The sequence below is a fragment of the Hyla sarda genome, chromosome 10 (genome assembly GCF_029499605.1).
Source record: "Hyla sarda isolate aHylSar1 chromosome 10, aHylSar1.hap1, whole genome shotgun sequence".
In the NCBI taxonomy this organism is placed as follows: domain Eukaryota; kingdom Metazoa; phylum Chordata; class Amphibia; order Anura; family Hylidae; genus Hyla; species Hyla sarda.
Genome location: NC_079198.1, coordinates 12,291,670 through 12,363,758, shown reverse-complemented (window position 1 = coordinate 12,363,758; position 72,089 = coordinate 12,291,670). Strand labels below are relative to the sequence as shown.

General features: G+C 43.6%; 2 protein-coding genes across 12 annotated transcripts in view; both read right to left on the bottom strand.

Annotated features, from left to right (window-relative positions):
- The window catches only part of LOC130294135 (protein BTG3-like), a 35,135-nt gene extending 11,146 nt beyond the window's left edge, over nt 1-23,989 (bottom strand). The window contains exons 1-2 of one of the 3 annotated variants that reach the window (XM_056543622.1): nt 23,932-23,989; nt 1,502-1,706 (exon numbers count right to left, since the gene is read on the bottom strand). In XM_056543622.1, the coding sequence (XP_056399597.1) occupies nt 1,502-1,674 (173 nt within the window). In that variant the 5' untranslated portion in view covers nt 1,675-1,706; nt 23,932-23,989. Of the gene's footprint in view, nt 1-1,501; nt 1,707-1,885; nt 2,316-12,568; nt 12,678-23,931 lie in introns of those variants that run through there. The other 2 variants (XM_056543621.1, XM_056543623.1) reach the window with 2 other exon arrangements.
- A 14,242-nt stretch (nt 23,990-38,231) lies between these two features.
- On the bottom strand, nt 38,232-52,141 carry LOC130293935 (protein BTG3-like). Of its 9 annotated transcripts, none has more exons than XM_056543239.1 (4): nt 51,929-52,141; nt 42,009-42,199; nt 39,957-40,094; nt 38,232-38,788 (listed from the first exon to the last, which is right to left on the bottom strand). In XM_056543239.1, the coding sequence occupies exons 2-4, from the start codon at nt 42,179-42,181 to the stop codon at nt 38,440-38,442; spliced, it is 660 nt and encodes a 219-aa protein (XP_056399214.1). In that variant the 5' UTR covers nt 42,182-42,199; nt 51,929-52,141; the 3' UTR covers nt 38,232-38,439. The 9 variants fall into 9 exon arrangements, with proteins under 9 accessions (XP_056399214.1, XP_056399209.1, XP_056399211.1 ...); XM_056543234.1 differs by having other exon boundaries at nt 42,009-42,216; nt 51,929-51,951; XM_056543236.1 differs by lacking the exon at nt 51,929-52,141 and adding an exon at nt 51,649-51,709.
- Nucleotides 52,142-72,089: the final 19,948 nt, after the last annotated feature.

Sequence of the window (72,089 nt, the reverse complement as noted above, 5' to 3'; positions counted from 1 at the left end):
GCACCACTCACATATAATGCCCCTTGTGCTGTGCCCCTCACATATAATGCTCCTATCATGTGCTCTTCACATATAATGCCCCCTGTGCTTTATTCCCTTTTCTCTGCCCCCCCCGCCCCCCTCCCCCTCCATATATAAGAACTGGAAGGATTCAGATTTTTTAATAGAAGTAATTTACAGATCTATTTAACTTTCTGGCACCAGTTGTTTAAAATATTTTCCAATGGAGTACCCCTTTAAGTATCTTTTTTTTTTATATCAACTGGCTCCAGAAAGTTAAACAGATTTATAAAATTCCTTCTATAAAAAAAAAAAAAAAATCTTAATTGTTCCAGTACTTATCAGCTGCTGAAGTTGAGTTGTTCTTTTCTGTCTGACAACAGTGCTCTCTGCTGACACCTCTGTCTGTCTCAGGGACTGTCCAGAGTAGGAGCAACTCCCCATAGCAAAGCTCTCCTGCTCCGGACAGTTCCTGAGACAGAGGTGTCAGCAGAGAGCACTATGGTGAGACAGAAAAGAACAACTCAACTTCAGCAGCTGATAAGTATGGGACGGATAAAATTTTTTTTTTTTTTTTTTTTTTTTTTTAATAGAAGGAATTTTACAAATCTGTTTAACTTTCTGGAGCCAGTTGATAGTATAGTATATAAGTTGTATTCGATATGATTTAAGTTAGTGGTCTCCAACCTGTGGCTCTCCGGTGGTTGCAAACCTACAACGCTCAGCATGCCCTGACAGCCTTTGGCTGTCAGGGCATGCTGGGCGTTGTAGGTTTGCAACCACCAGAGAGCCAGAAGTTGGAGATCACAGGTAACCCCAAACTTTTGGAGCTACTCCCGATATTATAACCAGGGGTCAAGTCCTGGGGAAAAAAGTGTGAGAACTCACCCAAAATTTCCACTTAAAGGGGTACTAGACTTCTTATACAAAGGATAGGGGATAAGATGTATGGTCCCGGGGCTCCCCATGTTCTCCCTGCTGCACCCGGCATTCGTTTAGAGCGTTTGGTGCAGCACCGGATGCTCGTGATGTCACGGTCATGGCTCCTCAATGCAAGTCTATGGGAGGGGGCGTGATGGCCGTCACGCCCCCGTCCCATAGACTTGCATTGAGGGGGCATTACTGTGATGTCCCGAGCCTCTGCCCCGCATCACCAATCATCCAGCACGGAGCTCGCTCGGTCCGTGCACCAGATGTCTGGGGTGCCACAGCTGAGATCGCGGGGGTCCCCAGCAGCGGGACCCCCACGATCTGACATCTTATCCCCTATACTTTGGATGGAGGATAAGATGTCTAGGGGCGGTGTACCCCTTTAAGGGCTGGTCCTGCAGGACTCCTGCTAATGGGAACTGCGTTCCTGCTGTGGAAAAAGTGCAGGAACACCGTTCCCATGAGTTCCTGCAGGACTTGAGCCCTGATTATAACCCTTCTCCATATGGTTAACCCTTTAGGTTTTTAGATAGGTCGTGATCCCTTGAGATCTACTGAGCGCTCGGCTTACCTGTAGGCCTGGCCTTTCTGGGGGCTGTCAGGATACCAGTGTCCTTCAAACTTGTCGCATAAGATGGAGGTCAGCGTTGTGGTGAATCGCTCCACCTGGAGGCTGTCCAGTTTTTGGTGGCGGTTCAGCAGTCTTACGATGTAAGACGCTCCGAGTTTTACTTCTTCATGCATGGCTTTCCTGATACAAGGCCGATATTCTCCACCTAGAGAAATGTGAACACCGATAGGTTAAGAGCTAAAATGGTGTCATCCCAACCCACATCCATAGTCCTGAAATGACGCGTTTCGGAGGTGAGACACTCCTTCCTCAGATTGGCATCTGAGGAAGGAGGGTCTCACCTCCGAAACGCGTCATTGGTCTTTGAACTAATAAATACAGTACCTGCTGGTACTTTAACCGTTACATCTGCATTGGCTTCTTAATTTTAAAACCTGGAACAGCGCCTGATCTTTGGGTCATTTTGCACCTATTTCATTACTCGAAACAGGATTGGATCTTCCACCCCTGTGACCCACTGGGCATTGCAGGTTTGTTCCTTCCAAGGCTTCGTCTATACCCCTTAGGCTAGGTTCAGACTACGGAATTTCCGACAGAAATTCAGTCGTAAAATTTCCGTCAGAAATTCCGCTTGCTAAACTGTCTAGTGTAGTGAATGGGTTTCTGTTCACAAATTCACACTTCGGAATTTGTGAAGCGGAAAATCCGCTTTGAAAATCCGCTTAGAAATTTCCGCCTGAAGAAAGGCGGTGCTCTTTCTTCAGGCGGAAATCCGCGCGGAACACATTGCAGTCTATTGGAGACTGCAGTGTCTGCGCGGTCCTAGCGCCGACTGATTCAGCCGGCGCTGGCCGCACTTGGAGTCTCCGAGCGGAAATTTTCTGCCTGGAGATTCCGTAGTCTGAACCTAGCCTTAAAGGGGTGATAAGCGCTGATTATTTACTATAAGGTGAGCGGCCAACCGAAAGGCTGGTGCCCCTCCCCTATCCCTGAGTCCACCTGGTGTCTTGGGTAATACACGAGGCGGGGTCCCTCTTTTTTCTCAGATACCACATCCATAGTCCGGCCATTCCCAAAACTGCTCTCGGCTCGTCCGGCTTATGCTTATTCACTTCTATATATCCTGTCTAATAGTCCAGAAGGTCTTTAATCTAGTGGTTCATATAGAAATGTATCTCATGCAAACGAACTGAACGTTGTGTGACCATCAAGTAGAACATGCGGCAGATTTGCACCAGGCCCGCTCGTGTGACTGCTTGCAGAAATCCCGGCAAAACACAACCCCATTCGATTGACAAGTGCGGACATAGTGCAAATTTTTAATTCCCACACTAAAGTTAATAAATCTTCTGTTGTTTGTGGGGTAGGGTCACACAGAATGGATCCGCAGCGTATTTTACACTGCTAATGACCCGATTATATATTGTGCCTCCAGCTGTTCCCCCTGTGTGCTGCTTGCAGTGGCAACGCTGTGCTCCAAGCAGCCACACAGGGACTTGCGAGTCACCGCGCACATGTTCAGTGTACTCACACATCGCGGCCGCACTGTGATGATTGTGAGCACACTGCGAGTACGCACGGCAACCCGCAGGCCCGTGTGGCTGCTTGAAGCGGCGTATTGCCACTGCAAGCAGCAAACAGGAAGAACAGCTGGAGGCACAATATAGGGTCTGGTCATCAGCGAGACCCTACCCTTAATGGTATTCTGATGCACTGTGCATGTGCCAGAAATTCCGCAGCAGAAGATTCTGCCACAGAAATTAAAATTCCGGATTCCGCGGAAAGAATGCCTCCGTTAACGCACTGCCGTCAACAGAGGCAGCACATGTTTGAGTGGTCCTAACGCCGAATTATTGAGTTGGCACCTGCCATGCAAAGATATTTCACCGTCTGAATGGGCCCTTTAAGGGGTACTCCGGTGGAAAACTTTATTTATTTATTTATTTTTAAATCAACTGGTGCCAGAAAGTTAAACAGATTTGTAAATGACTTCTATTAAAAAAATCTTAATCCTTCCAGTACTTTTTAGCTGCCGAATACTACAGAGGAAATGCTTTTCTTTTTGGAACACAGAGCTCTCTGCTGACATCACGAGCACAGTGCTCTCTGCTGACATCTCTGTCCATTTTAGGAACTGTCCAGAGCAGCATATGTTTGCTATGGGGATTTTCTCCTACTCTGGACAGTTCTTAAAATGGACAGAGATGTCAGCAGAGAGCACTGTGCTCATGATGTCAGCAGAGAGCTGTGTTCCAAAAAGAAAAGAATTTCCTCTGTAATATTCAGCAGCTAATAAGTACTGGAAGGATTAACATTTTTAAATAGAAGTCATTTACAAATCTGTTTAACTTTCTGGCACCAGTTGAAAAAAAGTTTTCCACCGGAGTACCCCTTTAATGCTGAAGATTTTCTGCAAAGGAATTCTGTGCAGAAAATACCCAGCAAATTTGTCAAAGAGAAATCCAAGGTCGGATAACTCTGCTACATAGAAGTTATATTCAAGGGGAGGAGGTGACGTCCGTAAAGGGGTAACGGGAAGTAGCAGGGTCACCGGATTTGGATTCCATTTCTATATAGGAAACGGTTTTACACAGACGTAAATCAGTTTCAATCGGCGCCACTTTCTTGCAGCAAACACGTCTGTCAGAAGCCATGGTCCAGGGATGAGCGCCTCAGCAACTTGCGCCAAAGTTATAACAGCTTCTTCTACCTTACAGATATCACAGCGGTGGGGGGTGGCCGTAGAACGAGCTCCATCTATGTCTGATGCTGGATGTTTTTTTTTTTTTTCTTTAGACGTCTTCCTACTTTTACTTTCACTTTCAGTATGACACGTGACCAAAAGTCACAGGGAAAGGCCGATTAATATGTCACTGGATTAAGGGAAAAAAAAATCCCAACCTTTCCACACAGCAAAATAAATGCAGAATTTCCAAGCAAAATCCAGTAGAAAAATTCCACGGGAAATTTCCGATGAAGCAGAGTAACATTGTATTGTGGTATTAGGCTGCACCGCGGACACAGCAGAATTTTTCTGGCGGGAAACATCTGCCGAGGGATTTCCGATTCTGGCATCCAACATGTCAACTTTTTTTAACGGAATCCGCTCAGAAATGCGTTGCGGTCTATTAAGACGGCACCTTTCCGAGCGGTCCTAGCGCCCGGCACGTTCTGTGGCCCCCCGCTGTCTACGTAAAGATATTTCGCTATGTGAACATACCCTAAGGGCCCATGCACACTGAGAAAATTCGGCGAGGAATTACTTTACATTTAGAACAGTGGTCTCCAAAAATGCGGTCCTCCAGCTGTTGCGAAACTACAACTCCCAGCATGCCCGGACAGCCGTTGGCTGTCCGGGCATGCTGAGAATTGTAGTTTTGCAACAGCTGGAGGTACACATTTTGGAGACCACTGATTTTGAGGAACTGTCTTTCCTTTTAACTTATAGAGAATCTCATCAAAGCGACCTAATAAATGCGGTTGTTAGGCAGAGTGTTCATAGCAACCGGACTGTCTAACAACAGATAAAGGGAAGATCAGCTTGGCTGTCTGGGCATCATGGGAGTTGTAGTTCTGCAACAGCTGGAGGTAAACACTTTGGAGACCACTGATTTAGAGGGACTGTCTATGCTTTCAACTTATAAAGAATCACACCAAAGTGACCTAATAAATGTGGTTGTTAGGCAGAGTGTCCATAGCAACCGGACTGTCTAACAACAGATAAAGGGAAGATCAGCCTGGCTGTCTGGGCATGCTGGGAATTGTAGTTTTGCAACAGCTGGAGGGCCATAGTTTGAAAGGAGACCACTGATATCCTTTAAACTTATAAAGAATCCCACCAAAGCGACCTAATAAATGTGGTTGTTAGGCAGAGTGTCCATAGCAACCGGACTGGCTGACAACAGATAAAGGGAAGATGTCACCCCATGTTGCGAGCAGTCGTGTTGTGGCCCCTATTTAAAGGGCCCCCGCTTCATCTGACCCCGCAGGATGTCCCGACACCACATAAGGACATTCAAAGTGAATCCCATGGGTGACTATCTGCCATGTTATGACAGGAAGTGGTTGGCACATATAACCCCCTGCCCGTCACGATGATGTCAGTGTCCGACCGTCTCCAGCCGGTGACATTGAGCTCTCATTGTATTGACTGTCTGATAAGATGAGCGCTCTGCGGGGTGAAGTGCGGTCACGTACTGGATGTGCTGGAACAGGACGCACTGATGAGTCCTGCCATGTTTTCAGCCGACGTCATCTAAGAGACCTTAAAGATACAGACACGTCCCTGGCAGCATTATACACAATACAGAACACCCCTGATAATGTTCTGTAATGTGAAGTGCTGCAGCAGCTGAGGTTTGTATAATGAGGCTTTGCAGCAGCTGGAAAGTATACTATGTGGTTGTGCAGCAGCTGAGGTGTGTATTATGATGTTCTTCAGCAACTAAGATGTGTATTGTGAGGTTCTGCAGCCACTAAAATGTGTATCATGAGGTCCTGCAACAGCGGAGGAGGGTATCAATGTTCTGCAGCAGCTCAGGTGTGTATTATGGGATTCTGCAGAGGCTGGAAAGTATACTATGTGGTTGTGCAGCAGCTGAGGTGTGTGTTATGATGTTCTTTAACAACTGGGATGTGTATTATGAAGTTCTGCAGCAGCAAAAGGATGTATTAAGAGGTCTCCTGCAGCAGCTAAGGAGTGTATCATGAGGTTCTGCAGTAGCTGGGGTTTGTGTTATGATGTTCTTCAGCAACTGGTGTGTGTATTATGAAGTTCTGCAGCAGCTGAGGAATGTATCAATGTTCTGCAGCAGCTGAGGAGTGTTTCATGAGGTTCTGCAGCAGTTGGGGAATGTATCATAATGTTCTGCAGTAGCTGGGGTGTGCGTTATGATGTTCTTCAGCAACTGGTGTGTGTATTATGAAGTTCTGCAGCAGCTGAAGTGTGTAATATGTGGTTCTGAAGCTGCTGAGGTGTGTGGTATGACATTCTACAGCAACTGGGATGTGCATTATGAAGTTCTGCAGCAGCTTAAGTGTGTAATATGTGGTTCTGCAGCTGCTGAGGTGTGTGGTATGATGTTCTACAGCAACTGGGATGTGCATTATGAAGTTCTGCAGCAGCTTAAGGGTGTATCATGGTCTGCAGCAGCTGAAGAATGTATCATATGTTCTGCAGCAGCTGGGGTGTTTATTATGAGGTACTGCAGCAGCTGAGGAGTGTATCATGATGGTCTGCAGCAGCTGTGGTGTGTATTATGAGGTACTGCAGCAGCTGAGGAGTGTATCATGATGGTCTGCAGCAGCTGAGGAATATATCACACGCTCTGCAGCAGCTTGAGGTGTGTGTTACGATGTTCTTCAGCAACTAGGGTGTGTATTATGAAGTTCTGCAGCAGCGGAAGTGTGTGATAGGAGGTTCTGCAGCAGATGAGGCATGTATTATGATCACCTTGTGTGTATTATAATGTTCTTCAGCAACTGAAGCATGTATTATGATGCCCTGCAGCAGCTGAGGTGTCTGTTAGGAGGCTATGCATCGCCTGAGGTGTGTGTCATGAGGTTTTGCAGCAGCTGAGGTGTGTATCATAATGTTCTGCAGCAGCAGCTAAGGTATGTGTTACGATGCCCTGCAGCAGCTGAGAAAGTGTGAGACTCCTGGCGGTCAGACGCATCTATAAAATGGAGACGTGACATAGCAGTGATTCCGGCTGAAGGGATTTCTTGAGCATTTCCTTAGCAGAACGCTACAGTCAGCACTTCAAAAAATGGCTGATAACAGAGAACAACACAATCTATTCAGATGGAGGTAAGACTCTAGAGCATTGGCTGTCCGGCCAGGCTGGGAGTTGTGGTTCTGCAACCTCTGGAGGTCCAAGGTTTGGAGACCACTGCTCTAGAGTCCCCTGAGCCCTTCCTTGTATGTGGCAGATTTCTCTGGTAAGTGTTTATGTGAGAAGACGCTGCCCGAATCGCATACAAGGAAGTGACGGCACCTGAGAGGAGTTTACCTCACACGTCAGGGAAGAAAGAGTAAAAACCTACGAGGAAGGAAGCGTGAAGTTATGTTATAGCCGAATTTCCCAGCACGACGCTAAAAGGTTTTGCAATGCAAATGAGGCCTGACCGTATACTGGCTGCCCCCGGGGAGGATATAGCAGAGCTGAGAGCGTCAACAGCAAGTCTCTTCTATACCTGGGATAATCGGAAATCCCAAAATACAAGATGGCAGCGGTCGTCAAACCGTGGACCTCCAGATGTCGCAAAACTACAACTCCCAGCATGCCCGGACAGCCAACGGCTGTCCGGGCATGATGGGAGTTGTAGTTTTGCAATAGCTAGAGGGCCACTGTTTGGAGACCACCGATATAGAGGAACTGTCCATCCTATCAAAGCAACCTAATGAATGTGGTTGCTAGGCAGAATGTCCATAGCAACCAAATGGTCCGTCAACAGATAAAGGGAAGATCAGCTTGGCTGTCTGGGCATGCTGGGAGTTGCAGTTTGGAGTCCAATGATTTAGAGGAACTGTCCATCCTTTCAACTCATAAACAAATGCTATCAAAGCGACATAATGAATGTGGTTGCTAGGCAGAACGTCCATAGCAACCAGATTGTCCAACAACAAATAAAGGGAAGATCAGCCTGGCTGTCTGGGCATGCTGGGAGTTGTAGTTTTGCATAGCTGGACGGTCACCGTTTGGAGACCACCGATTTAGAGGAACTGTCCATCCTTTCAACTCATAAACAAATTCCTACCAAAGCGACATATTGAATGTGGTTGCTAGGCAGAATGTCCATAGCAACCAGATTGTCCGACAACAGACAAAGGGAAGATCAGCTTGGCTGTCCGGGAATGCTGGGAGTTGTAGTTTTGCAACAGCCGGAGGGCCACAGTTTGGAGTCCAATGATTTAGAGGAACTGTCCATCCTTTTAACTTATAAGAAAAACGATCAAAGCAACCTAATGAATGTGGTTACTAGGCAGAATATCCATAGCAACCAGATTATCCAACAACAGATAAAGAAAGGGAAGATCAGCTTGGCTGTCAGGGCATGCTGGGAGTTGTAGTTTTGCATAGCTGGATGGCCACCATTTGGAGTCCAATGATTTAGAGGAACTGTCCATCCTTTGAACTCATAAACAAATCCTTTAAAAGCGACCTAATGAATGTGGTTGCTAGGCAGCGTGTTCATAGCAACCAGACTTTCTGAAAACAGATAAAGGGAAGATAAGCCTGGCTGTCCGGGCATGCTGGGAGTTGTAGTTTTGCAAAAGCCGGAGGTCCACAGTTTATAGACCACTGGTATATGGGTTGACTTAATGATTATGGGGGACCCCGACCAACCCTCGGATAGAAGGGGCCTCAGTGCTTATGAGGAGGATCGCCTCCAGATCCCCGCACAGTTGGGTGGCATGCGGCTAAAGGGGCGGCAAACCCTAATTGACACTCTGGCCCTTCATTATCAGGAGAGGTAGGGGTCCTGAGATCGGACCCCCGCTGACCATACATTCATCTCCTTTGAAAACTCCGGAGGTTCGGGGTGACTGGGAAGACGCCGAAGCGCTCAGAGGCCACGCTGGTCATTTCACACGACAGTGCGCGCTTCTTCCCCGATGCTTCCCAGTGATTCCGGACACCTAGACACGGTTTATGTGGTGAGTGCATGCTATCGTTCTTTTGTATGGTTAATTTACAAATCTGTTTAACTTTCTGGTACCAGTTGATTAAAAAAAAAAAAAAAAAAGTTTTCCACCGGAGTACCCCTTTAAGCAGTTCCCTTACAGATCACGTTCATCACCTCCAGATCCAGGATAATAAATGGTTAAATCATTTACATTCACCCCCCCCCCCCCCCCCCCACCCTGATGACTTTACTGCTCTGAGGAAATAAACGTTGGGCACATTGTTATGGAAATGCCTGTGACAACAAGAACCTGGACCTACAGATCGCTCTGCCTCCCCCAACCACCACATCTACCTGGTACGTTACACAATACTAACAGGGAAGTGAGTAAAGTCCCTCACTCCTCCCCCAGCACTCACACTCTCACCAGTCAGCTGGGCAAGACGAAAACATAAACACGGGCTGATGTAAGACGCTACCTGTGCCGTGTAACACAGGAAATCACACCCAGCGCCGAGCCGTAACGGGTCTGTATGAGGGCTAATTTTTTGGGCCCCGATCTGTAGTTTTTAACAGGACCATGTTTGTTTTGATGGGACTTTTTGATCGCTTTTTTAAATTAAATTCGGGAGTTGCAGTTAGTTACTAACTACAACTCCCAGCATGCCCTGATACAGCCTGTGGCTCAGCAGCTGCCCCAAACAAAAACTACAACTCCCAGCATGTTGGACTATATAGTAGTATATAGTATAGGTCAGTGTTTCCCAACCAGGGGTGCCTCCAGCTGTTGCAAAACTACAACTCCCAGCATGTTGGACTATATAGCAGTATATTGTTTCCAAACCAGGAGTGCCTCCAGCTGTTGCTAAGTTATAACTCCCAGCATGTTGGACTATAGAGTAGTGTATAGATGAGTGTTTCCCAACCAGGGGTGCCTCCAGCTGTTGCTAAATTACAACTCCCAGCATGTTGGACTATATAGTAGTGTATTAGTCAGTGTTTCCAAACCAGGGTGCCTCCAGCTGTTGCTAAGTTATAACTCCCAGCATGTTGGACTATAGAGTAGTGTATAGATGAGTGTTTCCCAACCAGGGGTGCCTCCATCTGTTGCTAAATTACAACTCCCAGCATGTTGGACTAAATAGTAATATAGATCAGTGTTTCCCAACCAGGGTGCCTCCAGCTGTTGCTAAGTTATAACTCCCAGCATGTTGGACTATATAGTAGTGTATGGATCAGTGTTTCCCAACCAGGGGTGCCTCCAGCTGTTGCTAAATTACAACTCCCAGCATGTTGGACTATATAGTAAATAGTATAGGTCAGTCTTTACCAACCAGGGGCGCCTCCAGCTGTTGCAAAACTACAACTCCCAGCATGTTGGACTATATAGTAGTATATAGTATAGGTCAGTGTTTTCCAACCAGGGGTGCCTCCAGCTGTTGCTAAATTACAACTCCCAGCCTGTTGGACTAAATAGTAGTATAGGTCAGTGTTTCCCAGCCAGGGTGCCTCCAGCAGTTGCAAAACTTCAACTCCCAGCATGCCCAGAAACAGCTGTCTGGGCATGCTGGGAGTTGTAGTTATGCAACAGCTGGAGGCGCTTTGGTTGGGAAACACTGGTATAGTATGGTATACACTGGTGTAGTTGGTATACACTGGTATAGTTGGAGGATTGGTTGGATAAATACCGTCAGGGTGGCCAAAATACCGGCCAGGTGGCAACCCTAGTGGCCAAAGAAGTATGACAGCAGTTTTCTCTACTTACCCACCGCCATTTGGCCAACCCAAGTGTGTGTATGGGGGGAATCAGGAGAGACAGGTGTCGGCTGAACAAACATTCCGCTATCTCATGTGTGTCCAGGACTCTCCTCTCAAGGGAAACTAAACCCTTTGCAAACATTGAGGTGGGACATTGTAAGGGTCATGGAAGGGTTCAAGGGGGATACAAACAACAAGGTGAGCAAAATCGTGCGCCATAGTAGGTGCTACCCCTCTAGATGGTGAACCACAAGAGTAAAACAAAAGGCAGAGGAAATAACCTTCAGCTCCCGTATTTTCTCTTCTACAGCTGACCCTCTCCCCATATTTTCTCCTCTACAGCTGACCCTCTCCCCATATTTTCTCCTCTACAGCTGACCCTCTCCCCATATTTTCTCCTCTACAGCTGACCCTCTCCCCATATTTTCTCCTCTACAGCTGACCCTCTCCCCATATTTTCTCCTCTACAGCTGACCCTCTCCCCATATTTTCTCCTCTACAGCTGACCCTCTCCCCATATTTTCTCCTCTACAGCTGACCCTCTCCCCATATTTTCTCCTCTACAGCTGACCCTCTCCCCATATTTTCTCCTCTACAGCTGACCCTCTCCCCATATTTTCTCCTCTACAGCTGACCCTCTCCAAGATGAACTCTTCGAACTAAAGTGGTCCCTCAAGTTACAATATTAATTGGTTCCAGGACCTCCATTGTATGTTGAAACCATTGTATGTTGAGCCCAGAACTCAACATTACAATTACAAATCTGTTTAACTTTCTGGCACCAGTTGATTTATTTAAAAAAAAAAAAAATGTTTTCCAGTGGGGTACCCCTTTAAAGGCCTGTCATGGTAACATTGCCCCAAGGAGACAACAGTCGGAGGTCCTTGTGGATTCTGATTGGCCGTCGTGTCATTTTGTGTATTCCAGGATGAGGTCACAAGTATTGCACCACCAGGCACATGTCTCCATGTACTGGGGTGTCCTAGTCTTCACCATGTGGCCACCATACAGTCACAGCAACACAAAGAATATGAAAAAGACTACAAGTCCCAGCATTCCTTACTCCTCTCTCCCCAGAAATCATGCTGGGACTGACAGTTCACCAAAGACTAGAAAACTAACACATAGTTTAATAATATATATTTATTATTAATGTTTAATTGAGATATATATATAGATATATATATATATATATATATATATATATATAATATAATATAAAAAAAAAATATATATATATATATATATTTAACAATAATATAATAATATAAATTATAATCATATTAATACAAAGGCTCCTAAGATGTTCTCTGTGCCCACCTCTCAGTGACCCTCACCACCCTCTCTATGGCTGCCATTATTTGCCCCCTCCAACCACTTGATGCCCCTGCCCACCCTGAGACAATGAAGCACATGGCTGATATTTCAGTCTAAGTCAGTGTTTCCCAACCAGGGTGCCTCCAGCTGTTGCAAAACTACAAGTCCCAGCATGCCCGGACAGCCTTCGGCTGTCCGGGCATGCTGGGACTTGTAGTTTTAGCAACAGCTGGAGGCACCCTGGTTGGGAAACACTAAAGAAAAGTGAAGAAGTAAGTGAAGAAGTGTCGGTGAATAGAAGGATCTCGGGGTAGAAACAATAGAGGGCACAGTGAGGAGCACATGGCCGGAGCTGGCACTCACCTGGCACCGCCGCCGCCGCCGCCGCCGAAGCTCTTTGTGTGATCACTGAGCAGGAACACGCGCTGACTGGAACCCTTATGACTCACACTCAGGGGGAGGGAATCCCCGGCGGTGACGTCACACGCCATATATGGACATCCTGGGGGCCGGCGCGAGCGGAGGGAAGTCACTGCTGGTAAAGCCCTGGTCCAGGGTACATAGAGGGCAGAGGGGCATCCCAGCTGATGTGTGTGTATATAGATGGGGATCTGTAATGTTTACTGTATACTGTATATACTATATACCTCTGATTATAATATATATATATATCTATCCAGAGTGTAGGTGTATGCTTACTGTATATTTATAGACTTATACTACATTACTCAGACATCTCATTATATCTATAGATACTGTATACGTGTAGGTGTATAGAGACTGTATATTTATAGAGCCATAATCTATACAACACACAGATCACAGGTATTAAATATAGATCTCATCATATACCCCATTTATACATATCTATCTATCTATCTATTTCATATCTATCTATCTATCTATTTCATATCTATCTATCGCACATCTATCTATCTATCTCATATCTATCTATCCATCCATCCATTTATCTATCTATCTCATTTCTATCTCATATCTATCTATCTCATATCTATCTATCTATCTCATATCTATCTATCTATCTATCTATCTATCTATCTCATATCTATCTATCTCATATCTACCTATCTATCTGTCTCATATCTATCTATCTCATATCTATCTATCCATCCATCTATCTATCTATCTCATTTCTATCTATCTCATATCTATCTATCTATCTATCTCATATCTATCTATCTATCTGTCTCATATCTATCTATCTATCTATCTATCTGTCTCATATCTATCTCATATCTATCTATCTCATATCTATATATCTATCTCATATCTATCTATCCATCTCTCTATCTACACACAGGAGAAGAAGCAGCATTGCCAAATACACAAACCAAGTGTTCCCAAAGGGGGAGAACCCAGGTGACTGTCTCATAATATAGTCCAAAAGAGATGACATGCCGCACTCCATAAGGTGAAATTAGGTGAAGAGCTTTATCCATCAAGTGTCCAGGATGCAACATTTCGGTTGCCCTTGTTGTTGTCTCAACTTTTTCAAGAATAGTGAGACAACAATCTAGAGGGTGTATATATGTGGTCCATTTATCCTATATTTATCTGTACATTTCAAATCTATCTATCCATCCATCTCATATCTATCTACAGTCATGGCCGTAAATGTTGGCGCCCTGGAGCATTTCTCACAGAAAAGGATTGCAGTAAGTTTTGCTATACACATGTTTATTCCCTTTGTGTGTATTGGAACTAAACCAAAAAAGGAGGGAAAAAAGCAAATTGGACATAATGTCACCAAACTCCAAAAATGGGCTGGACAAAATTATTGGCCCCTTAACTTAATATTTGGTTGCACACCCTTTGGAAAAAATAAGTGAAATCAGTGTCTTCCTATAACCATCAATAAGCTTCTTACACCTCTCAGCCGGAATGTTGGACCACTCTTCCTTTACAAACTGCTCCAGGTCTCTTATTGGAAGGCGCCTTTTCCCAACCGTAATTTTAAGATCTCTTCACAGGTGACCAATGGGATTTAGATCTGGACTCATTGCTGACACTTCAGAACTCTCCAGCACTTTGTTGCCATTTCTGGGGCTTTTTGACGTATGTTTGGGGTGATTGTCCTGCTCGAAGACCCAAGATCTCGGACACAACCCAGCTTTCTGACACTGGGCTGTACAGTGTGACCCAAAATCCATTGGTAATCCTCAGATTTCATGATGTCTTGTACACATTCAAGGCCCCCAGTGCCAGAGGCAGCAAAACAACCCAAAACATCACTGGCCTCCACCATATGTCACTGTAGGTACTGTGCTCTTTTCTTTGTAGGCCTCATTACGTTTTCGGTAAACAGTAGAATGATGCGCTTTACCAAAAAGTTCTATCTTGGTCTCATCTGTCCACAAGACGTTTTCCAAGAAGGATTTTGGTTACTCAAGTTCATTTTGGCAAAATCTAGTCTTGTTTTTTATGTCTCTGTGTGAGCAGTGGGGTCCTCCTGGGTCTCCTCCATAGTGGGGTCCTCCTGGGTCTCCTCCATAGTGGGGTCCTCCTGGGTCTCCTCCATAGTGTTTCATTTCATTTAAATGTGGACGGATAGTTCACACTGACATTGATGCTCCCTGAGCCTGCAGGACAGCTTGAATATCTTTGGAACTTGTTTGGGGCTGCTTATCCACCATCCGGACTATCCTGCGTTGACACCTTTCATCATTTTCTCTCTTCCGTCCACGCCCAGGGAGATTATCTACAGTACCATGGGTTGTAAACTTCTTGATAATGTTGCGCACTGTGGACAAAGGCAAATCTAGATCTCTGGAGATGGACTTGTAACCTTGAGATTGTTGATATTTTTCCACAATTTTGGTTCTCAAGTCCTCAGACAGTTCTCTTATCCTCTTTCTGTTGTCCATGTTTAGTTTGGCACACACAGACACACAATGCAAATACTAAGTGAACTTCTCTCCTTTTTATCTGCTTTCAGGTGTGATTTTTATATTGTCCACACCTGTTACTTTCCCCAGGTGAGTATAAAGGAGCATCACATGCTTGAAACAATCTTATTTATCCACAATTTTGAAAGGGGCCAATAATTTTGTCCAGACCATTTTTGGAGTTTGGTGACATTATGTCCAATTTGCTTTTTTTCCTCCCTTTTTTGGTTTAGTTCCAATACACACAAAGGGAATAAACATGTGTATAGCAAAACCTGTGTTACTGCAATCCTTTTCTGTGAGAAATACTTCATTTTCTAGAAAAATTTCAGGGGTGCCAACATTTACAGCCATGACTGTATATAGCTATCACATAGATAGATAGACAGATATATAATATAGATATTAGTGATAGTAAGTGATGGTGGTTCCACAGTATTTAAAGGGGTACTCCGCCCCTAGACATCTTATCCCCTGCTGGGGACCCCCGGGATCCCCGCTGCGGCACCGCGCTATCATTACAGCACAGAGCGAGTTCGCTCTGTGCGTAATGACGGGCGATACGGGGGACGGAGCAGCGTGACGTCATGGCGCCGCCCCTCGTGACATCACGGCCCGTCCCCTTAATGCAAGTCTATGGGAGGGGGCATGACGACCGCCACGCCCCTCCCATAGACTTGTATTGAAAGGGGCGGGCTGTGACATCACGAGGGGCTGGTACTGTCTTTACTGTCCTGCGCTGCGGTCCTCTTGCTGTTTCCTTGGGACGGGAAAGTCACAGAGTTGCCAGCCTATCATTGGCCGGGGCGGGACATAGCTGCGGCCGGTGATAGGCTGAGCGCACTGTCATGTATGAAGCCGGCCTGCTCCTTACATGACAGTGGGCTCAGCCTATCAGCGGCAGAGGTGGGACATCGATGCGGCCGGTGATAGGCTGGCGGCTCTGTGACGTTCCCAACCCCAGGACCGCAGCAGAGGGACCGTGAGGCCGGTAACGGGGAACGTTAGAAGGTGAGTTAAAGTTTATTTTGTTTATTTTTGCAGCCCGGGCAACGTTATTTGTAGTACAGTACAGATTTCTAGCGCCGGCGGCCCACAACACATAGGAGGATGAACAAAGGAGCGCGTGTGGGTGACATGATGTGGGGACAGATGTGAGGACAGCGCAGCTGATAATTCATTGGGGGGCGGAAGAAAAGCAGAACAGCACTCGCGGATCACATATGATTAGTTCCCCGATGTGGGGACACCGCACTGCGGCGGATATTTCACTCATCCGAGGGGGGGAGGGGCACAACCGGTATTGAGATATGGGCAAAATTCATATCGTGCAGGAAAAAATTTTCGGTATTCGGTATGAACCAATATACCACCCAGCACTAATAGATATTAGATAAATAGGAGATCTATCTATCTCATATCTATCTATTTATCTATCTCATATCTATCTCATATCTATCTCATATCTATCTATTTATCTATCTATCTCATATCTATCTATCTATCTCATATCTATCTATCTATCTATCTCATATCTATCTCATATCTATCTATCTATCTATCTATCTATCTATCTATCTATCTATATATCTATCTATCTCATATCTATCTATCTTCTATTTATCTATCTATTTCATATATATCTCTCTCATATCTATCTATCTCATATCTATCTATCTATCTATCTCATATCTATTTATCTATCTTCTATTTATCTATCATGTCAGGTTGAGAATAGTGCAGTCCTGAATTGACCCCTTCCACTGTCTCTACCCACTTGGACAATCCGCCATATACGTTGGCCCCCAACTGGGTGACGGTCCCTACACTGGACTAAGTGTTAAGGGATACAGGGGAGGTCAGACAAGCCAGGTCAATACCAAAGAGACATGTAAGGCCGGGTTCACACTATAGAATATTTCCCCAAAGAAATTCCTGGCAGACATTCCATGCACAGCATGTACCGATTGAATCAGGCAGCGCTACGACCGCTCGCCACACGTCATCTCCGCCTTTTCGAGCGGATTCCGTCCAAAGCGTAAGTGATGTATAAGTGTATAGACCGATTCATCTATAGTAAACCTATAGTTACCCTATCTATAAGTTCTTGATTCATCTCTCCTTCTGTCCCCACCCTCCCTACATCCATCCATTCTTCCAGTGATCCTCTTTTTAGGCCCCTCTTGAATTCTCCGTTCCAAATTAATTCGCATCTCCTCTGCCCATTAACATTAATTTTTTTTCCGCTGTCCTGTTCACACTGCGGAAATTCCGCTAGCGGAATTCCGATGCTGAATTCCTTTCTGCCTGAAGAAAGAACATGTTCATTCTTTCAAACGGAATCCGCGAGCAGAAACCAATAGATATCAATGGTAAAATAAAAAAATAAAAAATTCCGCCCGACATCGTTTTCAAGCGGAATTCAAGCAGAATTTCAAAAAGTAGAACAAACTTTTTGTTTTTTTTTTAGATCAACTGGCTCCAGAAAGTTAAACAGATTTGTAAAATACTTCTATTAAAAAATCTTAATCCTTCCAATAATTATCAGCTGCTGAAGTTGAGTTGTTCTTATCTGTCTGACAACAGTGCTCTCTGCTGACATCTCTGCTTGTCTCGGGAACTGCACAGAGTAGAAGAGGTTTGCTATGGGGATTTGAAAGAAGAGATCGCAGACGGCACTCACGGAAACAGCAAGAAGTTTTATTCGGGATCGCTGGTCCACGCAACAACAACGACAGGTAAGTCGACCGGTTTCGCGCTACACAGAGCGCTTACACGTGACCTCTGACATCAATTAACCCTTCCCCCTTAAATACATACACCAGGTAATACAAAAATAGAAAACTAGACATTACAGGGTTAAAAGCACAAATATGGTGTGTGGTATAGAGAGACTAGCATTAGTATTTACTAATTAGCTATAACAGCGCCTAAAACTGTGTAACACTAACGGAGGTAATGCATAGTATTTAAAACGCTAGGTGTGAACATAGATCCTGTGCTAACAACATCCACCTGCACTATGGAAATACATTAAAATCCTCCCGTAGGTTTAATCCTAGTGGTCCTATGGCGTCTGTAAGTATAATCATTTCAGATTCTTTTTGTAACAATAATTTGTGTCTATCTCCACCAAATTTTAAGGGCGCAACTGTTTTTAATCCTAGGAATTTTAAATCTTCAATTTTGTTATTGTGTTTATATTTCATATGTTCTATTACTTTTGGGCAGCCTTTTCCAGTAGTGAGTGAGCGAAAGTGTTCCCTAATTCTTTTATGCAAAGGTCTTATGGTCTTCCCAATATAGTAAAAACCGCATGTACAAACTAATGCATAAACAATATAGGTAGATTTACATGTCACAAAATCATGGATATCAATATTCTGTGACCCTAAATGTATGTTTTTCGTTTGTATCATGTGAGAACATAAATTACACTGTCCACATTTAAAACATCCTTGTGGTTTAGATTTTTCTATCCAATTTTTGGACGTATCATCTTGTAATCTACCTCGTACAATATGATCTCTAATATTCTTAGTTCTGCGAAAAGAAATTAATGGTTTATTCAACTGTGTTTTACTTAAGATATCATCCTGCTGGAGAATATGCCAATTTTTATGTATCGCTGACCTAATTTTATTTTCCATAGGGCTGTACATGAAGGAAAACGTAAAATTTTTTGTTTGATTTTCTATATTTAATTTAGCACGGTCATTATCATGTGTTTTATGTTTTTTATGCAACAATTGACTGCGAGGTATTTTCCTGACCTTAAATAGTGCCTCACTCAGGATAGATGTAGGGTAGCCCCTCTCTTTTAGTCTGTCCCATAATTGTTTCGCCTGTATTTCAAATGTTTCCGTAGTGGTATTTATCCGTTTCAATCGGACAAATTGTCCGAAAGGAAGGGATTTTTTGACATGTTGAGAATGAAAGCTTTGTGCTTTTAACCCTGTAATGTCTAGTTTTCTATTTTTGTATTACCTGGTGTATGTATTTAAGGGGGAAGGGTTAATTGATGTCAGAGGTCACGTGTAAGCGCTCTGTGTAGCGCGAAACCGGTCGACTTACCTGTCGTTGTTGTTGCGTGGACCAGCGATCCCGAATAAAACTTCTTGCTGTTTCCGTGAGTGCCGTCTGCGATCTCTTCTTTCAAGTTTTCTACGCTTATGCTTATGGCGGACAGAGCACCGGATTTGTGGCATTTGGACCTGAAGGTGCAGTGATCCAGTATACTCCGGCAGAATCGTGAGTGCGGCAGTGCCGACATTTCTCCTTCTCCATGTGTTCGATATTGCTATGGGGATTTGCTTCCGTTCTGGACAGTTCCCGAGACACGTGTCACCAGAGAGCACTTAGACAGAAAAGAACAGCTCAACTTCAGTAGCTCATAAGTACTGAAAGGATTAAGATTTTTTAATAGAAATAATTAACAAATCTGTTTAACTTTCTGCAGCCAGTTGATATATAAAGTTTTTTCTTGGATAACCCCTTTAAATTGCCTCCTCCTTCATTCCTCTTCCTTTCCGCATGGAAATTCCACTTGATGGATAAAATGACAGAAAGCAACAATTTCCTGACCGAAATTTTTCCTCTTGAATTCCTCAGTGTGAACGCACCTTATACTATACTGTATATAGAATGTATGGACATGTATCGCTGTAATACTATAGTAACAATAATATTTATTATTTGGTGGTAACAAAATGAACACTGTTTTACAAACGGAAGAAACTGTAAACACACAAGAATACAATGAAGAAAAACAAGAGAGAAGCGAACAAAATAAAAAATAAAAACCTAAAGATCCGGGTCTGTATCCCGGACCCACAGGTCCTCTGGGAGTAAAAAAAACACCGCCAGGAGATGTAGTTTACACAGTGTAAAATGAAAGCGAAAATACTGCCGTAAGGCCATGTTCACACGTAATATTTTGGTCAGGAGCTGTAAACAAAACAAGGAGAAGAATGTGTGCAAGACTACAACTCCCAGCATGCCAGGACTGCCACACACAACGTGGTCGATACGACTGGACAGAGCACACACTAAAATCCGCACCATACTGCAACAAAAGTCAGCAAATCTACAAAGCGGTGTTTCCCAACCAGTTTGCCTCCAGCTGTTGCAAAACTACAACTCCCAGCATGCCCGGACAGCCGTCGGCTGTCCGGGCATGCTGGGGGTTGTAGTTTTTGCAACAGCTGGAGGCACTCTGGTTGGGGAAACATTGCTTTAAATGACACATGCTGCTTTTTATATCTATTTTACTGCTGTATTTTTGTTTTCGTTTTTAAAACAGGTGGCAAAACTACAATTCCCAGCATGCCCAGACAGCCTTCGGCTACATGATAGAAACTGCAAAGAGCATACACTAAAATCCGCACCATAATGCAACAAAAGTCAGCAGTCTACAAAGCAGTGTTTCCCAACCAGTTCGCTTCCAGTTGTTGCAATACTACAACTCCCAGCATGCCCGGACAGCCGAGGGCTGTCCGGGCATGCTGGGCGTTGTAGTTTTGCAACAGCTGGAGGCGCACTGGTTGGGAAACACTGCTTAAAGGGAACACATGCTGCTTATTTTACTGCCATATTTTTGTTTTCATTTTACAATATGTAAATTCTAAATTGTATATTTGAAAAAAATAAAAAATAATTAAATCTCTGTATTCCTTCATTTAAAGGGGTACCCCAGTGGAAAACATTTTTTTAAGGTCTTTATAAGTCAACTGGTGCCAGAAAGTTAAACAGATTTGTAAATTACTTCTATAAAAAAAAAAAAAATCTTTACCCTTCCAGTACTTTTTAGCAGCTGTATGCTACAGAGGAAATTCTGTTCTTTTTGAATTTCTTTTTTGTCATGTCCACAGTGCTCTCTGCTGACACCTCTGTCCGTGTCAGGAACTGTCCAGAGCAGCATATTGGGATTTTGTTCTTCTCTGGACAGATCCTGATACGGGCATCAGGTGTCAGCAGAGAGCACTGTGGACAAGACAAAATAGAAATTCAAAAAGAACAGAATTTCCTCTGTAGTATACAGCTGCTAAAAAGTACTGGAAGGGTTAAGATTTTTTAATAGACGTAATTTACAAATCTGTTCAACTTTCTGGCACCAGTTCATAAAAATAAATAAATAAATGTTTTCCATCGGAGCACCCCTTTAAGACCAGAGGGCAATGCAAACATCATTTATTGTACGGCGCCAGACAGTGTAAACACCGCCACACAGTGCTGAAAACACACCAATGTACCGACGCTGGGTAACAGCTCCAGAAATAGTGTAAGGCCCCATTTACACTACGTATTCTTTTTTTAATATAATAATAATAATTATTATTATTATTATTATTATTTATTATTACTATAGTTAATATTCATTTCTTTTTATAATAAAAATAAATAAAGTACAAATTTGATGAATTGAAGTAATAGAAATCCTACTGGGTTCATGGTTTTCCGCTGTGAAATTTTTCTTAGCCTTCCATAATAATATAACAGCAACGATAAAAATAATAAATAAAAATAATAATTACAAATAATGATGATAAATAATAATAATGCTAAATAAAAATAATAATTAATAATAATAATGATAATAAATAATAATAATGCTAAATAAAAATAAGAATTAAAAATAATGATGATAAATAATAATAATGCTAAATAAAAATAATAATGATGATAAATTATAATAATGCTAAATAAAAATAATAATTAATAATGATGATAAATGATAATAATGAGAAATAAAATAATAATTAATAATAATGATGATAAACAATAATAATGAGAAATAAAAATATTAATTAATAATAATGATGATGATAAAATATATAATAATAATTTAGCCATCTTCGGTTCCCTTTTATAGAAAGTAAAATTCGGTCACACACTCCGCAGCGTTACGTTATGCCAGAGCAGCACTAATGGCGGTGAGTCACAGACGTGTTTATGTGTTACACAACGGCTGCACATCCTGTTCACACGTCACACGCACATAGCATCAGAGCGGCCTGAGGCAGACTGTAACCTCACACACCTCTCCGCCGAGACCATGAGACTACGAGGAAAACAAACACATTATAGGGCAGAGGAATGTTCCGGATGACTGGATGCGGCTGGCGGGAAATCGTCAAACTGGTTTTAATGTCTCAACTGACAATAACAATTCAAAGCAGATAGATATGAGATACATACAAATAGCACTTTTTTGCACTGAAGACACTTTTTTGTGAGCTGCGGTTTTTCTTTTGTAGATAGATAGATAGATATGAGATAGATAGATAGATATGAGAGATAGATAGATATGAGATAGATAGATAGATAGAGATAGATAGATATGAGATAGATATGAGGTAGATAGATATGAGATAGATAGATAGATATGAGATAGATATGAGATAGATAGATATGAGATAGATATGAGATAGATAGATATGAGATAGATAGATATGAGATAGATAGATAGATATGAGATAGATATGAGATAGATACACTGATCCCTCAACTTACGATGGCCTCAACATACAACAGTTTCAACATACATTGGTCTTTTCTTGTCTTTTTTGGACAATTGTAACTTGAAACCAGACTCAACATCCAATGCTACAGACAGTCCAGATCTGCGAAACGTGTCTGGAAGAAATGGAACTGGAACGTGGCTGGAAGAACTGACAATCAGAATAGACATTTCACTGGTAAAACCCCTCCTTACATGTTCTGTACTCTTTACCTGTATTACTGTAGTGTATGCACTGACTGGTGTCTGGTAGCGCCCCCTACAGTACAGGGAGGTATTACATGTTCTGTACTCTTTACCTGTATTACTGAAGTGCATGCACTGACTGGTGTCTGGTAGCGCCTCCTACAGTACAGGAAGGTATTACATGTTCTGTACTACTCTCTACCTGTATTACTGAAGTGCATGCACTGACTGATGTCTGGTAGCGCCCCCTACAGTACAGGGAGGTATTACATGTTCTGTACTCTTTACCTGTATTACTGTAGTGTATGCACTGACTGGTGTCTGGTAATGCCCCCTACAGTACAGGGAGGTATTACATGTTCTGTCCTCTTTACCTGTATTATTGAAGTGTATGCACTGACTGGTGTCTGGTAGCGCCACCTACAGTACAGGGAGGTATTACATGTTCTGTACTCTTTACCTGTATTACTGAAGTGTATGCACTGACTGGTGTCTGGTAGCGCCATCTACAGTACAGGGAGGTATTACATGTTCTGTACTCTTTACCTGTATTACTGAAGTGTATGCACTGACTGGTGTCTGGTAGCACCACCTACAGTACAGGGAGGTATTACATGTTCTGTACTCTTTACCTGTATTACTGAAGTGTATGCACTGACTGGTGTCTGGTAGTGCCATCTACAGTACAGGGAGGTATTACATGTTGTGTACTCTTTACCTGTATTACTGAAGTGCATGCACTGACTGGTGTCTGGTTGCGCCCCCTACAGTACAGGGAGGTATTACATGTTCTGTACTCTTTACCTGTATTACTGAAGTGCATGCACTGACTGGTGTCTGGTAGTGCCCCCTACAATACAGGGAGGTATTACATGTTCTGTACTCTTTACCTGTATTACTGAAGTGCATGCACTGACTGGTGTTTGGTTGCGCCCCCTACAGTACAGGGAGGTATTACATATTCTGTACTGCTCTTTACCTGTATTACTGAAGTGTATGCACTGACTGGTGTCTTGTAGCATAATTATTATTTATTATGACTATAGTTAATATTAATTTATTTTTATAATAAAAATAAATACACATTTGATGAATTGAAGTTACAAAAATCCTACTGGGTTCATGGTTTTCCGCTCGGACATTTCGCTCAGCCTTCCATTGTTTTCAGTTCTGAATAATAATATAACAACAACAATAATAATGATAAATAAAAAAAATAATTAATAATAATGATAATTAATAATGATAAATAAAAATAATAATGATAAATAATGATGATAAATAATAAAAATGATAAATAAAAATAATAATTAATATTAATGATGATAATAATAATAATAATAATAATGATAAATAAAAATAATAATTAATAATAATAATGATGATGATAAATAATAATAATAACTAATAATAATAATAATAATAAAATAATAATAATGTGGGGGAACACTGCCATCCTAATGTGGGGGAACATTGCCAGCCTAATGTGGGGGAACACTGCCTGCCTAATGTGGGGGAACTGTACTGCACCTAATGTGGGGGGGGGGGGGGACACTGCCTGCCTAATGTGAGGGAACACTGCCTGCCTAATGTGGGGGAACTGTACTGCACCTAATGTGGGGGGGGGGGGGGGAACACTGCCTGCCTAATGTGGGGGAACTGTACTGCACCTAATGTGGGGGGGGGGGGGGGGGGGGGACACTGCCAGCCTAATGTGGGGGAACACTGCCTACCTAATGTGGGGGGAACACTGCCAGCCTAATGTGGGGGAATATACTGCCAACTTAATGTGGGGGGAACTCTGCTGCACCTAAAGTGGGGGGAACACTGCCAGCCTAATGTGGGGGGAACACTGCCAGCCTAATGTGGGGGGAACACTGCCTACCTAATGTGGGGGGAACTCTGCTGCACCTAAAGTGGGGGGGGGGGACACTGCTGCAGATAATGTGGGGGAACACTGCTACACCTAATGTGGAGGGAACACTGCCAACCTAATGTGGGGGGAACTCTGCTGCACCTAAAGTGGGGGGAACACTGCCAGCCTAATGTGGGGAGAACTATGCTGCACCTAATGTGGGGGGTTACTACGTCCTGACGCCGGCCCTAGAGCGTGACGTGCGTGAACATCAAGGGGGGGGGGGCTTTTTTCTTGGGGCCCCCAAATTCCTTCAAACGGCCCTGCCAACCAGGGTGCCTCCAGCTGTTTCAAAACTACAACTCCCAGCATATCCGGGCATGCTGGGAGTTGTAGTTTTGAAACAGCTGGAGGCACCCTGGTTGGGAAACACTGGTATGCACAGAGTCATCTTGTTACGTCCTAATCCACTCCCAGCTGTAGATAGGATGATGGAAGGTTCCCCGTATCCTTGGTCAGTCATATGAGTTCTGTTTGCTATATACAGTGTGTACATTTCCAATACATTGTTATCTTCCATTTCCAGGTCAAGAATACATAACCTTCGGGGCTGAGAACGATCAGCGTGGACCAAGTCCTGTGTTTATACAGTAGATCACATTTCTATGTTGTCAGCTATATGTCTGCAGACTTGTAGATAGTCATGGATGTTGTGTTATATCTAAACACATGACTACAATAAAAATTAAAGGGGTTCTCCACCTCTAGACATCTTATCTAAAGGATAGGGGATGAAATGTCTGATCGCAGGGGTCTTGCCGCACGGGCCCCCATGAACTCGGCTGCGGCACTCCAGACATCCGGTGCACGGAGCGAACTTCGATGCGGGACGGAGGCTCGTAACGTCAAGGCCACGCCCCTTCAATGCAAGTCTATGGGAGCGGGAGTGACATCAAGGCCACGCCCCCCTAAAAAGCAAGTCTATGGGAGGGGGGAGTGACGTCAAGGCCACGCCCCCTCAATGCAAGTCTATGGGAGGGGGAGTGACGTCAAGGCCACGCCCCCTCAATGCAAGTCTATGGGAGCGGGAGTGACATCAAGGCCACGCCCCCTCAATGCAAGTCTATGGGAGGGGGAGTGACGTCAAGGCCACGTCCCCTCAATGCAAGTCTATGGGAGGGGGAGTGACATCAAGGCTATGCCCCGGGCCACAGCGCCGCCCAGCTCATCAATATTCACATATATATATATATATATATATTCCTCCCCTCTCTCTTCATTACAGAGCAGGGAGAAGAGGGAGGGGAGGAATATTGATGAGCTGGGCGGCGCTGCGGCAGACGGCACTGACGTCAGAGTGCCAGTTAGCGACTCATGTGAATATACCGATAATAGAAGATAACGGGCGAACGGCGCGGTGGATCCGGGCACGGTAAGGATCAAACTGAGCAGCGTCCCCCGCACTACCCAGCCAGTACCACTGGTTAGTGTGGGAGAAGAAAGCTGACAGTTTTCCTTTAAAGGGGTATTCCAGCAGTAGGAATCGTATCCCCTATGCAAAGGATAGGGCATAAGATGTCTACTCGTGGGGGTCCCGCTGCTGAGGATCCCCACGATCTCCGTGCAGCACCCGGCATTCTCCAATCTCGGAAACCTCTGAGTTTCCGGGACTGGAGACGTGATGTCACGACACGCCCCCAATAGACAATAATGGAGGGGGCGTGTGATGTCATGTCTCCAGTCCCGGATACTCAGAGGTTTCCAAGATTGGAGGAGCAGCAGCCCGGCACAGAATGCGGGTGCTGCACGGAGATCGTGGGGGTCCCAGTGGCTGGCCCCCCATGATCAGATATCTTATCCCCTATACTTTGGGTAGGGGATAAGCAGGCTGGTGCAAGGATTGTTGCAAAAAGCTAATTTTTCCGCCCCTTTACTCCTCCCATTGACACCCCCCACCTTACTACTGGGATGACACACTGTAACAAACCTCCTCCTCATGTAATCTCCTTACTACTGAGGTGACACACTGTAACAAACCTCCTCCTCATGTAATCTCCTTATTACTGAGGTGACACACTGTAACAAACCTCCTCCTTATGTAATCTCCTTACTACTGAGGTGACACACTGTAGCAAACCTCCTCCTCATGTAATCTCCTTTCTACTGGGGATGACACACTGTAACAAACCTCCTCATGTAACCTCCTTACTACTGGGGTGACACACTGTAACAAACCTCCTCCTTATGTAATCTCATTACTACTGGGATGACACACTGTAACAAACCTCCTCCTCATGTAATCTCCTTACTACTGAGGTGACACACTGTAGCAAACCTCCTCCTCATGTAATCTCCTTTCTACTGGGGATGACACACTGTAACAAACCTCCTCATGTAACCTCCTTACTACTGGGGTGACACACTGTAACAAACCTCCTCCTTATGTAATCTCATTACTACTGGGGTGACACACTGTAAAAAACCTCCTCCTCATGTAATCTCCTTTCTACTGGGGTGACACACTGTAACAAACCTCCTCCTTATGTAATCTCCTTACTACTGGGGTGACACACTGTAACATACCCCCTTCTCATGTAATCTCCTTACTACTGGGGTGACACACTGTAACAAACCTCCTCCTCATTTAATCTCCTTTCTACTGGGGTGACACACTGTAACAAACCTCCTCCTCATGTAATCTCCTTACTACTGGGGTGACACACTGTAACAAACCTCCTCCTCATGTAATCTCCTTACTACTGGAGTGACACACTGTAACATACCCCCTTCTCATGTAATCTCCTTACTACTGGGGTGACACACTGTAATAAACCTCCTCCTCATGTAATCTCCTTATTACTGGGGTGACACACTGTAACAAACCCCCTCCTCATGTAATCTCCTTACTACTGAGGTGACACACTGTAGCAAACCTCCTCCTCATGTAATCTCCTTTCTACTGGGGTGACACACTGTAACAAACTCCACTCCTCATGTAATCTCCTTACTACTGGGGTGACACACTGTAACAAACCTCCTCCTTATATAATCTCATTACTACTGGGATAACACTGTAACAAACCTCCTCCTCATGTAATCTCCTTTCTACTGGGGTGACACACTGTAACAAACCTCCTCATGTAATCTCCTTACTACTGGGGTGACATACTGTAACAAACCTCCTCCTCATGTAATCTCTTTATTACTGGGGTGACACACTGTAACAAACCCCCTCCTCATGTAATCACCTTACTACTGGGGTGACACACTGTAACAAACCTCCTCCCCATGTAATCACCTTACTACTGGGGTGACACACTGTAACAAACCTCCTCCCCATGTAATCACCTTACTACTGGGGTGACACACTGTAACAAACCTCCTCCTCATGTAATCTCCTTACTTCTGGGGTGACACACTGTAACAAACCTCCTCCTTATATAATCTCATTACTACTGGGATGACACTGTAACAAACCTCCTCATGTAATCTCCTTACTACGGGGGTGACACACTGTAACAAACCCCCTCCTCATGTAATCTCCTTACTACTGGGGTGACAGTTTTGTGGCTATCAGGACCTGGAGAAATAACTTTCTTGCGGAGGGCAGAGCGGTGCCCCCCATCAAGAGGGCGCTCTAGGCGGCTGCCTATTTTGCCTATAGATGAAGCCAGCCCTGGGGATAAGAAGTCAATGGCCGGAATTCCCCTTTAAGTTCAACTGGAGTTCACAAGGGGTTAATTTTGTATCCCGAGTTTTCCTACATTCACAAGTATTATCCTATAGATTAGTTATCCACTGTCCGTAGGAGGGATATCTGCTCCACGTGTACATGGTGTGAATAGGAACAAGCTCACAGACCTTCCTGATACCTGATTTATCTATATGACCATGAAGATCTATCCCAGTGGTCTTCAACCTGCGGACCTCCAGATGTTGCAAAACTACAACTCCCAGCATGCCCGGACAGCCAACGGCTGTCCGGGCATGCTGGGAGTTGTAGTTTTGCAACATCTGGAGGTCCGCAGGTTGAAGACCACTGATCTATCCGGTCAGGATTATTAGAAGGTTCCATGTGCTCCCTGGAGGTCGCCTGCCCGGGGTTGGGGACATTCCATAGGGACAACTTAGCTACTAAACATGAAAGTATTAGGCCCCTGTTCACACTACAGGTATCATCCTGTAAAAAAACTCCATTATTACTCCCGGCGAAATGTCCTGAAAACGGCCGCCAAAAAATCCCATTCATGTCAATGAGATTTTTTGACCATCCCTTTGCATCAGGCATGTCCGTTTTTACTAATGTCCGCCGTTATTTTTGACGGCGCCTGCACTAATTTTTGGTCCGGCGAAAATAATGGGGAAAAAAAACAGCTTTTAAAATTGAAGTTCTATGGGTAACGGATGTTAGAAAAAAAAAACATCCGTTATTGTCCGTTTTTTAATATCCATTTTTTGTACTGAGCATGCTCAGTACAGCTTTACAATAAAAGATTTAAAGGGGTACTCCGCCCCTGGCATCTTATCCCCTATCCAAAGGATAGGGGATAAGATGTTAGATCACCTCGGTCCCGCTGCTGGGGATCCCCGGGGATCGCCGCTGCGGCACCCCGCCATCATTACTGCGCAGAGCGAGTTCGCTCTGTGCGTAATGACGGGCGATACAGGGGCCGGAGCAGCGTGACGTCATGGCCCGTCCCCCTACTGCAAGTCTATGGCAGGGGGCGTGCCGACCGCCACGCCCCGTCCCATAGACTTGTATTGACAGGGGCGGGCCTTGACGTCACAAGGGGTGGAGCCATGACATAACGATGCTCCGGCCCCTGTATCGCCCGTCATTACGTGCAGAGCGATCTCGCTCTGCGCAGTAATGATGGCGGGGTGCCGCAGCGGCAATCCCCGGGGTCCCCAGCAGCGGGACCCCGGCGATCTGACATCTTATCCCCTATCCTTTGGATAGGGGATAAGATGTCTAGGGGCGGAGTACCCCTTTAAAACCTGATTTAACAAAAAAAAACAGATGTAACTGGTAATAACGGATGTTAACGGATGAACAACATCAGGTTTTGTAAGAAAAAAAACATTAAAAATAACGGATAATGGTCGTCAGTTTTCATCAGTTATTATCGTTTTTTTTTTCATCCGTTATTGTAAAATAACGGCAGTAAAAAAAAACGAATGATGTCTGTAGTGTGAAAGGGGCCTCAGCTATACATTAGGCGATTACGGTTTTCTGTAGGGTCAGGGACATAGGGGGAGATTTATCAAAACCTGTGCAAAGGAAAAGTTGTCCAGTTGCCCATAGCAACCAATCAGATCGCTAATTTCATTTTGCAGAGGCCTTGTTAAAAATGAAAGAAGCGATCTGATTGGTTGCTATGGGCAACTGGGCAACTTTTCCTTTGGACAGGTTTTGATAAATCTCCCCCCATAGTCTAGCTGTGGGAAGGGGCAGCTTGTGGGGTTCAGGTGGCGTGGGATGAGCGTTCTGTCAGTCCTCGGAGGACTCCACTTTTTTTTGTACTATGAAAGACCTCAGCAAATCTGAGTTCATTTGTTTCTCCATTTTATAAACCCATACGAAAATCTGCATGATATGATGCAAATTTTTGGTGAGGATTTTCTGCAAAAGATTCCTGCAGCAAATCTATCTGGTATACATTTACCCTACATTTAAGAGGAAGGGTAAATGCAGGGATAAAGGGGTACTCTGCCCCTAGACATCTTATCTCCTATCCAAAGGATAGGAGATAAGATGTCTGATCCTGGGGGTCCCGCAGCTGGGACCCCCATGATCTCTGTGCAGCACCCGACGTTCGCTTTGAAAGCCGGGCGCCGGCGGCGTGGGTCGTGACATTACTGACTGTTGAACAGATTTGCAAATTACTTGTATTTAAAAATCTTAATTTTTCCAGTACTTATCATCTGCTGTATGCTCAACAGGAAGTTGTGTAGTTCTTTCCAGTCTGACCACAGTGCTCTCTGCTGACACCTCTGTCCATGTCAGGAACTGTCCAGAGTAGGAGCAAATCCCCATAGCAAACCTATCCTGCTCTGGACAGTTCCTGATACGGACCGAGGTGTCAGCAGAGAGCACTGTGGTCAGACTGGAAAGAACTACATAACTTCCTCTGGAGCATAGTAAGTACTGGAAGGATTAGGATTTTTAAATAGAAGTAATTTACAAATCTGTATAACTTTCTGGCACCAGTTGATTAAAAAAAAAGTACTCTTGGAAAACATTTTTATTTTTATTTTTTTTACAGAGGAAGTTCTTTTCTTTTTGAATTTCTTTCTTTTCTGTCTGACCACAGTGCTCTCTGCTGACACCTCTGTCCATCTTATGAACTGTCCGGAGCAGGAGAGGTTTGCTATGGGGATCCTACTTTGTTTGTTCCTAAAATGGACAGAGGTGTCAGCAGAGAGCACTGTGGTCAGACAGAAAGGAAATTCAAAAAGAAAAGAACTTCCTGTGGAACATACAGCAGCTGATAAGTGCTGGAAGGATTAATATTTTTTTCATAGAAGTCATTTACAAATCTGTTTAACTTTTTGGCACCAGTTGATTAAAAAAAAAAAAAAATAATGTTTTCTGCTGGAACATTTTAAATAAAACTAGATAAATAAAAAAAATATATATTTTTTAACCCTTTACAATAATATGTCATCTTCCGGCGTGACGGTCTCCTTTACACACAGGGGATGTGAGAAGCTGCTGATATCTACCTGAAAACATCTCTGGTCACAAGGGGTCAATAAATACCGACATGTGAATCTTCTCACGCACGCGGCAAACCACAACCCCTCCCGGGAGATGTACAGGAGGCCGTCAGGGTATGTGGGGTCTTACAGGAATAAATGGCGCTTTACCAGAACTTCTCCTCTCACTCTTCTTTTGCGCACAGGAGTGAATGGGGGAATATTTCCAGTATCTAACAAAACTCTCCGACCTATCTGGGATCACGAAGAGAAGGATGACGGATGCCAAGGGGAATTTCTTCAGCCATTGATGTGTATTTGCCTCATACATTGCCAAAGTTTTTATTTTACAGCACTTTATCATATGGTCATTTTTTTATAGCAGCAAAATGGAAGCACTGTTTCTTTTATTTGTTTGTATTATTTCCCTATACCATTGGATGTTGTAGCAGGCAAAGGCGAAGAAAATGGAACTTTCCAAAGTGCCAGACCCCGTCAGGTAGTCAGTCCGACAATTGTAGACCAAATAGATAAAAATAGTGTTTATCCGAAGCACATATCGATGCATTTCTGGCCCGGAACGGACCCTTCATCAGGACAAGGTCCTGACGAAGGGTCCGTTCTGGGACGGAAACTGGAGGCCTCAAGCCTAACATACAGCCACCTGTCAGTAAGTCAAGTCATCTATGTCTATGTCACCAAGTCTATTATAGTCAGCGGGGCTGTCCTAAAGTCTGTCAAAGTCACTACAAGTCCCAGCAAGGTCCTTCTGTGTTACTGGCCACCTCTCTGGGATCCTGGCCTAGCTGTAAAGACTATTTCCATCTGTCTACTTCAGTAAAGCTACCTTTAAAGGGGTACTCCCGTGGAAAGTTAAACAGATTTGTAAATTACTTCTATTAAAAAAGAAAAAAAAAATCTTAATTCTTCCAGTACTTATGAGCTGCAGAATACTACAGAGGAATGGTTTTCTTTTTGGAACACACAGCTCTCCACTGACACCTCTGTCCATTTTAGGAACTGTCCAGGGCTGAAGAAAATCCCAATAGCAAACATATGCTGCTCTGGACAGTTCTTAAAATGGACAGAGGTGTCAGCGGAGAGCACAGTGGTCATGATGTCAGCAGAGAGCTCTGTGTTCCAAAAAGAAAACCATTTCCTCTCTAGTATACAGACCCTAAAAAGTACTGGAAGGATTAAGATTTTTTTTTTTATAGAAGTAATTGACAAATCTGTTTAACCTTTCTGGCACCAGCTGATTATTTTTTTTTTTTTTTTTAAGTTTTCCACGGGAGTCCCCCTTTAACACTAACCTGGTCTTGGACTATTATTGCCCTGCCTAACCTTGGAATAGCGGTACTACCATTCGGGCGGTTACCGGGAAAACCACGCCCTGGCGTCACAAATATTTAGGGGTTAATAACACCTGCCCCGGGCTACAACATCTGTCCTATACCTCACCTGCACACCCCGTGGCTCACCACATAGTACTTTGTTTTATTTGGGAGATTATCCTGCACACTTCCCCTATGAGCTATATACAGTATATACAGTTGGCACGTGTTCTCTGTACCTTTCTCATATGTTCTAATGCTGTATTCATGCCGGCACTCGCATGCCTGTCCCTTTATCACGTATTATTGTGTTCGCACATCTCCTGCTGGCGCCCGTCGTATGATACAATGCCGTATTGATGTTGGCACACTTGTACCTTTGCATTTGTCATGTGATAAGACGTTGGATCCAGGATTCTCCGGGTGGCGCTTGTTTACCTTTTCCTTCCTCATATGATAGATTCTAATCCTTCGTTTACCTTGCAATAAATTTCTTAAAATGAAATTTCCCGTATAAGAGCGCAAATATGAACACTTGTCACCTGATGTGGCCGGTCTGTATTTATCACTAGGCAGTCATAGGCCTGGGCCAGGGGCAGCACTAGTTGAATACACATGGGTCATAACTGCTGCAAAACTTCCCTGCAGATGCCCTTGTGGTGTCCCGGTACCACATCCTATACAGTACCTGTATATAGGTCCCCATAGCCAGAGTCCCTAGGATGTTGGGGTCCTTCTTATCTAGTCTGCCCCTTGTCACCTCTCATCTAGATATATTAGTTGTCTAACAGTTTACTTAGGATTTATATAAATATAATTGTAAAAAAATGTATATAAATGGTTAATTACCTGTATGGAGTGTAGCAGGACCTGCAAGTCACGTGATCAGGTAAACTATGGTTTTTGCTTAAGGACCTTTGGAGATCCCTGTGACGTATTTGAACCATCATTCTTTGTACTGGTGAGTGACAGTTACGCGGACCAATAGAAACAGACCTGCCCATATAAGGGAGCGGCGGCCATTTCTCTTGTTCCTGGGCTGTTTACAGGGAAGGTCCTGCGCTGCTGTCAGTGAGTTTAGGCCCGAGCCTTGCGGTGATGGCTAATATCTTCTAAAACTGAGTGCATCAATCCCTGTGCACTCTTCAAGATCACCGGACCTTATCCCCTAAATCCGGACGGATCTTTGCATATTACCCTAAATTTAGAGACTTATACCAACGGACAAGGTCCACAACAACTGTCACTGAAGTGTATGGAGACTGTATTAACCCCTTAACGACGCAGGACGTATATTTACGTCTCGCGATAAGATGCAGGGGTCACGCTGACACCCCGCATCACATCGTGTCAGTCCAGGCGCTCATCAACGGCCGGGACCCGCGGCTAATACCACACATCACCGATCGCGGCGATGTGCGGTATTAACCCTTTAGAAGTGGCGGTCAAAGCTGACCGCCGCTTCTAAAGTGAAACTATCCCGGCTGCTCAGTCGGGCTGTTTGGGACCGCCGTGGTGAAATAGCTGCATCCCGAACAGTTTACAGGACACCGGGAGGGCCCTTACCTGCCTCCTCGGTGTCCGATCGACAAATGACTGCTCCGTGCCTGAGATCCAGGCAGGAGCAGTCAAGCGCCGATAACACTGATCACAGGCGTGTTAACACATGCCAGTGATCAGCATGAGAGATCAGTGTGTGCAGTGTTATAGGTCCCTATGGGACCTATAACACTGCAAAAAAAAATAAAAAAAATGTGTGTGTGTGTGTGTATATATATATATATATATATATATATAGGTGTTAAAGGTCCTTTAACCCCTTCCCTAATAAAAGTTTGATATACCGAAGTAATACCCTAACCCTACCCCAGAGGCATACCACACCCACATGGAGGATGTGTTAAAAGGGGTACTCCCCTCCTAGGCATCTTATCCCTTAGGGTGGGTTTTCCCAACCAGGGTGCCTCCAGATGTTGCAAAACTACAACTCCCAGCATGCCTGGACAGCCTTTGGCTGTCCAGGCATTCTGGGAGTTGTAGTTTTGCAACACCTGGAGGCACCCTGGTTGGGAAACATTGCCCTAGGTGATAAGATGTGCGACCATGGTGGTCTGTGTGGTATTTGGGGGATGAGGGGTGAACAGGGGTGTTGCTGGGTATAGGATTAACCCTTGATTGTCGTGACGCCAGGGTGGAGGTTTCCTCAATGTATACATGTCCTACCGCCACCCATCCCAGGAACAATAGGGAGGAATAAAGGATTGTCCACAGCCGGATTTGTATTGAACTTGAAATAACTTTACTGCAGATTTTATGCAGGATGCAACTAACAACTGTCTTTACAAGAGGACCGGAATTTAGGCTCCTCACAGGTTGGCTGGGACCTTCTATCTGAAGGGGGCAGGCTCAAAGCCTATTGGTTCCTCAAACCTGTCAGTCCTAGTACAAAGGATTGTAGTTGTGATACATGACCCGAAGGTCCTTAACCTCCAATACAACAAATATCATTGATCACATGACCTAGGGTCCTGAACATTATATTAAATTTATACAATTTTAAGAACACTAGGAGTCAACTAGAGGATCTCTCACCAGCAGAGCCCTATCAACATGAGGAACTCTGACTATGGGGACCTACAACCAAAAAGTTACAGGACTGAGTCCAGTATCAGGACACCACATCTGCATTATAAACATTCTAAACAGTACATTTAGAATGCTGGGTTCCTGCAGCAGGGTAGTGATGTCACACTATGCCCCCCCTCCATTCATGCCTATTGACACACACCCTCAAATCGGCATGAATGGAGGGGGTGTAGTGTGAAGTCACGACCCCCACCGCAGGAACCCAGTATTCTAGACATCTCCTGGGAGGGGAATGCTTTGTAGAATTGTATTGACACGGGTTTGATTCATATTATTTCTACCTTTATGATTAATTTATGTTCATTATGCTTATGTGCCAATAGTGTGTTGATATTTAGACTTAACTTTAAAAAAAAAAAAAAAAATAAAATAAAATAAACTTGTGCTTGTAAGAGGGATCTCCTGCCTTGGTTTAGTGGAAGGAAAAGCCAGTGATGGGAGGAGTGAGCAACAATACTACCTACAGGGGTTTCACCATCTAGGAAAAGTTCATGTCCTAAGTTGCAGAGAAGAAGCAAAAATTGCTGTCAGGGGCCCTGTAGCACAAGTCACAAATCAGAGTAAAAAGCCTCAGGCAACTCTGGTCTGAAAAGTCTAAACACCAAGCCTGGCAGCAAGCAAATTTCATGGATGCACTATAGTGAGTCCCCAGTCCCACCACCTTCCTTTAAGAAGGGAAAGAATCTTTGGTTTTACAAAGTTTTAAACATTAGATAAAAGAAAAATCCACACATTGGACCATTTAAATGATTTATTCTTTAGTACAAGAAGTTACACTGTTGATATATAGTACTTTGGTGACTTCATTATACATCTTATCCAAGTCATAACCTGATGTTAAGAAGTGATCACTTAAGAACTGCTGGTAAAGTCCTCTAGTGAATGACAGGACAACATAACAGGGAGCCAAAAAGCCAAGCATTAGTGTAACCCTCTGCTTCCCAAACTAACCAGAGTCAGCCACATCACTAAGTGTGGAACATTAGGCTCAATGCCACAAAGTGGGGAAAAAGCAAAAGATGGCCTTTGTACTAGAGCTTCATCTGATCTTTTGCCAATAACCCTCACAGAACACTATGGATGTGGCCAAACTCACTACGAATGGTCACCCATTAACACGACAGGCTATATATTGTACTGTATATATTTCTAATGTCAAGAACACTTATCAACGATACTGCCCTCTTCTCTTGTAGTGTAACTTGTTCATTGTACCTCCAAAGCAGTGACCTCTTTGGGATTTAAACTATTATGATAATCGAAAATCTCCTATTCCCGTTGGCTAGTCAAAGAATTGCCCAAATGACTGCATCATAATATAACTGGCAGTACCACATCAAGCAAGGCCGCAGTGCAGATTAATGCAGACCCTTCATGGTTTTACCAGATTGTCCACCATGATGAGTTTTGGTCAGTTCAGTACAACCATTAGGAGTGAGAAGGCACAAGTTGGTAAAATGTTGAAATATTAAGTGCAGCCATATATTAAGGCAGTGTAAACCTAGGAGGGAATTCTCACAGCCATGTTCTTTATATGTTCAGCAAACATGGCTGTGAATGTACCCTTAGAACAGTCGTCATGCATTCTGCTCCATTTTTCCCCATATAGTCTTGATTTAGGAACTAGTGGGGACCACCATGGGCAGCAACCTGCCATCCAAGCATTTCCCAACCGGCTATAGACAGAACCTGCTCTTAGTTTCTTGTGCCAAGAACTTCACTGTGACACTTGGCTAAATATTTCAGTATTGCTCTACCTACATAGTGGCAAATGAAAGTGAAAGTGAAAGTGAAAGTGGTTACATTACCAAACACATGTTGCGGTGACCTGACTTGATATAAATTTCCTGTCATGGCACGATGTGACCACACTCCCTATGAGGCAACGCAATAGATGTCACAGTCAGAGCCGCTATGTAGCCCACAACCTTTGGGTCCGTTTGGTTTACGAGAAAGCCTAGGGGCCAAGTTAAAAGTATATAAAAAAAAAAAATAAAAAATAAACTTATGTACATTAAAAAGTTGTCTAAAATATAAAAATAAAAAAAACTTCTAAAATACAAGTTACTAGTCTTAACAGGTGCTACAAATTCCATTTAACGTTTCAGAACCAAAGAGTTTTACCCTTAAAGGGGTTAATCCACTGGCCAGCGGTTAGAACATTTAGTTCTGAACACCGTGTGCCCTGTGAGGGTCGGCCACGCCCCCTCATGATTTCAGACCATGCCCCCCCTCAATGCACGTCTATGGGAGGGGGTGTGGCGGCCGCCACACCCCCTCCCATAGACATGCATTGAGAGGGCGTGGTGTAACATGAGGGGTGTTGCCGACCCTCACAGGGCACAAGGCGTTCAGAACTAAACGTTCCGAACGCTGGCCAGTGGAGTACCCCTTTAAACGAACCCATCTCAGACATGAGCCATCTGAGGATTAGGGTCAAGTTTGAGTGGCTTCTTTACCAAAGTTCTAGATCAAGCACCTGCCGATCTAGAACCCCCAACAGAATTTCCTTAGCAAAACTTGAAGATTTTGAGTTGTTTATAGATTTGTCACCTTCGACAAGGTGTTAACGTCAAGGTTTAAGCATCTCAAGTAGAGATGAGCGAACTTACAGTAAATTCGATTCGTCACGAACTTCTCGGCTCGGCAGTTGATGACTTTTCCTGCGTAAATTAGTTCAGCCTTCAGGTGCTCCGGTGGGCTGGAAAAGGTGGATACATTCCTAGGAAAGAGTCTCCTATGAATGTATCCACCTTTTTCCAGCCCACGGGAGCACCGGAAAGCTGAACTAATTTACGCAGGAAAAGTCATCAACTGCCGAGCCGAGAAGTTCGTGACGAATCGAATTTACTGTAAGTTCGCTCATCTCTAATCTCAAAGGAAAATTCCAGCCTAGACGTAGGGTAGATCAGGAGCAAGTCCAATTCATCTATACTAACGACAACCATTAACATAACTCTCCTGTATCAAGTGCTCCGTTATAGAATTGTATCCCATTCTTTGGCATCTTGGATCAAGCTCAAGTCTAGTCTCAGTCCTAAAAAAGGGTTAAAAAAAAAGTGGTACAGGGCTGCGCCAAGACCAACGTACTACAAGAGCACAGAACTTTGGTCACTCCCATTTTCTTCCAATACTTTTGTCTCTTGGGCAACGTTTTCATCAGTGTCTGAACCGGTGTCCCTTGTGGTTTCAGAGGCCAACAACTCACTCACTGGAGTCCCGTCTGTAGAGGACAGTCCGATGGCTTCATCTGGTGAGAGTCTAGTGGTGGCTTTTTCTCCAGACGCTTCGTCATCAGATGAGTTTTCAGACATTGCCCCTGATGAAGGGCCCTCGGAGGAATAGTCCGACGTTGCCTTTTCTTCATAGTCAATGGGCTCCATTACTGTCATATGTTCAAATGTGGCAATTGTGAAGTAATCTGTGTGTTCTCCAAACCTAAAGGGAAAAGATTAAAAAAACCAAGCTCGAGTTGTCAGAGTCAAATAAAAAAAAATAAAAAAATAAAAAAAAACCCTAGACTAGATTAGATTTTCTCCCACCAAACAGTGCCTCCAACTGTTGCAAAACTACAACTCCCAGCATGCCTGGACAGCCTTCGGCTGTCCAGGCATGCTGAGTTGTAGTTTTGCAACAGCTGGAGGCACCATGGCTGAAAAAAAAAAAAAACAAGTCTAGACTAGAGATGAATGAACTTACAGTAAATTCGATTCGTCACGAACTTCTCGGCTCGGCAGTTGATTGCTTTTCCTGCATAAATTAGTTCAGCTTTCCGGTGCTCCCGTGGGCTGGAAGAGGTGCATACAGTCCTAGGAGACTCTTTCCTAGGACTGTATCCACCTTTTCCAGCCCATCGGAGCATCTGAAGGCTGAACTAATTTATGCAGGATAAGTCATCAACTGCCGAGCCGAGAAGTTTGTGACGAATCGAATTTACTGTAAGTTCGCTCCTCTCTAGACAGCACAAATATAAAAATTTATCAGGAGGATCAGCCCATTTCATAAGACTGTCTAGTCCAAGTTTGCACTGTTTAAAGGGGTACTCTGGTGGTATTTTTTTAAATTTATTTATTTATTTTTTTTTAAATCAACTGGTGCCAGAAAGGTAAAAGACTGATTTGTAAATTACTTCTATTAAAAAAAAATCTTAATCCTTCCAGTACTTATTAGCTGCTGAATACTACAGAGGAAATGTTTTTTTTTTGGAACACAGTTCTTTGCTAACATCTGTCCAGATTAGAGAAAATCCCCATAGCAAACATACGCTGCTCTGGATAGTTCCTAAAAAATGGATAGATGTCAGCAGAGAGCACTGTGCTTGTGATGTCAGCAGAGAGCTCTGTGTTCCAAAAAGAAAAAAAATTTCCTCTGTAGTATTCTTCTAATAAGTACTGGAAGGATTATGATTTTTAGTAAATTTAGTAAAAGTAAATTTACAAGTCTGTTTAACTTTCTGGTACCAGTTGATTAAAAAAATAAATAATAAAAAAGTTTTCCACCGGAGTACCCCTTTAAGTATTAGCGAGTCCCTCAGTATATGTTACTGGGCAGTAAAGTTTTGTCTACATAAAAAAAATAAAATAGTACAACACTAGGCAGCTCTCACCTTCCACAGACTTCAAATGGATCAATCCAGAGGGTCATCTCGTCTGGGAGAGGAAGCTTTGAGTATTCTATACCAGATCTTCCACAGGCCTGAAGCAAAGACTCATCAACATATTGCCAGGAATTAATGCGAATACACCTGCAAAGAGTCAATAGGTTACTAACCTGTGGGGGAAGGTCTGGTTAAAGGGGTTCCTGATGCCTGTATCATGAACTGTCCAGAGCAGGAGGAAATCCCCATAGGAAACCTATGCTGCTCTGGACAGTCCCTGACACAGACAGAGGTGTCAGCAGAGAGCACTGGACAACACAAAAGAAATTCCTACGGTAAAGAATTTCCTCTACAGTATACAGCTGCTAAAAAGTACTAAAATTTAGTTTTTAATAGAAGTAATTTACAAATCTGTTTAACTTTCTGGCACCAGTTTATAAAAATTTTTTTTAAGGTTTTAAGGCACATAAATTGGTGGTAACCCATTAAAGAAGCTCAGAGGGGTACCCACCTTCCTATTTCCTATAAGAGACACTGGAGAACCAGGTCACATTTTAAACATTTGTGGTGGCCCAGTATGGGATGTTATTTCCCTGTACTTCTCCTGCCCTGTCAGGCAGAGTCTCTCCATGTCCCCCCCCCCCCTTATGTATTATCCCCTGTGTATACAAGTTGTGATATTAATAATGTAATGTTTTTGTTATACCATGCGATTGTAACCCAGGAGGCACTAGTGACCAGGTGACCCCCAAGTGACCTATGGGCTCTTTGCACAGCCCCCTATATAACCAGGGGAGGGGCTGCGATCTTTGTTCCTGAGGTCCAGTGCAGTCGTCTGTGTCCTGAGCATTGGAGGCCTCAAGCCTAAAGTCTGCAGCCACCTGTCAATTGCATCAAGTCAGTCAAGTCTACTGTTTAGTCACCGTGGCCTGCACCAAAGTCTGGCTAACTACTACAAGTCCCAGCAAGGTCCCCGTGTCACCTCCTTGGGATATTGTCTGTACTGCAAAGACTATCACCGGTCTACCCTCAGTAAAGCTGAAGTTTGTCCATAACTTGGCATCACAGTCTTTATTGCCCCCGTGCCTAGCCCAGGACCAGCAGTATTACCTTTGGGTGGTTAAAGGGTAGCTCCCAGCATCTTTTTTTTCCTCTGTCCCCGCCTATTGCCCATATATCCCCAACCCCCTCACTGCCTTAAAAAAAAAATAAAAAAAAATGTATTATTTTTTTTTACCACGCACTAAAAATGCCTTTTGTCTGCCTGGTAGTGTGCTCACTAACAGGCAGACGCAACGTCTCTGATGCCTGCTGGGGCCAACACTTCTGCCCTTAGTTGAGCTATACAGTGTACCTCCAGCTGTTTCACCACTACAACTCCCAGCTTGCCCTGACATCTATTGACTGTCAGGGCATGCTGGATGTTTTAGTGGGGAAACTGGGAGCACACTGTATATAGCTGAAAACAGTATCTGTTCCCCTTGCACATCCTGCTTAACCCCCCCCCCCCTCACAGAGCCCCGCTGCGCACATCCCACTCCCAAGCCCCGCCATGCAACACCCCCTCCTCCCCTCCGCAAAAGAATAAAGTGCAACAGTCCTAGCGCAGCAGCTGCACATGAAATTTTGCCTCTCACCGCGAGGCCAGGGAGCCTGCGCACTTCCTCTTCATTCAAAGCGCTCGCTCCTGCCTGTCTGAGAGGCAGAGAGCGAGCGCAGCCTGACTGAAATCCGATCCATGCCCGGCCGTCATCAGTCCGAATTCAGGCATGATTTCACGCCAGGCTGCAGCCGGCCACTAGGAGGGAGACCCCTAGTGGCCGGTTTTTACATTTAAATTAAACGATTTTAATGGGAAAAAAATAAATAAAAATAATGTATATTCGAGATACGTTTTAGTACATAAGTACTACAAAAAAAAAAGTTTTGTGACAGTACCTATTTAAGGCCAAACCATGCCCTGGCGTCACAACAAGAAGGTGTTAATAACATCTGCCCCTAGGGTTATGACATCTGCCCTGTACCTCACACATGGTCTACAGACGTTTGAGTCGGCCCTACCTGTAGGCTTGTCCCTTGAATGGCATGTCCGGGTACCAGTGTCCTTGGTATCGCTCCCACAGTAAGCACATGAGGTTCTCGCCCAAAGCATCCAGCTGACCCCGCTTCAGAGTCTTCCTCAAACTTAGAATCTTAACGAGGAAGTTGACAGCAGCTTCGATTTCTAGATGCATTGTTGAGTAGTTGGGAGCCTGGACCAAGGAGAAGCCTTGTGAGAAACCAAGAAATGTAGAGAAAGTCTCAGCCCTGGCTGCCATGTCAAGACGAGCGAGACCCTTCAAAGAAGAAAAATACCCTACAGACTAAACAGTAATTCTGAGGGTAGCTTCAGATGTCCGCCACCTTTTGATAGCATTTTGTCTTGATTTGGATGCAAATGACGTCATTTCAATAGGGCTTCTCTACATCCTCCATTTCTGGTGTATTTGAGATTCACAATGCAGTGTGAACTATGGCACATAATCCCATTGAAGACAGTAGAAAGCACATTAGATGAGTTTTTCTACTCCAAAACTAGTGCTTAAAGGGGTACTGCCATGGAATGTTTTTTTTATTTTTTTTATCAACTGGTGCCAGAAAGTTAAACAGATTTGTAAATTACTTCTATTAAAAATCTTAATCCTTCCAGTACTTAGCTGCTGAATACTACAGAGGAAATTATTTTTCTTTTTGGATTTCTCTTCTCTCACGACTACAGTGCTCTCTGCTGTCCAGAGCAGGAGAAAATCCCCATAGCAAACATGCTTCTCTGGACAGTTCCTAAAATGGACAGCAGAGAGCACTGTGCTCGTGATAAGCGAAATCCAAAAAGAAAGAGCATTTCCTCTGTAGTATACAGCCCCTAAAGAGTACTGGAAGGATTAAGATTCTTCAATAGAATTTACAAATCTGCTTAACTTTCTGGCCCAGGCCCCTTACTGGTTTTTGTGAAAATGTTGGGAACACGCCCCTTTTTTGGTGACCATGCCCCCTTTCCCCGACTGTCACGCCTTTTTTGGGGTTCTCTTAGCAAAATGGAGTTAGTCGGGGTTCTCAATTCTCACCAGAAGCCGGTGCACAACCCGATAACATATTTGGGTTTGCAATAGCGTCATGGCTTTTAGGGGGTGCCGTAGTGTACTGTAGAGGAGAGCAGCAGGTGCCATTCATTTTAAAGGCTTGAACAGTCTCCTAGTGAATCTATTTAGGCCTTATACCTCAACAAGCACGGTTCTGCTGCATTGTTCAGCCCATTTCAGGTATTGTTTATATGGCCCAAATGGAGCGACTAGGTAACACTGTCCAGGCCATTAAAATAAATGTCAGCCGCTGTACTCCGCTACAGTATAGGTGAGCATCCAGTTCTCAGCTACAGGAGCCAAAGACAGAACCTAGCCCAATTCAGAATATTTTATAGTCAGGTACCTGTCAGCTCCCACTATTGCCAGATTAAAGGGGTACTCCACTGCCCGAGCATTCGGAACATTGTTCTGAAGACCAGGTGCAGGCATCGTGATGACAGCCACACCCCCTTGTGAAGTCACCACGCCCCCTCAATGCAAGTCTATGGGAGGGGGTGTGGCGACTGCCACACCCCCTCCCATAGACTTGCATTGAGGGGGCGTGGCATGACATCACGATCCCCGCAGCTAGCGTTTGGAACAAATATGTTCCGAGTGCTAGGGCAGAGGAGTACCCCTTTAAAGTGATATTCCACTGGCAAACATTTTGTTTAAATCAACTGGTGCCAGAAAGTTAAGCAAAATTGTAAATTACTTCTATTAAAAAAAATCTTAATCCTTCCAGTACTTAACTGCTGTTATGATCCACAGGAAGTTCTTTTCTTTTTGAATTTCCTTTCTGTCTGACACTTTTATCCATTTTAGGAACTGTCCAGAGTAGGAGCAAATCCCCATAGAAAACCTATCCTGCTCCGGACAGAGGTGTCAGCAGAGAGCACTGTGGTCAGACAGAAAGGAAATGCAGAGAAAAAAGAACTTCCTTTGGATCATAGCAGTTAAGTACTGGAAGGATTAAGTTTTTTTTTATAGAAGTTATTTACAATTCTGTTTAACTTTCTGGCACCCGTAAAAAAAAAAAAAATTATATATATATATATATATATATATATATATATATTTTATATTCCAGTGGAGTACCCCTTTAATGAAACCAGGTATCTGCAACAATGGAGCCATGTACATTGATTGTATGACAAAATACACAGATGCATCATGTGAACACAACCCAACCACAGCAAAGAGCCAAGTCCTGTGGTGGCCTCAGTAGTAGATAAGAGCATAGATCAGGGTTTTTTAACCAGTGTGCCTCCAGCTGTTGCAAAAACTACAACTCTCAGCATTCCCAGACATACTTCCAAGCATGCTAGGACAGGCTCTACATCAAGCTGTACCTGTGCTGGCTGTCAGTGAATATCAAATAACACAGTCAACATCCATGAGCCACAATCCAGCCTTCACCTCACCCTCTCCCTGATCGCCATCGTATCTTACACGTCCATAACGTAAACTATAGAGAGCTTAGATACATAGAGCGCTTAGATACATCCATCACCCTTCTCACCTGCTCAAGTAAAACACATCTACAACACTAACACTATAGAGCAGCCCCGCCTCATGGGCCTTATATGAAGGGGTTAACGAGTCGGCAATTGTCCGGTCATGATGTGATTCCCGCCGCCACCTGAGAGCGGCTCTGATCACATGATCTCTGAGGGATCGTTCACACAGGGCAGAGGCGGCGCTGTGGCGTTTCTACAGCAGGTTCGCATGTGGGGAAATCTGCAACCATTTCAGGTCCAATCACACTGCGTTCCTGCCCCCCATTAAAGGGGTGCTCCGCTGCCCCAGCGTTCGGAACATTTTGTTTGCGGTGGTCGTGACATCACTGCCACACCCCTCGTGACATCACGTCACGCCCCCTCAATGCAAGTCTATGGGAGGGGGCGTGGCGGCAGCCACGCCCCCTCCCATAGACTTGCATTGAGGGGGCGTGGACGTCACGAGGGGGGCGTGACAGTGACTTCACGACCCCCGCTGCCCACTCCGAGGGTTCTAAACGAATGTCGGGTACTGCACAGAGATCGCGGGGACCCCAGCGATTAGACATCTTATCCCCTATCCTTTGGATGAGGGATAAGATGTCTAGGGACGGAGTACCCCTTTAATCGTATCCGTCAGCATCCCGCCGACTCAGTTCAGGGCATATGTGCTGTTTCAAAAGCACAACAGCCCCCGTCATGACTCCGCTTAAAATATTGGATACATCCTAAATGGAGCCACTAGGCGACTCCATTCAGTCGCAGAAGTGAATATGATGAAAGGGGCACTCCGCAGGAAAACATCTTGAGGGAGAGTTATCAAAACTTGTGCAGAGGAAAAGTTGCCCAGTTGCCCATAGCAACCAATCAGATCGCTACTTTCATTTTTAACAAGGCCTCTGCAAAATGAAAGAAGCGATCTGATTGGTTGCTATGGGCAACTGGGCCACTTTTCCTTTGCACAGGTTTTGATAAATTTCCTCCTTTATCCCCTAAGATGTTTAATCGCAGGGGGGGGGGCGCTGCTGGGGATCACCGCGAACTCCGCTCCGTGCCAGATGACTGGCGATCACAGCCGCTACGCCCCCTGCATTCATGTAAAGGGCGGAGATGTGACGGCTACGAACACGGAAACTCCAAGCTATGGGAGGAGATCATGGGGGGTACCCTGGGGCGGGACCCCCTTGATGAGACGTCGGAGTACATCTTTAACGTCCACCGGAATGTAATGTGATCGTACCCTAAGGCTAGGTTCGGGCCACGTTTGAACATACCCTAAAAGTAGTGAGGGCAGTGGGGATGAGCTGCAGGGGCCATATTCGAAATTTGCAATATTTCGCGAATATATGGACGAATATTCGTCCTATGTTCGCGAAATCCGCATGTTGATTCTGTTTTTTTTTCTCCCATGCAAAAATTCGTAATGCAAATTCGCATAGTGCGCATGCGCAATTATATCTTTCACCTAAAAGAAGGGAGGGATCAGTGTCCGGTCTGGAAGTGCCAATATTCGCATAAATATTCGCATAAATTCATATAAAAAAACCTGAATATTCGGCATTACGAATATATATATATCTATATTCTAAATATTAGCGAAATCGCAAAGTGCCGATATGCACGGTAAAAATTTGCATTTCGAATATTCACACTCAATACTAGTGATGATGATGGTGATACACCATTGCTTTATTGGAAGGTAGTAGAGATGGGCGAACTTACAGTAAATTCGATTCGTCACGAACTTCTCGGCTCGGCAGTTGATGACTTATCCTGCATAAATTAGTTCAGCTTTCCGCTGCTCCGGTGGGCTGGAAAAGGTGGATACAGTCCTAGGAGACTCTTTCCTAGGTCTGTATCCACCTTTTCCAGCCCACCGGAGCACCTGAAAGCTGAACTAATTTACGCAGGAAAAGTCATCAACTGCCGAGCCGAGAAGTTTGTGACGAATCGAATTTACTGTAAGTTCGCTCATCTCTAGAAGGTAGCACGGTGTAGACTGGTGTTTCCCAACCTGTACACCTCCAGCTGTTGCAAAACTACAACTCCCAGCATGCCCGGACAGCGGATGGGAAACACTGATGTAGACTGGTGCACCGCATGGAATGACTGGTGCTGTGGAGTCTTATGTTCACACGCCATCTAGTGGCCATCATGAAAAACATTCCGTAAGTTTAGGGCTCCACGGCGTCCCTGTCACTGTTACAAGTTACCATGCAACCCTAACCCTTAGACCTACAGAGTAGACCAGTGTTTCCCAACCAGTGTGCCTCCAGCTGTTGCAAAACTACAACTTCCCGCATGCCCGGACAGCCTTTGGCTGTCCGGGCATGCTGGGAGTTGTAGTTTTGCAACAGCTGGAGGCACACTGGTTGGGAAACACTGGAGTAAACGTTTCCAACCAATCAGAGCTTTGCATTTATTTATTTATTTTTTATGTCAGCATGAGTTAAAGGGGTACTCCACTGCTCCAGCATTCTGAACATTTTGTTCTGAATGCTTGGAGCGGGCGGCGGGATCGTGACATCACGCTACACCCCCCCTCAATGCAAGTCTATGTGAGGGGGCGTAAGGGCCGCCACGCCCCCTCCCATAGACTTTCATTGAGGGGGCGTGGTGTGATGGCACAAGGGGCGTTGCGTCACGCCCCCTTTGCCCACACTCGAAACGGTCACTGGATTCTGCACATTGATCGAGGGAGAGTTGTCCCAGCGGCGGGACCCCGTGATCAGACATCTTATCCCCTAAGCTTGAGATAGGGGGATAAGAAGTCTAGGGGCAGAGTACCCCTTTAATATCCCCCTCAAATAAAATAAATAAATAAAAATACATAAATTCCCCTTAATTTATTATTATTTTTTTTTTATATATATATAATACATATTTGGTATGTCCATAGCGACCAAAACTATGAAAATATAAATTTATTTATCCCACATTGTGAACGCAGTAAAAAAAACAATTAAAATGCCAAAAAGTAAAAAGGCAAAAATGGCAGCATTTTGCTAATCTACCTCCTAAAAACAGAATAGATAAACATCAAAAAATGATACGAATGTCCAACGATGTAAAAAATAAATAAATAAGTAATAAATAAAATGATTTATTTATTTATTTATTTATTTAATTATTTTATGGAAAGTGTTTTTATTGTGCCAAACCACAAAAATTTGGTATCTCTGTAATCGTACTGACCCAGAAAATAAAAAATTATAGTTGTATTTTTTGGGCAAGGTAAAAGGAAAAAAAACTATAAAATAAAATAAAATGTATAAAAGACAAAATTGCAATCGTTTAATTTCCCCTTACTCAAAATATAAAAAAAAAATAAAAATCCTGAAATGTAATTCATAAGTAAAAAGAGCAACAAACACCGATTTATTTAGCCCTTTAGGGTGTATTCACATGTATAGTATGCATATTTAATGCTGCTGATTTAAAGCTGTGTTCAGTCATTACGTTTACATTAAAATCTGCAGCTTGAAATCCTGCGCATCAAATATGTGCGTGACACTGTATGTGTGAACAGACCCTTAAAGGGGTATTTTTTATATATATATATATATATTATATATATATATATATATGTATATATCAAATGGTGTGCGAAAGTTAAGCAGATTTGTAAATTACTTCTATTAAAAAATCTTAATCCTTCCAGTACTTATAAGCTTCTGTATGATCCACAGGAAGTTATTTTCTTTTTGAATTTCCTGTCTGTCTGACCACAGTGCTCTCTGCTGACACCTCTGTCCATGTCAGGAACTGTCCAGAATAGGAGCAAATCCCCATAGCAAACCTATCCTGCTCCGGACAGTTCCTAACATGGACAGAGGTGTCAGCAGAGAGCACTGTAGTCAGACAGAAATGAAATTCAAAAAGAAAAGAACTTCCTGTGGATCATACAACAGCCGATAAGTACTGGAAGGATTAAGATTTTTTAATAGAAGTCATTTACAAATCTGTTTAATTTTCTGGCACCAGTTGATTTAGAAAAAAAAGTTTTCCAGTGGAGAACCCCTTTAAAGGTTCAGAACGCTCGGAGCTGGAGGCTTTGATCGTTATGTCACTCCCATGTCCCCTCTTGATGTCACGCCATGCCCCCTCCATTCATGTCTGTGGGAGGGGGCGTGTCGGCCGACACGCCCCCTCCCATAGACATGAATGGAGGGGGCATGAGCGTGACATCACGACCACCAGGAACCCGGCATTTGTTTAGAACGTGGGGTGCTGCGGGCGATCGCGGGGACCCCAGCGGCGGGATCCCCACGAACAGACACCTTATCCCTTATACTTTGAATAGGGGATAAAATGTCTAGCAGCGGAGTACCCCTTTAAAAGTCTTTCCTATGCCAATACTATGTTGGTTGACCTTTGTATGACGGAGAAGATTTTATTTCCAATTCTCGCCTCTCCAGAGCTTCATGTGTTAATCTACAACGTAGGAGTTAATGCGCCCAATTGACCAACTGAATAGGACAGGAAAAAAAGTTGCCAAAAACAGGGCAGAAAATGTAATAAATGACTCAGATTGTGAAGAAGTAGATGCATCGCCCACATTTCGGATAAACAGCTGAAAGTGGCAACTTTCACTTAAATAAAAAAAAATTGGCACAAAGTCATACAGTAAATTGTATTCCCCTATACTTTTTTTGACCACTTTTGATGGGACTTCAGTAGCAAAAGAGGGCCAGTGACTCCACCAGCAGAATAGTGAGTGCAGCTCTGGAGTATAATACGGGATATAACTCAGGATCAGTACAGGATAAGTAATGTAATGTAAATACACAGTGACCCCACCAGCAGAATAGTGAGTGCAGCTCTGGGGTATAATACAGGATATAACTCAGGATCAGTACAGGATAAGTAATGTAATGTATGTACACAGTGACCCCACCAGCAGAATAGTGAGTACAGCTCTGGAGTATAATACAGGATATAACTCAGGATCAGTAATGTAATGTATGTACACAGTGACCTCACCAGCAGAATAGCGAGTGCAGCTCTGGAGTATAATACAGGATATAACTCAGGATCAGTACAGGATAAGTAATGTAATGTATATACACAGTGACCTCACCAGCAGAATAGTGAGTGCAGCTCTGGAGTATAATACCGGATATAACTCAGGATCAGTACAGGATAAGTAATGTAATGTATGTACACTGTGACCTCACCAGCAGAATAGTGAGTACAGCTCTGGAGTATAATACAGGATATAACTCAGGATCAGTACAGGATAAGTAATGTAATGTATGTACACAGTGACCTCACCAGCAGAATAGTGAGTACAGTTCTGGAGTATAATACAGGATATAACTCAGGATCAGTACAGGATAAGTAATGTAATGTATGTACACAGTGACCTCACCAGCAGAATAGTGAGTACAGCTCTGGAGTATAATACAGGATATAACTCAGGATCAGTACAGGATAAGTAATGTAATGTATGTACACAGTGACCTCACCAGCAGAATAGTGAGTACAGCTCTGGAGTATAATACAGGATATAACTCAGGATCAGTACAGGATCAGTAATGTAATGTATGTACACAGTGACCTCACCAGCAGAATAGTGAGTACAGCTCTGGAATATAATACAGGATATAACTCAGGATCAGTACAGGATAAGTAATGTAATGTAATGTACACAGTGACCTCACCAGCAGAATAGTGAGTACAGCTCTGGAGTATAATACAGGATATAACTCAGGATCAGTACAGGATAAGTAATGTAATGTATGTACACAGTGACCTCACCAGCAGAATAGTGAGTAGAGCTCTGGAGTATAATACAGGATATAACTCAGGATCAGTACAGGATAAGTAATGTAATGTATGTACACAGTGACCTCACCAGCAGAATAGTGAGTGCAGCTTTGGAGTATAATACAGGATATAACTCAGGATCAGTACAGGATAAGTAATCTAATGTATGTACACAGTGACCTCACCAGCAGAATAGTGAGTGCAGCTTTGGAGTATAATACAGGATATAACTCAGGATCAGTACAGGATAAGTAATGTAATGTATGTACACATTGACCTCACCAGCAGAATAGTGAGTAGCGCTCTGGAGTATAATACAGGATATAACTCAGGATCAGTACAGGATAAGTAATGTAATGTATGTACACAGTGACCTCACCAGCAGAATAGTGAGTGCAGCTCTGGAGTATAATACAGGATATAACTCAGGATCAGTACAGGATAAGTAATGTAATGTATGTACACAGTGACCTCACCAGCAGAATAGTGAGTACAGCTCTGGAGTATAATACAGGATATAACTCAGGATCAGTACAGGATAAGTAATGTAAAGTATATACACAGTGACCCCACCAGCAGAATAGTGAGTACAGCTCTGGAGTATAATACAGGATATAACTCAGGATCAGTACAGGATAAGTAATCTAATGTATGTACACAGTGACCTCACCAGCAGAATAGTGAGTGCAGCTTTGGAGTATAATACAGGATATAACTCAGGATCAGTACAGGATAAGTAATGTAATGTATGTACACAGTGACCTCACCAGCAGAATAGTGAGTACAGCTCTGGAGTATAATACAGGATATAACTCAGGATCAGTACAGGATAAGTAATGTAATGTATGTACACAGTGACCTCACCAGCAGAATAGTGAGTACAGCTCTGGAGTATAATACAGGATATAACTCAGGATCAGTACAGGATAAGTAATGTAATGTATATACACAGTGACCTCACCAGCAGAATAGTGAGTACAGCTCTGGGGTATAATACAGGATATAACTCAGGATCAGTACAGGATAAGTAATGTAATGTATGTACACAGTGATCTCACCAGCAGAATAGTGAGTACAGCTCTGGAGTATAATACAGGATATAACTCAGGATCAGTACAGGATAAGTAATCTAATGTATGTACACAGTGACCTCACCAGCAGAATAGTGAGTGCAGCTTTGGAGTATAATACAGGATATAACTCAGGATCAGTACAGGATAAGTAATGTAATGTATGTACACAGTGACCTCACCAGCAGAATAGTGAGTGCAGCTCTGGAGTGTAATACATTATTTGGGTGGCTGCACTTTCATTTAGGAGATTTATCAATACCTGTGCAAAGGAAAGGTTGACCAGTTGCTCATAGCAACCAATCAGATCGCTTCTTTAATTTTTCAGGGGCCTTTCTTTTAAATGAAAGAAGTGATCTGATTGGTTGCTATGGTCATCTGGTCAACTTTTCCTCTACACAGATTTTGATAAATCTCCGCCACTTGTTCACATAATGCCTCCTGCCTCTAGAGGGCGCTGTCACTTTCCTTTTCCTGTAGAATTCCTACTCTCTGTGCTCAGTCCTAATGTCTTTCCTCCCTGACAGCAGGAACACCCTCACCTCTATACTATGGGCATAAAACACGGGGAGCCATGGGGAACATTCAGGGGCCCCTCCTGGAGCATCAGTGAAGTGTCTGCCCCAGCGTTTCCCAACCAGGGTGCCTCCAGCTGTTGCAAAACTACAACTCCCAGCATGCCCGGACAGCCTTTGGCCCCTGGTTTGGAAACGCTGGTCTGCCCCATCAGGATTACACCGGTCAGTAACCAGAAGGGTAAGTACAGGATGTGAGTGTGTCAGGAAAAGTGGTGCAGTTGTCCATAACAACCAATCAGATCGCTTCTTTCATTTTGCAGAGGCCTTGTTAAAAATGAAAGAAGCGATCTGGTTGCTATGGGCAACTGCACCAGTCTACCTCCGCACAGGTTTTGATAAATCTCCCCTAGTATGTATATGTATTGTGCGTATGTGCTTGCATATGTTTACAGTATGTGTATGTATATAAAATGTACATGTATGTATTGTGTGTATGTTCAGTATGTATGATATGTGTGTATGTACAGTATGTATGATATGTGTGTATGTACAGTATGTACGGTATGTGTATATACAGTATGTAAGCATGTACGGTATGTGTATATACAGTATGTATGCATGTACAGTATGTGGTATAAGCGTGTCTATACAGTAGTATTTAAGCATGTGTGGTAGATGTGTGTGTGTGTGTGTATATATACAGTATGTATGGTAGATGTGTGCATATACTGTATGGTATGAGTGTATATACAGTGTGTGCATGTACTGAATGTATGGTATGAGTGTATATATAGTATGTATGATATTTGTGTGCATGTACAGTATGTATGATGTGTGTTTATACAGTAGTATGTAAGCATGTATGGTAGATGTGTGCATGTACAGTATGTATGGTAGATGTGTGCATGTACAGTATGTATGGTAGATGTGTGCATGTACAGTATGTATGGTAGATGTGTGCATGTACAGTATGTATGGTAGATGTGTGCATGTACAGTATGTATGGTAGATGTGTGCATGTACAGTATGTATGGTAGATGTGTGCATGTACAGTATGTATGGTAGATGTGTGCATGTACAGTATGTATGGTAGATGTGTGCATGTACAGTATGTATGGTAGATGTGTGCATGTACAGTATGTATGGTAGATGTGTGCATGTACAGTATGTATGGTATGAGTGTGTATATATAGTATGTATATGTGTGCATGTACAGTATGTGTGTGTGTATGTAAGCATGTACAGTATGTATGATATATGTGTGCATATACAGTATGTATATGTGTGTGTATATACAGTAATATGTAAGCATGTACAGTATGGTAGATGTGTCCATGTACTGTATTTATGGTATGAGTGTATATGTATGGTGTATATAAAGTATGTATGATATATGTGTGCATGTACTGTATATGCGTATTATGCATTGTTACACTGCGTGTATATGTGATATATAGGTGTATTTCAGTATATTGACTGTATATATATATTTTCCTAAACAGGATCCTCTTCTCTTATATGTAGTTTGTACAATACGTCCTCGCCGCTCACATACACACTTCTCTGAAAAGATCGCACCCACAAGGCAGCAAGAGGCGATGTGCAGGAACCATAGTGTGTTGTCGCACTGCGGCCTCCAGATGTGACGCCACCACCATACCTTTGGAGAAGGCGATATCTGTGTATATCCCCTGGATAGCTGCTCAGACATTGTGGGGTGGTCTGTACACTGCTCCTAAAATCCAGAGGCCACCTGAAGGTTCTCAAGTGCTGGTGATGGGACTTAACAAGGAATGACGTGAGACCTCAATACCGGACCACATCACTTCTCCAGGCGGTTCAGGCTGGTAGGTGCTTTCTAGGTAGATTTATTATTTATTTATTTTTTTTGCAGAGGTTTTTTTGACTTTTTCATTCATGTGAATGGGACTTGCCGAAATCCGCATGCTTCCCTCTAACCCCATTTAGAAATTGTTGCAACAAACATGCCACCCATGACTGTACCCTAAAGGTAAGATGGCACCAGCCATGGCGAGGGAAATTTCCTTGCTGAAATTTTGAAGCAAAAAATCCTCTTTAATGAAGCAGAAATGAAGTTGGATTGGCGCTCATTTGGTGCGGAACTACAAAGTCCCATGTCCCATTGACTTCACGGGATTTTACTCGCTGATTCCGCAGCAAGAATGGACATGTTGGTTCATCAGGCGTCATGGAAATTGCGCTGTGTGATTGATGGCGGAATCTGCTCGGAATTTAATGCTGAATACGTGTCAAAAACCGTATTGAAACGTATACGTTTTTTTTATTTATTTTTTTTAACATGGGAATCAATGGGAACCGTATGTGCGTACGGTTCCCTCCGGTTTGCACCATACGGTTTTTTACTTTTGCACAGTTTTTTTTCTTGGAATTTCAGTCAGACAAGTGAAACTTCATTCATAATTGAATGAAAAGTTAAAAACGTATAATTTTTTTTCTTAAAAAAACGGATGCAACCGGACATCATTCTTCAAACCGTATACAGATTAAAATTTGTACACACGTTTTGATACAGTTTAGTCAGGTTTTGAGGAATCCGATTTTTTTTTATCAAAAACCTGATACGAGACTGTATTGCAAAAACGTGGTGTGAACTCAGCCTTAGTGTCAACTAGCCCTTACACTGACCTCTGTGTAGCCAACCAGCCCCCGGATCTGTACTGAGTAAGGGTAAGGAACCCCCCCAACAGCTGTGTATAAATGGGGACTCTTACTTTAGGAAGAGACTCTTCTTCTAGAGGAGAATACATTTGCATACCTTCTTTCCCAGAAAGCATTGCCTGAAAACTAATTCTCCATACACCAGTGTTCTCCAAACTGTGGACCTCCAGGTGTTTCAAAACTGCAACTCCCAGCATGCCCTGGACTGTCTAGAAACAAAATTGACTAAGCACTAGGAATCGTAGAAATTGTAGAAAGCCTACACTATAATACACACCATACTGCAAAAATCTGCAATCTATAAAGCACCTATCAGTGCTGTTGTGAAACTACAATTCCCAGCATGCCTGGTCAGAATATTGCAGTTTGTAGCCCCCTAAGGGGGCTAAAAAAGTAAAAAAATAAAGTTAATAAAATGTAATTCACCCCTTTCCTATTAAAAGTTTAAATCACCCCCTGTTCCTTTTTAAAAAAAATAAAATAATGTAAAAAAATAAAAATAGTCATGTGGTACCGCTGCGTGCATAAATGTCCGAACTATAAAATATAAGGATAGCTAAATCTCATGGTCGATGGCGTACATGTAAAAAAATACCAAAGTGCAAAATTGTGCATTTTTGGTCACTTCATATACCATAAGAAAACGACCAAAAAGTCTCATCAAAACAAAAATGTTACCGATAAAAACTACAGACCACGGCCAAAAAATGAGCCCTTATTTACCCCCGTCTGCGGAAAAAAGAAAAAAGTAATAGGGGTCAGAAGATGACAATTTTAAACATACACATTTTGGTGCATGTAGTTAGGATTTTTTTAAAGTAGTAAAATAAAATAAAACCTACCTAAATTGGGTATCATTGTAACCACTATATGGACCTACAGAATAAAGAGAAGGTGTCATTTTTCCCAATAATTGCACTGTGTAGAAACGGAAGCCCCCAAAAGTTAAAAAATGGCGTGTTTTTTTTTTTTTCAATTTCACCCCACAAAATATATATTTTTTTGGTTTTGCAGTAGATTTTGTTGTTAAATGATTGAATTACAATTGGTGGCGCAAAAAACAAGCCATTATGGGTCTGTAGGTGCAAAATTGAAAGTGTTATGATTTTTAGAAGGAGAGCAGGAAAAAAAAGCTGCAAAAATGAATTAAATTTTGCTTACCTGAAAATTTCAATTCCTGGAGTCCGTAGGCAGCACAGAATGGGTTAAGTTCGTCCTCCCGAACTTGTCAGAAGAGGTAATTAGCATAAAAAAATTAACAAATTAGCGTAATTAGCCCAATTAACAGACCCCTCCCTCTAGGTATAAATGGACAAACCCACAAACAGACCATAGAGTAGTTATAAAGCAATATTTAATTAGGGTGGGATCCCTGTGCTGCCTACGGACTCCAGGAATTGAAATTTTCAGGTAAGCAAAATTTAATTCATTCCTGGACGTCCTACGGCAGCACAGAATGGGATTTAAGTAGCAGAAAATAATAAAGGGAGGGCATTACTTCTTAAACGCTTCTTCCAACACTGCCTTGCCTAGGGCTGAGCTACTGGAGACGTCCAGACGGTAGTGTTGAATGAATGTGGTTGGCGTTGCCCACGTAGCCGCTCTACAGATCTCCTGAAGTGATACCTGAGAAGCTTCAGCCCAAGATGCCGAGGTTGCCCTGGTAGAATGGGCTTTTAGATCCCTTGGAGGCTCCAGGCCTTGCTTTTGGAAGGAAAAACTGATAGTCTTCTTAATCCAGTTGGCAATAGTGGATTTGGCTGCCTTGGAGCCTTTAGATTTGGCTCCGAACTGCACAAACAAATGTTCCGAGCACCTGAATGATGCTGTTCTAGCAATATACTCTAACACTGTACGTCTGACATCTAATTTGGAGATTTCTTGATGTTCAGCTAGAGCCGGTAGAATAATTTCCTGTTGAAGGTTATGCACAGAATGGACTTTCGGGATAAACCCGGGAAGAGTACGAAGTACTAAGGCATCCCCAAGATCTCTTAGATATGGCTCACGGCAAGAGAGTGCCTGAATCTCACTGACCCTGCGTGCTGAAGCGATAGCCACTAAAAAACAAGTTTTCCACGTGAGAAACTTTATATCAATGGATTGAATGGGTTCAAAAGGGTCTGATGTGAGGCACTTCAAGACTTTGGAAAGATCCCAAGACGGTATAGGCTTGCTGACTTTCGGGCAAATATTATTTACCCCTTTGAAGAATCTTTTGACCAACGGGTTTCCAGTAAATCTTCCTGCTAGAAAAAAATTTATAGCGGCAAATTGGACTTTCAGAGTGGACTGCTTGAGACCCTTACTGAGTCCGAGCTGAAGAAAGTTCAGAATATCAATAATTGACGGATTATCTTCAGGACACTTGGACTTGAAGAGACTCCATACTCTGGAGTAACACTTTCTTGTACCTGTTTTGCTTGATTTGTCCAAAGTAGATAAGACCTCACTAGATAGCCCTTTGGACCTAAGCAGGTTCAATTCACCTCCCAAGCAGTCAGATGCAGGGAGTTGAGCTCCTGATGGCAAATCCCCTGCTGGGATAGAAGATCCCTTGTCTTGGGCAGATGCCAGAAACGATTGTGAGATACTTCCATGGCTAGGGAGAACCAAGCCCTCCTGGGCCAATAAGGGAGGATCAGGATCGCTCGAGGGTTCTCCTTTTTGACCTTCAGTAGGGTCCTCTGGATTAGAGCAGGAGGAGGAAACAGATACAGGAACCTCCCCTCCCAGGATAATGACAGACCGTCCAGATGATATGGGTGGTCCAGACAAGAGAGAGAGCAGAACTTCTGCAGCTTGGCATTCCTCCTTGTCGCGAATACATCTATCTCCGGGGTACCGAACCGCTCTTCTAATTGGTTGAAGATCTCCATGCTCAATTCCCATTCGCCTGGATGAAGGGATCTCCGACTGAGAAGATCCGCCTTGACATTCAGGATACCTTGTAAGTGTACTGCCATAAGACTGTTGATGCTGCATTCCGCCCATCTGAAGATCCTGGCACACTCGGACATCAGGGATTGAGACCTGGTTCCCCCCTGTTTGTTCAGATAAAAAACTGTAGGCAGATTGTCTGACCTGACTAGGACATCCTGGTGAAGCAAAACAGGGGTGAAGTGAAGCAGTGCTAAACGCACTGCTCGCAGCTCCTTCATGTTTGAGGACAGCGAATCTTCTTCCTGGGACCACAGGCCTTGGGTCCAGCGATTGCCAATGCAGGCTCCCCATCCACGAGCTGAAGCATCGGTCGTGATGACAATTTGTTGCGATGGTAGTAACGATTTTCCTTGAGAGAACCTGTTCCGCATGAGCCACCAACGAAGTTCCCTGCGGAGAATTGAAGGAATCGAGACACAGCTTTCCAAATCTGTCTTTGATCTGTTCCAGCATGAGAGAACCCTTGTCTGCAGACTGCGCATATGGGCCTTTGCCCAGGGGACCGCATCTATCGTTGATGTAAGGCTGCCCAGGACTCTCATTGCTTGACGAATAGATACCTTCTTGGATCTTATCAGGAATTTTATCTGATTCCTCAACTTCGTTTCCCTCTCCCGGGAAATGGAGATTTTCATCGCTAGGGAATCTACTATGAACCCTAAAAAAAGAACCTGCTGTGATGGAATCAACTGAGACTTTTCCAGGTTGACTAGGAAGCCATGATTTTGGAGAAAATAAATTATTTTCTTCATGTGATGGGACAAATCTAGGCTGGACCCAGCTCTCACCCACCAGTCGTCCAGGTACGGCACCACCGTGATTCCTTGGAGGCGTAATGCCGCCGAAAGAACCACCACTAGCTTCGTAAACACCCTCGGTGCTGAGCTCAGCCCGAAGGGAAGACACTTGAATTGTAGATGCCATGTTGTGTTGTCTACCATTAATGTGAATCTGAGAAATTTTCTGTATGCCGGATGGATGGGAACATGTAGATAGGCATCTGACAAATCCAGAGTCGCCATGAAGTCTCCCTGGTTCACCAAAGGAAGTACTGATCTTATAGTTTCCATTTTGAAGTGTTTCTTGATCATGAACTTGTTCAGGTACGTGAGATCCACAACTAATCTCCACTTCCCGCTGGACTTCGGTACTGCGAAAATCCTTGAATAAATCCCGGTGAACCGTTCCTGATGTGGTACCCATTCCACTGCGTTCTTCTCCAGAAAACTCTTGACCAGAGAAATCACATTCTGGTCCCGCTTTGTGTTGAGAAGAAATCTCCCCGGAGGGGAGTAAAGAAGCTCGAGTTTGTAGCCTTTCTGAATCACTGAAAGAACCCACTTGTCCTGTGTCGTATGAGCCCACACTTGAAAAAAATTTTCTAACCTTCCTCCAACCTTGGGGGATGTTAAGGTGGCGTCATAAGGGCTTCCTTTTTTCTGGAGGTTTGCTCTTAGAGGCAGAGCTAGAGTTTGCGCCTCTCCTCTGCCTACCAAACCTAGGCCTATTATACTGGCCTGGCTGAAAATTCCTCCTTTGGAATTTGGGAGACCTCCGCCATTTTGGACGGCCTTTAGATGCATCCCTTTTGGATGTTCCTGGGAAGGCATCGTTGTCATCATTCATGTCTTTGAGGATACTCTTTAGGCTTGGCCCAAAGAGAGATTCTGGGGAAAAAGGTAAGGAGCAGAGGTTATTCTTGGCTGCTACGTCCCCCTTTCCCCATTGCTTGATCCAAAGCGCTCTCCTTATAGAGTTTGATTCAGCCATATTTTGGGCTGATAGACGCAGTGTGTCCAGTGGAGCATCGCACAGGAACTCTGCCGCAGACTTCATGACAGGAATTTTCCTGATGATGTCGTCCCTAGGGACTCCATCCATAAGATCTCTGGATAATTGACTTATCCATATTCGGAGCGCTCTGGCCACCGGAACAGAGGACATCGCTACCTTGGATACTGCTGCAGCAGTAGAAAAAGCTTTTTTAGACAGAGACTCTGCTTTTCTATCCATAGGATTAGCTAGAACAGAAGATTCCTCGGAAGGAAAGTATGACTTCTTGACTAGCTTGGCTACAGGCAAATCCACCTTAGGAGGATTGAACCATGAGGAGGTAGCCTCGGATGACAGCTTGTATACCGCCCTAAAACGGGATCCAACATCTACTCTTTTCTCCGGCTTATCCCAGTTGGCCGTGAACCACTTGGTGATGGCAGGATGAGAGGGTAACACCCTGTCCTTGGAGACAGGAAAGTAATAAAGACTTTCCCTGGGAATTCTCCCCTCTGTGGAACGATCAGTCTCTAATACGTGTTTCACCGATTTTATTAGGGAATGCATGTCATCCTTGTGAAAGATATAGTAATCCTCCGGAGAGTCCTGTGACTCTACAGAGGACCTTGATTCAGATGCCTCAGAGTCTGCAGGAGAGACAGCTCTGTGTTGTATCTTACGCCTTTTTGCTGAGGGACTCTCTCCCGGTAGCATAGTGGATATCCGTTTTTTAAACCACTCAAAGAAGGAGGAGGCCTCATCTCCAAACCTATCATCTTCCACTGGTTGCTGTAGTGAACATCTGCCGCACACATCCCCTTCTGCATCATCTGCTAGAGGCTGGGAACATGATTCACATAGCCTGTGTTTTGCCTTGCTGGACCTTTTACCCCTAGGTGCCTCGTCCGACATCTGTGAAAAAAAAGGGGGGTCAATAGTAAAGCAATTCTGAACTGTATGACCAGACCACAGCATAAACAACCAAGATAGTAGTGACAGTAATTAAACGGGAAGGTACTTCACAGTAACCTAATAGATGCATATCCACAGTATGCTAACCAATCAACTACTATATATACATATTGGCAGTGTGGGAAACTTCACAGTAAACCATGCATACCCAGAAGCAAACAAAAAAACTTACTTTTAATCTCCAGAGCCCTGCTGCCCCAAGCACAGTGTCTACGGCAGCAGGGATGACAAGGAGCAAGTTTATAAGCCTCACATGGCGGGAAACGCAGGCGTCCCGCCCACCCGTGACGCGCAGCTCAATTCCGGACTCCCGCGAATCGCGACTCACTGCACGCGGGAACGCCCCTTGGATCGCGGACCTCTAAGCGCTCCGGAGACCGGAGCTGCGTTGACTCGGAAGCAAACACGCCGAGCCCAGAGCACACCAGACCGGGCAGGCACCGCATGGTAAGCTAAGTACTTCACAGTACCTGCTAGGCTCAAAGTACACATCTTCATGCGAACGGGACTTCACAGTCACCTTAACATAGTGAGAAAAGCGGAGTGCTTCACAGCTTACCCGCATAATCCAGGCCAAAAACCTGTAAAAAAAGAAACAATAGTATATATAAATACAGGAGGGAAAACCCCCTAATACCCCTTCTGAGTTCAGAAGAAAAAAACTCTATGGTCTGTTTGTGGGTTTGTCCATTTATACCTAGAGGGAGGGGTCTGTTAATTGGGCTAATTACGCTAATTTGTTAATTTTTTTATGCTAATTACCTCTTCTGACAAGTTCGGGAGGACGAACTTAACCCATTCTGTGCTGCCGTAGGACGTCCAGGAATGAAAATTGGCCTGGTGCTGAACCCCTTAAGGGCCCATTTTTCACCTTAAGGATCAGGCCAAATTTTTTTTTTTTGCACTTTTGTTTTTCCCTCCTGTCCTTCATACCACTTTACAGACTCATATAAGGGCTTCTTTTTTGTGTCACCAATTGTACTTTTCAGTGATGTCAATCATTTAATAACAAAATCTACCGCAAAACCCCAAAAAAATATTTGTGGGGTGAAATTTGGAAAAAAAAAAGCCATTTTGTAAATTTTGGGGGCTTCCGTTTCTACACAGTGCAATTTTCGGTAAAAATGACACCTTCTCTTTATTCTGTAGGTCCATATGGTTACTAGGAAACCCAATTTATATAGGTTTTATTTTACTACTTCTAGTAACTAACTACATGCACAAAAATTAGTATGTTTAAAATAAAGATCTTCTGACCCATATCACTTTTTTTATTTTTCATTTTTTGCGCCATGATCTGTAGTTTGTATTGGTACCACTTTTGTTTTGATGGGACTTTAGTCGCTTTTTATTAATATTTTTATAGTATATGAAGTGACCAAAAATGCACAATTTTGGACTTTGGTATTTTTTTACGTGTACACCATCGACCGTGCGCTTTAGCTAACCTTATATTTTAATAGTTCGGACATTTATGCATGCGGTGCTACCACATATGATTATTTTAATTTTTTATTCCATTATTTAATTTAAAAAATGGGAAAAGGGGAGTGATTTAAACTTTTAATAGGGAAGGGGTTAATCCACTTTTATTAACCCCGCAGAGCTGCCGGGACAGTTTCACTTTCATTTTTGATGCCGCAATCAACTTTGAAAGGGTTAATGCCGGGCATCGGCCCGATCAGCGATGCCCGGCATTAGCCGTGGGTCCTGGCTGCTCATAGCAATCGGTACCCAAGGGGTTTAACCCGTTCTCTGCTGGTGAGAATGATTTAAACCCTGCAAACGGGACCAGCAAATCTAGCGCACAATATCTCAGAACCCAAAGTGGCACAAACGTTCATTTTTGCAGCACAAACGAATGGGGTATTTATATTCATCTTTTGCGAACATGGGGTACCAACCTCACACAGGTGACACGGTTCAATAAGTGATGACAATTTATTTATTTTTATTTATTTATAGTTTATTCAGATTTAATAAAAATAAAAAAAATGTGAAAACATAAGTATATAAAAACACAATGCAAATCTATATAAGGGACACAGACATCTCCCACCCCTACTCATTTTTACACTGCTTGTATTTGCTCATATTTAGGTGGGCGCCGCTTATCATTAAGAGGGTATTTATTGGGTGCCTTATAGTGTAGGGACCTGCACAAGTGAGGGGGTCTTCTATTTGCATCTTGTTTTTGTTACTGTGGACTTTTTTGGACAGTGTCCCGAAAAGAAAAGATGTCCCTTTCTAAACCACATCCTTATTAATGGTAGTTATCATTTATATTGATCCCTGTCCATAGTTGTCATTCATATCGGTCCCTGTCTATAGTTATCATTTGTATTGGTCCCTATCAATAGCTGTCATTTATATTGGTCCTCATCCATAGTTATCATTCATATGAGCCCCTGTCCATAGGATCCTTTCATATTGGTCCCTAATATGTATCATTCATATTGGTCAGGAATTATATTTTTCATTTATTTTGGTCCCTATCCATAGTTATCATTCATATCCATCCCTGTCCATAGCCGTCATTAATTTCGGTCCCTGTCCATAGTTGTCATTTATATTGGTCCCTATTTCACAATTCATCATGGTCCCTGTTTCCATTCTAATCAATCTTCTTTACTTCCACTTTAATCATATTAGTGCCCATCCATAGTCATCATTCATAATGGTCCCTATCCACCAATGTCATTCATGTTGGTCCCTATCATAGTCATCCATATTAGTCTATATCCATAGTTATCATTCATGTTGGTCCCTATAGTCAGCCTTCTCTTGCTCCCCATCCATAGTCATATTGATCCCTAGCTATCATTGTTATTTATATTAGTCCTGGTCTGTACCCTCTCTGCTTGTCTCTATCCGTAGCCTTTTTCTATTGGTCACTGTCCATTGTGGTCACTTATATTGTCCCTTATCCCCAAAGGTCACTCATATTAATTGGTCCTTGCCCCCAGTGGCCGGTCATGCTGACTACTTTCCTCAGTGGTCACTCATATTGGTCACTGTCAACTGTGGTCACTTATATTGGTCGCTGTCCACTGTGGTCACTTATACTGGTCACTGTCCATTGTGGTCACTTATACTGGTCACTGTCCATTGTGGTCACTTATACTGGTCACTGTCCACTGTGGTCACTTATATTGGTCACTGTCCACTGTGGTCACTTATACTGGTCACTGTCCATTGTGGTCACTTATACTGGTCACTGTCCACTGTGGTCACTTATACTGGTCACTGTCCATTGTGGTCTCTTATACTGGTCACTGTCCATTGTGGTCACTCATATTGGTCACTGTCCATTGTGGTCACTTATATTGGTCGCTGTCCTCCCACATGCACTAGGGCCAATTTATCTACATGTAGGATTTGGGGAGTGGGATATAGGAAAAGGCTGGAGTGATAGCTGACATGAACACAGATGTGACTTTTTGTGGTGCCTCTTTTCAGTCATACGCCATATGCTGCCGTCCTCATTCTGATGGGTCATGGGATTTCATTGGTCCATTTCGCGATGTCCCGTCATTTCATCCAGCGCTGTAGTAATACACAACACCCGGCTCCTCAGAACCTCACCTGTGACATATTTTTTCCTCACAGGTTAAGGGTCTCAGGGACAGAGAGATGTGCGACAAGATGAGACATTTACCCCCCCACCCCCCTTACCTGGAAGACACTGAAGAGCCTGGAGGAGAAGAAAAAGAAGATACGGATATGAGGTAAAACAGACAGGATCATGAGGTAAAACAGACCCTGACTATAACATAGCTGAGGGGCTTCCTAAAGACATTTATTCTTATACTGATGTAGTGCCCCCTAGGAGTAGTGTAGTGAAATATAACTTATCCCCTATCCAAAGTATAGGGGATAAGTTACCGATCACAGGGGTGTCCGACCGATATGCCCCCCCCCGTGATCTTCTGAACGGGGCCCCGGCAGTCAGGTAAAGAAACACAATGCAAATAAAAGTAATCTAAATCTAAATGAATGATAAAGGTCTCTATCTTATAGAAAGGGCTGGGGTTTGGCTGATGTCCTTAACCCTTTCCACATCATAGGTCGATTTTATTAAATTCTCTATAGATATTAGAAGACAGGTTCTAGAACTAGATGATTTAATATAAAGGATAAAAAATTGGGAAGAATATCGCAGGTGGAGTACCCACACAAAATGGCACTCTTGGGGTTCACTTCTCCCAAAAAAACAGTTCTAGTCCTATAGACAGACAATATATTTACTATAGCATCAGTAATGTGTTTGAACCCTGAAGAAGAATCCAGTCTGGATTCGAAACCCGTTGTAGATGATTGAATATATATACTGTCTGCCCGCGCCTAGAGAGTGTACATTTTGCATGTATAATCCAAACAGTGTCCCTCCAGCTGTTGCAAAACTACACCTCCCAGCATGCCCGGACAGCCAAAGGCTGTCCGGGCATGCTGGGAGATGTAGTTTTGCAACAGCTGGCTGCACACTTTAGTAAAAAAAAAGTAGCTGGTTGAGTGGAAAACCTTCATAAAGATGAAAATAAAATCCCCAGCTTTGCTCCAGGAAACGGTGATATTTTTAAAGGATTTATAAAGACTTTGTTATATCTAGTTTCTTAAAGTTCACTTAAGCTTTACGGCCCGCTTTGGCGTTTTTAACGATCAGAGTGAGTAACCTAAGTATATTCTGCACCATCTACCATATGTCTATGGATCTATGAGGAAGGCAAACAAGACGAGTGATCAGACCTTAGTAATGTGAGGGCCCAGGGGTGAACTGACATTTCATAGGTCCCAAAGCTGAAATAAATTACATCACTTATTTTGATATTCAGCTGAACGAGTGGTCAAAGGGTCAACTCCATTGACAATATACACATCGGGTGCCTTGCTAAAACCATCTTACCTAAATGAATGGAGATTAAACCTTAGTAATGTAAGGGCCCAGGGATGAATTGACAGCTCGTAGATCCCAAAGCTGAGACAAATGACATCACTGATGCTTATGTTTAGCTCAACAAGTGGTCAAAGGGGTTCACTCCACTGACGGGTACATATAGGGGGTTGCTTGCTGAACCACCTTACCTAAATGAAGGTAGATTGAACCTAAGTAATGTAAAGGTCCAAGGGTGAACTGGCAGGCCATAGGGTTCAAAGCTTAAATGGGCACCCTCATTAAAACTCATTTTTGTATAGCACTTCTTATGGTAAATAAAAAATCTTTCTAATGTACTTTGTTTAAAAATATGAAGTTTTCTATGTTTTGTGTTTAAAAAGGCTGCCACTAGGTGTCTCCCTACTTGTCCAGAGCACATTCCCCCCCCCCCCATCTCTTGCACAGACTCTGGACTCCTGCTGCCCTGGCAGAAGTCCAAAAGCATAAAAATGCAGTCTGGATTGTTGAGGGGGGTGTGTGCAACCTTATCCAGTCATAGCTCATCTCACACTGAACTGCTCTGGGCTGTGTGTTGCAGAGTGAGGGAGGAAGTTCTCCCCTGTATGAGTTCAGATGATGTCACGCCTGCTGGGGAACGCCCCTTCCTAGTCTGTGAATCTGATTGAGACTGAGCAGAAAATACAGAGCGATATCAAGGTAGAAAACTAAAAAATAATAAAAATAAAGGCAGGGGGTGGATTATCATGATGGAGGCAGAGAACTGGGAGGATTCTAACACTTATCAAGATCATGAGAGGTAGTCTTTAACAAGTGGTCAAAGGTGTACACTCCACTGACAGCTATACATGGGGGGCTTTGCTGAACCCCCTTACTTAAAGGGGTACTCAGCTGCTTAGCATTTGGCACAAACTGTTCCGAACGCTGGACCCGGCGCCGGGAGCTCGTGACGTCATAGCCCCGCCCCCTCACGGGGCTATGACGTCACAAGCTCCCGACTCCAGCGTTCGGAGCAGTTTATTCCAAACTCTGAGCAGCGGAGTACCCCTTTAAATAAATGGAGATTGAACCTAAGTAATGTGAGGGTCCAGGAATGAACTGACAGGTCATAGGTCCTAAAGCTAAAACCTATTACATCAATTATTTTGATATTCAGCTCAACAAGTGTACATAGGGGTCTACTCCACAGACATATACATATAGGAGGGAGGGAAGGGGGCTTGCTGTACCACCTTGCCTAAATAAAGGGAGCTTGAACCTAAGTAATGTGAGGGCCCAGGGATGAACTGACCGCTCGTAGGTCCCAAAGCTGAAACAAATTACGTCACTTATTTTGATGTTCAGCTCAACAAGTGGTCTACTTCACTGACAGCTGCATTTAGGGGAGGTTTTCTAAACCACCTTACCTAAATGAAGGGAGATTGAAACTTAAAGGGGTACTCCGCCCCTAGACATCTTATCCCTTTATCTAAAGGATAGGGGATAAGATGTCAGATCGCCGGGGTGCCGCTGCTGGGGACCCCGGGGATCGCTGCTGCAGCACCGCGCAATCATTACTGCTCAGAGCGAGATCGCTCTGCACGTAATGACGGGCAATACAGGGGCTGGAGCATCGTTACGTCATGGCTCCGCCCCTCATGACGTCACAGCCCACCCCCGTCAATACAAGTCTATGGGAGGGGGCGTGGCGGTCGTAAAGCCCCCTGCCATAGACTTGCATTAAGGGGACGGGCCGTGATGTCATGAGGGGCGGAGCCATGACATCACGCTGCCCTGTCCCCTGTATCGCCCGTCATTACGCACAGAGTGAACTCGCTCTGCGCAGTAATGATAGCGGGGTGCCGCAGCGGCGATCCCCGGGGTCCCCAGCAGCGGGACCGCGGCGATCTAACATCTTATCCCCTATCCATTGGATAGGGGATAAGATGCCAGGGGCGGAGTACCCCTTTTAAGTAATGTGAAGGCCCAGGGGTGAACTGACAGAGCTGTGAGTAACGAAATGAAGGCAAATGACTTCCCTTATTTTGAGGTTTAGTTTCCCCAGTTGTCAGGTGTCAGAAAGATCCACTCCACTATGTAAGGAGAGCTATACTGAACATAAAAAGTCCTATGACCTTTTGACCTTTATGACATTTCTAAATTTCGCTCACCATTGTGTAGCAGATCTGAGTTTTTTGTACAACTAATGGAATATTTTTTCTCATACGTGGATGAAGTACAACATTCATATTGGTGTGTAGTATACCTTGCTGCACTCTAAATAGTGACAGTATGCATAATACACAGATGTAGCCGCACTGAGCTTGAGACTCAAACCAATATAAAAAATAATGCAGCCGCCCGCCCCTGTCCTCTAGTTACGTGCCAGAATTTCTGCATTAAAGGGGTACTCCGTTGGAAAACATGTTTCTTTAAATCAACTGGTGCCAGAAAGTTAAACAGATTTGTGAATTACTTCTATAAAAAATTCTTATTCCTTCTAGTACTTATCAGCTGCTGTATGCTCCACAGGAAGTTCCTTTCTTTTTGGATTTCCTTTATGTCTGACCACAGTGCTCTCTGCTGACACCTCTGTCCATTTTAGGAACTGTCCAAAGCAGGAACAAATCCGCATAGAAAACCTCTCCTGCTCTGGACAGTTCCTGACATGGACAGAGGTGTCAGCAGAGAGCACTGTGGTCAGACTGAAAGGAAATCCAAAAAGAAAAAAACTTCCTGTGGAGCAAATAGCAGCTGATAAGTACTAGAAGGATTAAGATTTTTAAATAGAAATCATTTACAAATCTGTTTAACTTTCTGGAGCCAGTTGATTTAAAAAAAAAAAATATATATATATATATATATATTTTCCTCTGGAGTAACCCATTAAAGGGTTACTCCGCTGCTCAGCGTTTGGAACAAACTCTTCGGAATGCTGAAGCCGGCGCCGGGAGCTTGTGACGTCATAGCCCCGCCCCCTCATAACACCACCACCCCTCAATGCAATTATATGGGAGGGGGCATGACAGCCGTTACGCCCCCTCCCATAGACTTGCATTGAGAGGCGGGGTGAGACATCATGAGGGGGCGGGGCTATAACGCCATGAGCTCCCGGTGTCGGCTCCAGCGTTCGGAACAGTTTATGTTCCAAACGCTGAGCAGCGGAGTACCCCTTTAAGGTATAGCCGATACACTTCAGTGTCATTCCACTGTCCCATTCACACAGCAGAATTTCTCCTACAGAATTTCCGCTGCAGGAATTCCATTGAAGTGAATGGATAGTTAATTTCTGCAGAATATGGTGCAGAATTCCGTGCAGAAATTGTGCCTAAAGCTCTTCCTTCATAAGAGCCAATATACAGGTGAAACTCGAAAAATTTGAATATCGTGCAAAATTCTTTTATTTCAGTAATGCAACTTAAAAGGTGAAACTAATAAATGAGACTCATTACAAGCAAAGCAAAATAGTTCAAGCCGTGATTTGTCATAATTGTGATGATTATGGTTACAGCTCATGAAAACACCAAAGCCCCCCCATTTCCCCCCTATTACTATGATTTGGGGAGCCCTGATATCTGCTGGTGCTGGTCCTCAGCGCTTCATTAAGTCCGGGGTCAACGCATCCGTCTACCAGGAGATTTTGGAGCACTTCATATTTCCTTTCTTTTTAAGTTGCATTAATGAAATTCAATGGACTTTTGCACGATATTCACATTTTTTGTTTCACCTGTATTTGGCACAAAATAAATTTGTTCTAAATTTCACAAAGTTTCGGATTTACCAAGGCCTTTGGGATTAATTTTGGAACAATTTACTCGGAATGGTGGCTGCTGCTACTAATCCTACACAGCTGAACTTATCCTGTCTTTTCCATTATGTCTCATACTCTACTTCTACTACCCCTACACAGCCTCATATATTCTGCCTTGTCCATCATGTGCTTTACTCTACTACTACTACTACTACTACTACTACTACTACTACTACCCCAACACAGCCACACATCTTTTGCCTTGTCCAATATGTTCCATAATGTACTACTGCTACTACTACTTACTACTACTTCTTACTATTTACTGCTACTATTACTACTACTACTTCTTACTACTGCTACTACTACTTATTACTACTACTTATTACTGCAACTGCTGCTGCTACTACTACTACTTACTACTACTGCTACTACTTCTTACTACTGCTTCTACTACTTCTTACTACTGCTTCTACTACTTCTTACTACTGCTTCTACTACTTCTTACTACTGCTGCTACTACTTCTTACTACTGCTTCTACTACTTCTTACTACTGCTGCTACTACTTCTTACTACTGCTTCTACTACTTCTTACTACTGCTTCTACTACTTCTTACTACTGCTTCTACTACTTCTTACTACTGCTTCTACTACTTCTTACTGCTACTACTTCTTACTACTGCTTCTACTACTTCTTACTACTACTGCTACTACTTCTTACTACTGCTTCTACTACTTCTTACTACTACTGCTACTACTTCTTAGTACTACTACTTCTTACTACTGCTACTACTTCTTACTACTACTGCTACTACTACTTACTACTATTACTGCTACTACTACTACTTCTTACTACAACTGCTACTACTACTACTACTTCTTACTACCTCTGCTACTACTACTTTTTACTACTTCTTACTACTACTGCTACTACTTCTTACTACTGCTACTACTTCTTACTACTACTGCTACTACTTGCTACTACTACTGCTACAACTACTTACTACTATTACTGCTACTACTACTTCTTACTACAACTGCTACTACTTCTTACTACTGCTACTACTTCTTACTACTGCTACTACTTCTTACTACTGCTACTACTTCTTACTACTACTTCTTGCTGCTACTACTACTGCTAATACTACTACTACTTGCTACTACTACTGCTACTACTGCTACTACTTCTTACTACAACTGCTACTACTACTACTTCTTACTACCTCTGCTACTACTACTTTTTACTACTTCTTACTACTACTGCTACTACTTCTTAATACTACTACTACTTACTGCTATCAACACTACACAGCCTCACGTCTTCTTCCTTATCCATCATGTTACATACTGTACTTCTACTACTACTTCTACTATAACTGGCCCTACAACGCCGTGCATCTCCTGCCTTATCCTTCATTCTCCAAGAGTGCCTCCAACTATTGCAAAACTACAACTCCCAGCATGCTGGGAGTTTTAGTTTTTCAACAGCTGCAGGTCCCCTGGTTGGGAAACACTATCTAGAGTATCATGCATGACTTTGTGGAACTTTCTATATGGGTTGAATTTATTCAGACCGAATCAAATCCAGCAGTTCGCACAAAGAGACGGGAGGCAGCACTATCTGTGCCTACATACATTGGTGACTACCACACTGAAGGCTAAGCACAGGCATAGTAGTCACCCGGTGCCACCTAGGCCTTGACACAGGCTCCAAGATATTGGTCTTTAAAAAAAAAAAAAGGGGTCACAGTGCAGTTCCCCTTGAAGTATATGATATAAAGGGTAATGGTGAAGAGCTCAAGTCTGTGTCTTGCTGTAGAATCATAAGAAAAAAATGCAATATGGCATCTAAAAGCCGGATCGCTGACTCCATTATAGAATAATCTGAATTGAGCGTCTTTATTTGCTCCCCGCATCGCCCCCGCCGCTGGCCCTTTCTCGTATCTCCTCGCTCACCGAGCCGCCTCCATCCAATAACCCTTAAAACCTTTCTCCCTCCGTCCACGTAGATCTGCATTGATTTGATGGAGGTTGCAGGATAAGGAATCAGCGTAATGTAAATTGATTTAACCCCGCGGGCCCGGATACGTGACGTTATACCCTTAGGTGTGCAGTTTAAGCTATTTGTTATCCGCAGTATAATGTTGTATACAATGATAAGGGGCTGAAAACGGTATTTTTTTTCTCGAAACAGTGCCACCCTTGTTCATGGCCGTGTCTGGTATGGCAACTGGATAGTTGGATAGATTTTAGGGCAGTGTTTCCCAACCAGGATGCCTCCAGCTGTTGTAAAACTACAATTCCCAGCATGCCCGGACAGCCAACGGCTGTCCGGGCATGCTGGCAATTGTAGTTTTACAACAGCTGGAGGCACCCTGGTTGGAGAACCCTTTTAGGCTATGTTCACATGGGAGTAAAATGTGTGGAATGTCCGACATCAAATACTGGCAGACATTCCGAAAATTTGAAAAATCAGACGGGTGCTAGGACCGTGCAGAATTGCGCCATCTCATAGACGGCAATGCATTTCCCTGCTCTGCTGTAGCGGAATGTCTTCCGCCCCCCGTGTGAACATACCCTTTTGAAAATAATGGCGGTTGCCAAACTTATAACCAAGTTTCAAAGAGGCGGGGCCAAAGCACCTCAAGTGCCACTGCCTGCCACGCCTCCTTGCTGGCACTCAACTCCGCCATTTATTGACATACAGGGCTCTGTACATCAGTAAATGAGGGGCTGGGAGATGAGAGTGTGCAAGGAGGCGTGCCAGGTTGTGGCACTTAGGCAGCTTGGCTCCGCCTCCTCGGCACTTAGCTGAGAATTGAAAAGGTGATGTTAAAGGTTGACAAGTTACACTTTGCCTTTATACCGTAACAGCTTCTTATCCGTGTCTACAGCTTATACAGCTGAAGAATTCCCTTTTGAGTGAGTCCTCTCGCCCATTGTGATTTCACTGAAGAAAATTTGTCAGGCCCCTCCTACTTTTAACATGGAGTCCGCCGATAATCTCCTATCTATCTATCTCATATCTGTCTCATATCTATCTTTCTCATCTATCTCTCATATCTGTCTCTCATATCTATCTATTTCATATGCATCTATCTATCTATTTATCTCATATCTATCTATCTCTCATATGTATCTATGAATCTATCTCTCTCATATCTATCTATCTATC

What these genes read in the sequence shown, in the direction of transcription:
- LOC130293935 (XM_056543232.1), bottom strand. Translation starts at nt 42,265, where the DNA reads ATGGCAGCCAGGGCTGAGACTTTCTCTACATTTCTTGGTTTCTCACAA. An exon ending in TTCAAGGGACAAGCCTACAG is followed by an intron (nt 40,095 to 42,008) that starts GTAGGGCCGACT and finishes GACTCTTTGCAG; the next exon opens with GTGTATTCGCATTAATTCCT. An exon ending in CCATTTGAAGTCTGTGGAAG is followed by an intron (nt 38,789 to 39,956) that starts GTGAGAGCTGCC and finishes TTTTCCCTTTAG; the next exon opens with GTTTGGAGAACACACAGATT.